The sequence below is a fragment of the Alosa pseudoharengus genome, unplaced genomic scaffold (assembly GCF_046254945.1).
Source record: "Alosa pseudoharengus isolate Yale_2024_CS ecotype anadromous, Long Island Sound unplaced genomic scaffold, YU_APseudo_1.1 YU_APseudo_1.1_scf_18, whole genome shotgun sequence".
Taxonomy (NCBI): Eukaryota; Metazoa; Chordata; class Actinopteri; order Clupeiformes; family Clupeidae; genus Alosa; species Alosa pseudoharengus.
The window spans coordinates 30290551-30360829 of NW_027468650.1; the positions used below are offsets into that span (position 1 = coordinate 30290551).

Sequence of the window (70279 nt, forward strand, 5' to 3'; positions counted from 1 at the left end):
AGGTGGTGTAACTGGGTTCCTTTTGTACACTAACACACTTAAGCAGAGGATTTTCTATTTTCTTAAAGGAATATAATGCCATTGCTCTGGTGTGATTTTAGCAAGCTTGTGTACAGACCTCAGATACAAGTAAAAATAATTGTATTATATATTATATCATATTAAATACTACATTATACAAGTAAATATACAAATATAATACATATGCATATGTACTCAATAAATAATAATAATAGAAAACACTTACATTATTTCATTGACTTTCCACCAGCCATGTTCACAAGCATTCAGGTCTTTAAGTTTCAACATGTAGTTCTGGAATGTTAAGGCCACCCCTAGACCAGCATGAGGGGCCTGAATCACAACCATACTTTAATATAGGTATAAATCATACAATAATAAGGCCTATGAAATATTATGCAATAGAACTCAGTCACAGTGTACTGTATGCTATCTGTGCCCTGTAATCCATAGGAATCACTGTACTTAAGCAACTTAGTATCTTTAACTACAAATAGATATAAAGGTTTTAAAACCTTTTTAAAGAGAAACTATGCAGTTTTGGCCATTTTTTTTGCTGTTTTCTCGCTTTTTGCTCGCAGGTTTTTCTGCAGAGCTCCCCCTACAGCCTCAGAGTATATGATTTACGACACTCCTCAATCGGAGTTACAATCGTTACAATCGTTACTTCCAGACATTGAGGCCGCCGGCCCGCCGGTCCAAAGTTGCAAGGGTGGTTTTTCCGCTCACAGCCGCTAGGGGGAAGCAAGACGGCCACTATTCAACCCGAAAAAAGTCATATAACCATACCAATGACTCCGAAGCTGTTAAGTTAAGGTAAATTAAGCTAAAAAACATGCATAGTTCCCCTTTAAAAGAGGATTTTGTGCATATTATTCCTTTGTCTACATTTCAATGTTGTTGCTTTTTTATCTTCCTTCTCTGCATTTCCTGACTAATCCGATGTTCTTGTCATTGTATGTTTTTTTTTTATTGTGAACATTGCTTAAGTAATAATTTGCTGCCCCTGGCGAGGACAATTACCTGAAACCTCCAGGTGCAAGAGCACTGTGGGGGCAGGAGGCTGGGGTAGAATGGACTGGTTAACTGCCCCCTGGGGCCGGCATCCAAAGAGGTCTTAATCACATGTAGACACTCTATGGGGGATGTACACATGCATGTGTATCAGACACACACACATACAGTATCTGCAATAGGTTTTTAGATACACACTAGTCACAGTCCAGCGTGCGCGCGCGCACACACACACACACACACACACACACACACACACACACACACACACACTCACTCACTCACTCAAACACGTTGACAGAAAACAATTCTTATTGCATTGCATGTAAATGCAATGGACTATTATCGCTGTTCTTCTTAATATTATTGTTATTCTTCTTCCGGCCAAATTTGACGTTCAAAGGCTCTAAAACCACTGAACCGTTCAACGTCATTCAACCACTCCTACAAAGGTCTTGTAACGGAGATTTGTTCTATGTTTTTTCACATTTGTGAACTTTATACTTTTTTAGATATTTATGATAAAAGATCAAGAAATTCTCATAGAGTAAACATTGACCACCGTGGCGGCAACTTTTAGCATTATGACGTGACCTGCAGCTGAAAACAATCAACAGCTGAACGCGAGCTACTAGGCCTACTACCACTGGAGCTGTGAATCTTCTGAACGTCTTCGCCTGCTGTGCCGTGGTCACTTTATTTGCTCGTAAAACTCTCATTCAGAGGCACATTTCTCTAATTACAGACAAGGTAAGTGTTCCGGTTTTTGGTATTGGAGTCATTTATGTCGTCAAATATTATGTTATGTAACGTTAAGTTGTATGAAATGATGGGTCACAAATAGCTAAACTAACGTTATAACGTTAGGTCACGTTAACGTTAAGTCTACATGTATGTAATCTGAATAATCATACTGTAAGTAATGTTATACACAACAGTTTTTACATTTACATGCAATGGTAATTCCCTGGAATTACATTTTCTAGTTCTTATTCATGTCACTCACTTTGTTCATTGATGGCTTCAAAGTGCCCAAAGAAGCTGTTTGTGCCCTGAGTCATTTTGAAGAAGAGCAGCATGGCGTTGGAGGTGGACACCATGGACACAGAGTGGGACACTGACTCGCACGCCCTGCCGGCCAAAAGTGACCGATTAAGTATTTACAAAGGACAAGACAGCCTTGTCCTGACACACTTAAACTTAAGATCACCGTCTGGATTTGCCTTAAAGTAGTGCCTGTCAAAGTCAAGGCCTTAGACTTCAAGACATGAGATTCTGTTCGGTTTGGTTCCTCTATGTGCTATGTGTTGGCAAACATCAGAGAATTATGTCTTAGTAATATTATTACACATTTAAACAAAGTTTAAAATATAGATATCCATTTAAAGGAAAAATCTGGCCATTTTTCACGTAGATCTGTGTTTCTCAAGGTCACTGAGTACTGTCGGTACGAGAAAGTTGTTGTGGCCAACACCGAGAGCAGCAAGGCAGCTACAGTTCTACACTCTGGGGGTATGATTTTAAACATGTCCCCAGAGTGTAGCACTGTGACTGCCTGGCTGTTCTATCTGTTGCCTGCTGCAACTTGAGCTAGGTAGCACCAATAGTTTTAGTACTCGGTGACATTCTAATTTATCTCCTGTATAACTCACTTGATTATCACTTCTCATTGATTTAATATATTCTCATTCTAAGTGCACTCTTCTTATCCTAAACTCTCATCGCAACTCACTGGTGAAGAATCCTTCCTCTCATGGGCAGCAGGGCGTCGTAGACGGTGAGCGAGTCACTCATGCAGTTGCTGGGCTCGATGTGGAAGGACTTGATGGTGAGACGGATGAGGGTCCCCGGGGCAGAGGTCAGCTTCATGTGACAGCTCACGCCCCCCCAGGAGGAGAACACCTTCAGGGGGACCATCACCTCCGGTAGGATGGCGTACATCTTATCCGCACACTGGGAGGCTGGAAAAGAGGAGAAGAAGGCTATGCGTCATATGTGTCACAGCTTATCCTAACTGCATGCCGGCGTCCTGACTGCGGCGTAGCATGGAGTGCTCTCTCGTCCACACTGGGCCCGTTAAACATGCTGTTCTATTGCGTCATATTTCACGTTCAAAGGAGCAGAACAACACAATTGGATATCCTAGGTTAGGAAAGACCAAGTTTACTGATTTGTCATCCTATAGCTATGGCAGACTACTTAGCAAATCAATAATCAAGTGATTCATTTGAGCCGTTCATGTAGCAAAGGCCCTCACCAGTAGAAGTTCCTGTGAATTCAGACCGATGAGCAGCTGTGAAAACAAAACAGAGAACAACAGCTTAATCCAAGTACGGGAAACTGGCCCTCAGTGTTGATATTACAACATTAACATGCAACCACCGAGTCATTTCCGGATTCCAGAGGTGGAAAAGTCCAGCTTCAGAAAGTAAAAGTCCTACCACATATCTATACCAACCATTCACTTAAACCAGCTGATTCTAATTAGCACAACTCTTCAGCCAGGTAGAAGAGCAGCTAATTAGTGAGATCACTTGTGTTAAGTGCACAGGTAGAACCAATACATGGTTGGATTTTTACTTTCGACTTTTCCACCTCTGCCCGATTCCCACCCCATCTGTCTCTCCCACTTGCTCCCTGTCATTCTTCACTGTCCTATCTGATAAAAAGGCAAAACAGCCCAAAAATAATTTAAAAAGGAGTGACAACCCCACCCCCCATCCCCTCCCCCTAAATAAACACGTACCGTTTACCAGGATGGAGTCGATGTCCACGGGCAGTCCGAGCAGGAAGCCGATGGAGGAACGGTTCTTGAGGCTGGTGAGGACAGAGTCCCGGAGGATGGCACCCACACACTCCTCACACATCGTGGAGGACTTCAGGTGGGGCCCCACAAACACCATCCAGAAATGCACCAGAACCCCGCCTCTGTTGTCGTTACTGTCAGGGAAAAGGAGGAACAATATCAAACATGGACTACATCGCTCACTGTACTTCCAATAAGACTGATTACTGTAGTAAACCCAGTCTAATAGGTCTGCTCTGGGCATATTTACACTTGTCTAGGTACTGAACTGAATTTTGTGAGGATGAGTGGTTTCACTGGTGCTAGTACCTCAGATTAATTGATTGGAGAAAAACTGATAGCTCACTGCTTACCTCAGATCGGATATAACAGTCTGTCTGTAGAGTCTGGATACTGAAGATGTTTTGTACACATTGCTGACCTTCAAAAGAAAGTGTACAGTGATGAGTGCTTGATGATTAGAGCCACTGACACACATGGTAGTACAACATTCAATCAATTCAAAGAGAGAGAAAGAACAATACTTATCAATCAAACTGTTGTACACTTACAACATGTTGTATCCTGGTTGCCATGGACACAAACTCATGAGAGTCTGCTTGCCGGTACTCTGGGATGAACTCTACATTGGCAACTCGGAACATTCCAGCAAAATAAACTCCACCGTTGCCCTCCCTGCGAACTGAGAGACCCAGAACCACTCTATGTATAAGAAAGCTGCTATGTTCATAAAATACAGGTTGTCTTAGACTAAATCAAATGTAAAGTGACATTAATGATTTCCTTAAAAATAACGTATGAAATCCAGTTTAATTGGCCATTTCAGTTCATCAACCCTGGGCATTAATAGACCCCTCATCACTAACACATACAGTAGGGCTTTTAAATGGCAGAAGTGCATCTACAGTATCAACAAGCAAAGATCTTGTGCCTGAACCATAGCTATTGTGTGGCTTGTAGGAGGGTTGAGCTGACTCATCAGTGTTGACTTTACTAAATTAGCTTTAGCTTGCACCTTGCCTAAATTAGGGTCCATAAATATGTAATTACAGTGCATGAAAATTCTTAGCTTTATTATTCTTCTTCTAACGCAGCTAATGCAGCTTCAACCGTTTAACGTAGAAACTTCATTCAAACTATGTTACGTAGGTCTTACTTAGGACATGTGGGCTTTGTATTTTTCATCTTTGTAACTTTTATACTTTTTAAACTATTAATAAAAAACTATTCCAAATTTCCCCATAGACATGGGCTGATGACATCACAATGGGCCAATTAACTTGATTTGCACCTGTATCAACTTCCAGCTGCTCAACTAAGCCCCATCAAAGAGCCAGTTAAACTGATTGATTGAGGCTACGTTTATTCACCTTATTCCGCGCGCAAACATGGGGGCGCTAGCTTTGGCCACATTGTCTCCGAACTTCCGATTGAGCAGTACATCCATTGCGATACATTGAGATAGCAGAGCTCTATCGAGATGACTGGCATCATATATTATGGGTCATCCTAAAGTTAGGAACGTTTATTTAGGATTTTGGTGACTTAAGACATTTCTGTTATACAGCTTTCCTATCTGAAGTTAGGAAAAAAACTGACTTTGGAGCGGCTGTTCTGTAAGTTAGCCTCTCTATCCTCTTCTGCCGTGTTATCCCAATGAAGCTAACTAGACGTAGCTAGCCGACCGGAAGTTTAAAGACAACGTGGAATTTAAAAAAATGGGCGGGGCTGAATAAGGTGAATACGGTGACGATGAAAAGAGAAGACGCAGAAGTGGCGTTTCATCTTTTTATTTAATTTTTTAAGGTTTCTCATTTAGCCTGCCCTTTACATGGGGTTCATGGAGGCGTAGGCTATTTCAAATTTAAAGCTAGCCAGCTATTTAACTGTTCAGTCATTCCAACTATATTAAACCTCATCTACCGAGTTCAGTCATTCTAACTATATTAAACCTCATCTACCTAGCAAATAATTTAACCTTTTAAACTATCACCCTATTTAACTGTTCATTCCAACTATATTAAACCTCATCTACTTAGTTCAGTCATTCCAACTATATTAAACCTCATCATGTTGGTTGCCAATTAGCACATCATCTGTTTTAACAATATATTTCACACAATATGTTTTGCATTTTCATGCACTGGTAATTCCCTGGAATTGCGTTTTCTAGTTGACTACTGTCCTCAATATTCAGGACTAGGCCTACTACATAGAATGATAATATGGCTTTCTCAAACACTAAACTGATTTCTCTAAATACATGAAGAGATTCACCACATCACTGAAGGTGACATAGGCCTACTATGATGTATAATGTCACCATAGGCCTACTTGTTATGGATGAATTGTGGTATGGTATAAGGCAGGCCTTACAGTTGTACTTACATATGAACACCCACAGGAGAGACCACATGATGACCACAACCACTAACACCACAACAGTAATGAGAATGGCCATGTTCTGGAGGGTCCAGATGGAGTTGAGCTTCCTTGCCCTCTCTTCCCGCCGTCGGAGTCTTTCGTACCTCCGGCATAGCTTCTCGAGCATGGCATCCACAGTCGCTATTTCTACCGACACATCTGCAACCTGATACCCGAATAAATGTATAGATTTTAATAGGTCTTTTGTAAGAGAATTGTAGCCTTGTCAAAACTATAGGCTTTATCAACTGGTCAACAGTATATCATATCAGTATGATTGGTGGCATCAAGAACCATTTAAGTGACTATTAATCAATTCATCCAGCTACTGAATAAGCTGAAGCCATTAGATGGGTGGTGGTAAATTAAAGACGTAGGCTACTGTATTCTGTTATCTACTCATATCATTGCAGTATTACATTCCATCATCTTATCCAAATAGGTCAAAAACAGAATTTTATGCCAACAAAAATACTGGTCTAGATTACTTTTATGTAGCCTATGTTCACTGTCTATACTAGGACTGTGAACTGTGATGGAGACCCTCACAAACCATTTTTCAGAAATCAGGTGTTTTTGATATTATCGTTTAATTGTCATAATAGTGTGTCACAGGTAGCCTATACATCTCTTTTGCAGTTTGTCTGGTCACTGTAACTGTGAAAGGTTGTTACAGTGAGGTCAAACGGGGGGAAGCCGTGGCCTACTGGTTCGGACTTGTAACCGGAGGGTTGCCGGTTCGAACCCCGACCAGTAGGCAAGTGCTGAGCAAGGCACCTAACCCCTCACTGCTCCCCGAGCGCCGCTGTTGTTGCAGGCAGCTCACTGCGCCGGGATTAGTGTGTGCTTCACCTCACTGTGTGTTCACTGTGTGCTGAGTGTGTTTCACTAATTCACGGATTGGGATAAATGCAGAGACCAAATTTCCCTCACGGGATCAAAAGAGTATATACTTATATTGATATAAGTAGGCCTATATCAATACTTATATACAAATGGCACATGGCCTGCTTGTCGTTGCAATACGTCAGCTCAGTAACTGCCTCAGAAGCGGAGACGCATTGTGTTTCCCATGACATAAATTATTCATATATGGTCATACCATCCAACCAGCTGTATTTATAACACGTTCACATCTCTATGACCAGACGTAGCATACTTCGTAGATAAACCAATGTGGCTCAGAAATGGGCAGATATATGACTATATTTGAAATAGCCTACGCCTCCATGAACCCCATGTAAAGGGCAGGCTAAATGAGAAACCTTAAACCACAACTGAATCACTTTGAAACACGCATTAGGTTTAACCCCATCATTCAACTACGGTACAACAACATTCACTATATTAAAGATAAATCGGACAAATTACTTACACTTGCGATGTAGCCTTCGTCGGCACCTGTCTGCCCGATGTCTTCGCGCGCGGACTCCATGGCACAAAAACATTAGGCCTACTTAAATAAGTTTTCACCAAATGTTGGTTCTGAAGAGCTTTGAAAACTGCCATTTACATACTTTAAGTGAAATTCAATAAATGATTTCACCTGAAAATAATGATATACCGATCGATACATCAACAAACTAAGACCTCAAAGCAGGATGTCCACACCGTTAAGATAGCATCGCCCCCTTTGCTATTCTAGAAGGATGTAACCGTATCCTTCCAGGTGAGCAGGGGGAGCAATTGCTGTCTGCAGTATTCTCCCATTTTAACACACCGGCACTACAAGGGTGATGATGTTATAAACTCAATTAAAAAAACACTTGAAATTCTTCAAACACATAGCCGATTCCTATTCCTCACGTCAAATGAAGAGAAGGCATCAGTAACTAACATTTGTACATGAGTTTATTTACATAGCGTGGACAGTGTTAGTGTGCAGAATAGCTGATCTGGTCATTCTAAAGCTCATATCAGGCGATACTGCCATCACAAGTGAGGTCTAAATTCAGAAGGTTCCAGCCTTAAATATACAGACATAGAGTAAAACAAAAAAAGAGGCAATAGTAATACGAATAGGAATTTAAAAGCCGAATATACATCATTGTCGTTATTAATATAAAACGCATTTTAAGGGGTGTTGAAGGGAGGGGAGAATCTCAATATGAGCAGCATGTTTACCACATCAGTGAAATGGAGGGAATCAAGATTCAAATAACACTTTCGGGCTCTCTCCACCCTCAAGTCACAGGCACTTACATACATATACACGAACAAAAACACACACGCACACGCACACCTATCATGCGCACACAAATACGCAGGCAGATACATACAAAGACACATAAACAAACATAGATATAGTTAATATGGTCCATGACAGGAAAGCCTCCTGTGTTTTTTTCAAATCATAGGCACTTTATACAAAACAAAACATATATTTCATGTGTTTCAAGCAACATAACATTCAATCCACATTCAATCCACAATATCAGGAGCACTGGCACTGTCTTCCACACTTTCTGAAGAGGGTGTGGCCAGTGAGGTTATGCCAGCGGTGGGAGGATTTTCGCTCAACTTCCTATAGAGGGCATCGCCATAAAAGTCATGCATGGCATGGGAGGGGCTTTTGTTCTACTTCTTGAAGAGGGCGTGTCGAGTGATGGAGTGCCAAAGCTGGGCGGGCTTCCGCTTTGGCTCAGCTAAGGCAAACACCTGCTGCTGTGGGACGCTGGTTGGCACAGTAACGTGACGCTGGTGAAGGGGGTGAAGAGGCTGGTACTGTGTTGGCACTGGATGGCCGGAGTAGCCCATACCTGAAAACACACCGAGAGAGAAAGGATAGGAGAGAGGCGAGAAAGGATGTCTTAATTCAATATCCCACGAGACAACATCTTCTTTCACTAAGACATGTTGAGCATCTAGCTTACTTTTTATTTTGCCTTGTTTTGCTTTCTGAGCATTGAGAATCGCCTGTTTCCGTTGTTCTTCACTGATCTCCATTCCTGTGGGAACGCAAAATGAGATCCATGGCATTATTTACTCATTATTGACAACAGAATGAATTAAACACAAACCAACTGTGTATTAAAGGCACACTGTAACAGCAGAGAGTTAGTTCATCTTAAGGCTTTTCATTCTTTCCACATCAATTAAGTAATTACTAATTAAGAAACAGCAATCAGTGGTATTTTGAGTATGTCTTTCCTCAGCCACACTTTTCTCCCTTAATGATCTGACCACAAGGGGTTCCTTACACACCTTGTAGAGAGGTCTGGTCCAGATTGCACAAAGTAAGACAGGAAAATCCAATAAAAAGGATTTACCCTTACAGAAATTTCAGGTTTCTGGTGAACAGTTGCCGCAAATTTGCAAGGTCATATTTTCACATGCAAATTAGGTTTCTGGCAAACTGTTGTGGTTAAGTTTGGCAATGTTGCAGCAAATTTGCAGCAATGTCATATGCAAATTAGGTTTGTCACCAGAAGTTTTCTAAGTGTGGTGGCAAATGTTTGCTGCAAATCTACCGCAAACATTTAATTTATGTAAGGATATTTATTTGCAATTAGTGTTTTTATAATCTATACTGTATATGTGAACTCAGGACCTCCTTCCCCACTCCTCTCCTCTCTTCTCCACTCACCCATCTCCTGGTCCTCCTGCACGCGCCTCCTCTCGCGTGCGAAGGCCTCCAGCCAGCGGCGTTTGTCCTCGGCCCTGCGGCAGCACAGTGTGCACAGCGTCTCCTGCGTCTCCGTGCTCCGCAGCCGGAGCGCGTTCCGGAGGCTCACACCGCCCAGCTCAGCGTCGCGGCCGTCCAGCAGATCCTGGAGCTCGGCGGCGTCCATCTCTAGGCGCCCGCGGTAGTGCAGCAGGTCGCGGCGCAGCACGTCCTTCTTGCAGAAGACCAGCTGGTGGTCGAAGAGGAAGAAGCTGCGCTGCTGGGTCTTGCCGTTGCGCACCACACGGGTCAGCTCCCCCGAGTGGATGAGCTCGGAGCTGCATGCCAGTACGTCCTCGCCCTGGGGCGCAGACAAGTGGGCGTTAATGCACATGAAGAGAAGAAGGAAGGGAATATCTATACTGCTTATCAATCATTCTACCAAAAGTTTGAAATCTGTACATGCACTGTATTCAGATTCACACATTCTTTATGAAGTTTTGTGTTAAGTTGCTCAGGACATGCACCTGTCTGAAATTACTTTGAAAGCTTGGTCACAGAGCATATCTACATTACACCAACATTACAGGGAGAGCATACAGTACGTTTATCACTCTTTGGTGTAACTGAAACTGACCCAACTTCTCAAGTCACTGGAACAAAGTTTAATGAGACTTTTGCATGAAATAGTGAATTTTTCAACATCTTGCATTTTCATGTGTGTGTATGTGTCTGTGTGTGTCTTGTTGTTTTGCTGTGACTGAATTCTGCTGTAATATTTATGTATGGCAAACAGACCCCTCATCCTTTATCTAACTCAACCATTGGAAGTAGGTGAGAGGGCATCACCTGCTAACATGGGATTATAAATGCAGTAAGCAAGTCAGGTTAAGGCAAAGCGGTCTAGACCAGAGGACTGGTAGGAGTCCTTCACTACGATGGAAAAATAAGGATTATATAACAAGCGTATAGTAATCCGATAGACTGCTCTGAACATTATCCAATTACAGTCAAACGACTCTCAGTGGAATATCAATATCTTGATAACGAATAGAGAAACAAAATACTAAGTGATGAGACATAACGGGAAATGGTTCAGTAACTGGTCAGTCTGCCAGGGGAAGACATGCTTGTCTACTGCACAAATGCAGCCTCTTAGGATATTTATATACAGACAAAGTTACTTTGAAACAGGGTCTAATTATGAACATATTTTTAGGTCCCCACATACTGTATTTGTGTAGCTGAGTGTTTTGTCAAAGATGGCCTGTTAGTTCAGATAAGGGACAAATGAGGGTTTTCTTGTTCTTCTGTGGCCTTCCTGGAAATGTTAACCCATAGTTTTGGCATTGTGTGGTTGGTGCCTGTTGCTACTGGTCTCTATTATACCAGTAGTTCTTCCATTTGAGTTCCAGAAGCATTTCATATATATATTTTTTTTTTTTTGGGGGGCTTTTATGCCTTTTTTTAATGCGACAGTATAGTGGAGAGTGACAGGAAGTGAGTGGGAGAGAGAGTCGGTTGGGATCCGGAAAGGACCACGGGGCGGGAATCGAACCCGGGTCGCCGGTGTACGGTGCAGGTGCCCCAGCCAGTTGCACCACTGGGGCCACTAGAAGCATTTCATGCAGATAATGGCCATTTGTCATTTGCCAAAACATCCATTAGTGAAATGCTCTCTAATTCACTGTGCTGGCAGCATTTAATGGCCATGCTGTCCTACATCCAATCAGTCTTGCAATGGCAGAGCAGAGAGAGAGTCTACTGAGTGGAGGCTCCACAGTGATACTCCTGTAGCCTGCACCAGACATTTATGTGACGTCTGAGATTATACCACAGAGGAATTGAGTTTTTCCAAGAGCTTGCCCAGTGAACTGACCGACGCCCATGCTTCACTACCACTCAGCACTTTAATTAATTAGAAAAGGGTCACATAAGGATGTACCGGTATGTCTAATTCCCTAATTGTTTTTTTCCCCTCATTGTAAATTCCCTTTTTTTGCAAGTTTATACAACAGATATTGCAGCCTAAACTACAAGACTACTACAATTCCCTGGGTGCTTAGAGACGGAACAAAGAATTTCTCACATTTCTTTTCTGATCCAGAACCAGTGAGTTATTTGTGCCTTGGAGCATTTTGTGAAATGTGGCATGGAGAAAATGGGTGAAAGTAAAGGAATGTTGGTGTCAAAACAAAATCGTGTGGAGATCCTCACCTCCCAGTGCAGGATGGAGACCTGCCATTGGGCAATGGTGTCGATGCTCTCCAGCCTCCTCTTCCTCTCATTAATCAGGCTTGCCACGTTCTTCATTGCCTCGTACGCATCGCTCACGCCTCTGAAATCACTAAACACACACACAAAACACTTTTACTCGCCACATTCTTCATGTTGTAAGCGTCGTTCCACCTCTGAAATTATTAAACGCCAAGCCACATTCTTCAACGCCTTGTATGTACCGCTCACGCCCCTGTAATCACGGCACAAACAAAAACATTTTGACTTGACTCGCCACATTCTTCCATGTCATATCAAATGACTAAACGCATGCAAATATCTCTGGAATTTGCAAATCAATTGTCCAATTAACAAATGAGGACAACATTTTTGATTTTTGTTAATCTATAATGTAAAGAGAGCAAAACATGCACATCATTAACGTACACAAACCGGTCTTTTTGAGCGGTTTTGTGCAGAGAGATGATGAATGTCTGGTGTTGAAATGATGAAAGGTTTGGGTGTGTACGTCTGTCTTTGTGTTCTCTCACTCATTCACTGTCTGTCTGTCTGTCAGTCTGACCACAATGCCACTCAGAGACTCCCTCTGGTCCTCCCTCTTCTCCTGTCAGTGTCTGGAGACTGACCTCCTCCAGGGCGTACCAGACTGAATGTAATTAAGTTTGTTGCTCATTCTCCTTCCTCCCTCTGTCTGTCCACACACACACACACACACACACACACACACACACACACACACACACACACACACACACACACACACACACACACACACACACACACACACACACACACACACACACACAACACACACACAACACACACACACACACACACACACACACCTACCTCCAGATCCCCCTCTCCTACTCTTACTCCAGCTTGTCTCTCAAACTCAAAGTCAGTTTTAAGTGTTACTTAATGCTTATTTAGCCATCCTCCCTCCCACATCCAGACAAACATTGCAACCATCACCACAAGTAAACAATCCTAACTAACACTACATAGCTGATGTTGCAAATAGTTGACTGATAAAAATGATGACTTAGTAGCATAGTAACATTTATATGGCCATTGTCAATTGTAAGACTGCACGAAAAGCTATGTTTCTGTAATTGTTATGCTTAAACTATCGCTAAATATGATGTTGTTTTCACCATCTTGACAAGAACACTGAATGGATGGTTTCAGAATGGTAGATGCATTCCATGAGTGAATAATACTGGCAGCGGAAGGCAGTTATGCGCAGAGCAAATGGGCACAGAGTACTTAACATGGAATTACAATGTTAGTGCCATATGCGCATGGAACCACCGTACAACCTATGCAGAGAACTCTGCAAACACTAACAGCTCACTAGCAGAAGCCTACAGATTTACATTACATTTACGTTTGTTCATTTAGCAGACACTGTTGTCCAAAGTGACTTACATACGTCAACTATAGTACAAGGGATTACATTGTCCCCGGAGCAACTTGAGGTTACGTGCCTTGCTCAAGGGCACAACGATGGAAGCCAGGAATTGAACCCACAACCTTCAGGCTACTGCACGCTAGCCCAGCACTTTAACCACTACACTACCACCGCCCAACTACACTACCACAGATGCAGTGAAGCACTGAATAATGCCGCCACCAATCATAGAAGAGATTTTTATTTTTTACTTCATTCAGCGTGTGGTAATTCCTACATTGTGTTACTTTCAGGCTACTCTAAGCCCAGAGGATGTTGGCCCCTACCTGTGGTCTTTGGGCGTGTACTTGAGAAGCTCGCCCAGCTGCAGCGGGTACTTGCAGATCTTCTGCACGGGCGTGAGCAGGAAGCCGGCCAGCGAGATGTCAATCATCTGCTGCAGCAGCCGGCAGGCCTCGAAGAAGTGCTTGTAGCGGCTGAGCTTCATCAGGCGCTGCAGCTCCGTGCACGCCACTGGGTGGGTGTTGCAGTAGTCCGAGTAGATGGAGAAACCGTCGCCCTGGGGAGGGAGAGAGGCAGATGGAGAAGAGGTGGGTAATACAGAAAGAGGGAGAGGGAGAGAGGAGAAACAGAGAGTAAGAGAGAGAGATGAAGAGAAAGAGAAAGAGAAAGGGTTTAGAAGAGAGGAGTAGAGAGAAAAGGAGGAGGGATAGAAAGAGTGAGAGGGAAGAGGAGAGAGTGGGCAGGAGAGAGGGAAGGAAGAGAGAAATATGAAGGATGATGTGAGAAAATGACAGAGAAGGGGGGAGGTGAAAGAGATGGGAGATGGGGAAAGACAAATGGAGACGGCAGAAGGAGACAGGGCAAGAGAGAGACAAAGTGGAGAGAGAAAACATGGCAAAGAGAAAAAGAGAAAAAGATCAGATGGAGTTTGGAGGAGGAGGGGGCGGAGGTAAGGGGTCAAACAAGACGAGAAAGCGATGAAGTCAGTGTTTACATAGCAGGAGCACAACAAACTAAAAACACATTCCTGAGCCCCTGGATGCAGCCTGCACGGGCATGTGGGGGTGATCACTCTCACAGCACTCTCACATGACTGCTACTAGAGCATCAACACAGTGCTGCACTTCCCAGTGCATCACATTGGCAAAACGTGTCAGAAATTGGTTTCATTCGCAAAGGTAACAAAGTCAAAGTTCCAACCAATTTAATCATTTGGACGTCGCGCTGCAGCATGACCTGGTTTAATCACAGCGCTAGGCTGAGGTCAGAATGCAGACATAACGTCCCGGTCAACAGGAAAATAATCGTAAAGCAAGCGCTGGGAGATTTCAAAGCTCGTCACGTGTGAGCTCGTCAAGTGCCATCAGGTAGATCAAGTGAGCAAGTGATGAGAGCGAGTGTGTACCTGCTGCAGAAAGCAGGAGCCGATCTCACTCAGGTGGGGCTCCTCCTTGTTGTACTTCCTCTCCAGATCCTTCAGGAACTTCCTCTGGAACTTGTAGATGTCCTCGATGTTGCTGAAGATGGTTTTGAGCTGCTGGTCCGTGAACATTCCCGGGTGCTTGCGACACTGGCGGATATATCCCTGTGAAAGTGTGGGTCAGAACAAAATAACATAAATAACAGGCTCCCCATTGAAACAAAAATCATATTCATATTATGAGAATGCATGTGGAGGATGTAAAAAGTCAACTTGTCTATTTGGAGAAAAAAAATACATCTCTACCACTAAGCCAACAGTAGGGGGCAACGGTGAGTACATCAACAGTTTGGCCAAAGGTCCAGAGACAACAGGTCAGCCAATGTTCATTGCATAAAACAACAACATGAACTATTATGCAAGTGGAAAGACTAAATATAACTGACACAAAACCAATAGAGCAATACAATTAACAAAAGACGACTTCAATGTGTCTGCTTTTGGTAACTTCTCAATAATGCTTTATGACTGTTCACTTGTAATTCCTAACATGGAAAATAACTAAAGGTTAGCAGGATGAATGTAATAGGACAGTGTATTGCAGAGAGACTTTGTAGGAAAGTGTTGCAGAGCCCTGGTGGCTAAACTCCAAACAAATGGAAGCCAACCAGAACCAGAACCCTAACCAGTAAGTCAGCTTTATATGTACACTGGGAGAGAGTCAATTTACTGGAAAGTGTAAAAGAGCTTTAGCCAAAAATAGCTTAGGCAAGAATTCCAAAACAAAATCAAATGTCAGCATGGAGTATGTGTGTATTTGTCAGGTGTGGCAGGGTGTGGAGGGCTTTAAGAGAGTGTGTCTCTACATCACAGGTGTGTGTGTGCGTGTGCGTGTGTGTGTGTGTGTGTGTGTGGCAAGGTGTGGAGGGATTTAAGAGTGTGTGTCCCTACATCACAGATGTCCCTCAGGTGTTTAATGTAGTCTCGCTCGGTGCTCATGATCTCCCGGACGACGTTGGTCCTCATCTGCTCGCGGTGCTCCGTGCTCTGGGCCCGCTTGTCTCTAGGCAACACAGTCTCCTGGTCCAGAGCCATCTCCACACTCTCCACACTCCCCCCACTTGAGTCCTCTTGGTTTACACGCACCTGACAAACAGTCACATCATGCACATAGTCAGCAGACGCCTTCATCCATAGGGGCTTACAATACAATAGGATTAGCATTAGGTTAAGCATTTTCATCAGTCTGAGTACAAAACTTTGTGTAGGTAGCACTTTGCTTGAGCAATGGCTATAAGTATAAGTATATATACTCTTTTGATCCCGTGAGGGAAATTTGGTCTCTACATTGTGAAGTAGTGAAACACACTCAGCACACAGTGAACACACAGTGAGGTGAAGCACACACTAACCCGGAGCAGTGAGCTGCCTGCAACAACAGCGGCGCTCGGGGAGCAGTGAGGGGTTAGGTGCCTTGCTCAAGGGCACTTCAGCCGTGGATGTGGGCATGGGAGAGCAGTGCTCAACCACTTCTCCTGCCCACATTTTTCCTACTGGTCGGGGTTCGAACCGGCAACCATTCGGTTACAAGCCTGAAGCCTTAACCAGTAAGCCACGGCTGCCCCACAGGCTCTACCAGTTGAATAGATCACACCACACATACATGCTGTACACCCATCCCAGCTTGGCCTTGTCAGTTTAAGGGCATTACACTACCTGACGTACAGTTGAATTATTTGCTAACCAGACCAATTTTGGCTTTGTTTGACAACAATTTTGTTGTCCGATGTTAAAAAATTATGAAGATGAAAAGGTTACTGACAGCGCCAGACTTTTTTTTTTATTTTTTATACAAGACAGTTCAAATCTGTTTGTGTTCATGTTCAGTGAAAGGCCCAAGCAGTTACTAGCGGTTCTTCAATGTTCTATCGGGGAGTTGTGTGTGGGCACGTTTGTTCTGCCTCCGCGGTTGGCCCTTAGTTCAAGCAGAACGTGCATCACCCTTGGCACTTAGGGGGGTGTAAACACGACACCCTGATTGCGTTTCGCATCTATCTGCTCATCACTGGCGCCCAGTCAAACATGCCCGTCGCTACGGCGACTGCCATGCCCTGTTGACTCATGCATAGCTGCCATTCAGGCATCGTTACTATGGTGCCACATACGACCAGTCCCACGGTAGGTTTGCGTGGCAGGCAGCATGTGTGCCATCGTAGTGTGTGCGTGCTAGGGTTTCAGAATTACCACAATCGCAATATGAACCAATGCGATTATCTAATCGCAAAAGCTATAAATAATCATTTGTCCGTTTATCTTGTCACATTTATGACTTATATTCATGTCATTCTCTTTACGCTCACCAATCAGAAGTGGCACAGTCATCGTGCGTGAGAAGCACAGAACTACAGAAGGGTGTGCGTGTATGTGCATGTACAGTATATATGTTATATACAGTAAGTGTGTGTGTGCGTGTGTGTGTGTGTGTGTGTGTGTGTGTGTGTGTGTGTGTGTGTGTGTTGTTGTTGGGCAGTAAGGGTAAATCGCTGTGTTCTCTCTTACTCTGACGAAGCTGGAAGGGAACCAGGCCTCTCGGTCGCCCACTCTCCCACACCACCAGTCCTTGGTGGAGGCCTCCACCACGCGGATCACGTCCCCCGCCTGGAAGGCCAGCTCCTGCTCCTCCATCGTCACATGGTCCCACAGGGCCTCCGCATACAACACGTGGCCCGAGCTGATGAGCTGCAGGACACAGACAGACAAAGACACAAACAGACACAGACAGACACAGACACAGAGATTAACAGTCACAGCGGTTAACAGACACAGCACTACATAACACGAGATGGACAGAGAAAGAAGATGACAATATGACAAGAAAAAAAAAGTATTGGACGCATGACTGAGATACACTGAGAAAAAACATTGTTTGGGTCAAATTGTCAATAGTCAAATGGTTTGTTTTGCCACAATATCACAGTAATGTGTCTATACTTTCATGTTTTGAATGCATGTGCAGATACTGAAATCATAAAAACTTCTAAGAAACCTCATACTGTATCTATACAATTGCATCTGGTATTAATATGTGCTTTTGTGGTTTGCAGTGTTATGGGGCATCATTATGTGTACTGTGTGCAGCATGCAATCCTTAGCCAAGTAGTAGTGCAGCCATGAGCTGTGTGTTGCGTTAACAGTAACACCTCATCAAATCCCAGTGTGTGAGACTACTTCCGGAAGTAGCTTTGCAAATCCGATAGGATTTTGAACACAAAGCATCCTGTGTGTGCCTGTTTACAACTTGTATTAATGGTATTGTGCGGTCTGGGGTGCATGATGACAAGAGATGTATGTCAATGCAAGAGGGCAAGTGAGGGCACAGAGACAGAATAAAAGCACCGGAGCAAGACAGATAAAAAGTATTAAATAAAAGTCTATCTGAAATTACTTTACTGTTATTTTAGGGTTTATGTTCTTAATTCATTGTTTCTGACTTTAGGATGATGCTGATTGCTGTAATGTGTGACACATTTCAGGTCGCACCATTTCAAAATCTTTTTTAAAACTTTTATTTTGCTGTACCTTGCTACATCAAACTTAATTATGTTAATCAGAATCCTCCAGTGAACAGGACTTCCTGTTTTGCTTGGGATCTTGATGATGTTTGTTGTTATATAGAGTAGCATCTTATGCATTCACTAATTTAATGAACAGTTATGTAATAACTGAATATCAAACAAAATTAGTTATCCACCTGTTTATCTGTTAATCTACTTCCTTTTGCACTTAGATATTATGGATCATAGCAGGAATTGCTGCGACTGAGAATGACTATTGTAATGATTCTATTTCTATGGTGAACAGTGAAACTGACAAGAGCACAGAGTCACAGCTCAGACCCTGAAGTGCACACACACAGCATAGATACAATGTAGCTGCAAGGGCGATAGCGCACGCACACACACACACACACACACACACACACACACACACACACACACACACACACACACACACACACACACACACACACACACACACACACACACACACACACACACACACACACACACACACACACACACACACACACACACACACACACACACACACACACACACACACACACACACACACAGAGTAATCTGAGCCCACTGCAGTACAGTCTAAATGCACACACTGCATTCCTCCCCTATGGTAAAGTCCTACGCAGAGACCAGATAAAAACAACACATACAAGACTTACTGCCCACCCAACCCAAGTTAACACTGTTTGGGTACACTGTTATATACACAGCTCTTCTCTTTGTCCCACCCACTCACACACAGATACATTTCCTTGAAGAACCACATGGTCCAGGAACATACATGCTCTCTCACACACACAGAGCCAGGGTTCAATTTACTGTAAGAAGCATGTGGCTGTCCACATGGTCGAGGGGAACACAAAAGCACCTACCCACCCACACAGCTGGAGATAAATTTACTGCACAAAGCAGCCCACATGGCCCCAGTGAAGCATGTGCGCACACACACACACAGTCACACACACACACACAGTCACACACACACACACACACACACACACACACACACACACACACACACACACACACACACAGAATGTTCAGATAGGACATGAGATATAGCCCTAGCCCTTGATTTCTCCACCCTAGCACAGTCCATCACACCCATCCATAATAACGTCACATCGTAAACCACACAGGCCCCGACACTAAGAAGCAGTGTCTAGCTCAACAGCAGCAGCCTTCATATCAGTTTATCTTTCAGTTAGCATACACAGATACACCCCCAGTTTAGCTTGCATGTGTGTGTGTTTAAGCATGTATGAATAAGTGTGTTTATGTGTCTTTCTCTGTGTGTGTGTGTGTGTGTGTGTGTGTGTGTGTGTGCGTTGGCTAGAGAGATGCCTGGTGTCTAACACACACCACATCTGTGTTTATGTGAGCATGAGGTGTGCTACAGCACGAGCTCTTCCATATACAGGGCCATTTTGTGGCTGATTTGGTTAGCGATAATTCAGTAGGGTCTGATATCATGTCTCCAGGCCTCAAGGATTCACTACCCTGTGTGTGTGTGTGTGTGTATGTGTGTGTGCACGTGTGCGGTTTGAGTGCCTAGGGTGTGGGTGCAGATGGATATGTGGTGTATGTGTGTGTGTGTGTATGTGTGTGACTGACTGAGTGAGTGAGTTTGTGAAGCAATGTGTGTGTGTGTGTGTGTGTGTGTGTGTGTGTGTGTGTGTGTGTGTGTGTGTGTGTGGTTTGATTGCCTAGGGTGTGGGTGCAGATGGATATGTATATGTGTGTATGAGTGTATATGTGTGTGTGTGTATATGTGTATATGTGTGTGTGTGTATATGTGTGTGTGTGCCAGTGAGTGTCTCACCTGGTTGAGGCCAGTGAGCTCCACGGTCTGCAGGAAAGGGGTGACATCAGTGAGCTCATCAAAGCTGCCATCCTCCTCACTCACGCTGTCGTCCAGCACTGAGCATCCCTCTGAGGGGCCATCTGTGACACACACACACACACACACACACACACACACACAGTTAGTGATACACTCACACAAATAGCATGTACTAGCATGTCTAGCATGTCCACACAAAACACATGCATTCATAATCAAACACATGATATACATAAGCAATTATATGAGCACACGCACGCACGCACGCACGCACACACACACACACAATTAGAGTATCTATAAACTCTCTCTCTCTCCCACTCCCTCACACACACAGGGTAAGGCTACTCCCACGCCTAAGGGACAGACACACACACACACACACACACACACACACACACACACACACACACACACACAGAGGGGATTATACAAAGGCAACAGCATGCTCTCTCTCTTTCACCAACACAAACACAAGGACTCAAATAACTATGTGTCTCTAAAGAATGTACACAAGAAAGAAAACACACAGCATTAATCAGCCACTTCGTCTATGATCTTTAAAAACACAGGGTGTAATAGTCAATACTAGACTAGAGAAAAGAACACTGTTATTCTAGAAGGTTATAGAAGGACATATGGCTCACACGCACACACACACACACACACACACACACAGACACACACACACACACACACTCTCTCTCTCTAAAACATCTCTCACATCAGTGGGCATTAACACCAAACAAACTGTAGCTGTGGACAGACAGACAGACAGACCCCCCCCCCCCCCACACACACACAAACACACTCTCGCTTCCTCTCTCTAAAAGATCTCCCTCACCACTGAGCACGCGGTGCAGCTTGCGGCGGCCGACGCGGTCCAGACCAATGGGGGTGCTCTGGGACAGGATGCAGGGCCGGAGACGGGCCGACACCGCCCTGTAGGGGGGCACCTGGTAGGACGGCATGGGGGGCCGCGTCATCGGCTACAACACACACACACGTTATCAGACAGGTCCAGCTATACAGTAAGTCCATGTTTAAACAGCCATGAGTAAATAAAATGGCCTTGTTTTCCATGGCCTTGTTATCCAGTTTTGGAAGCCGTCCAATGATTTCTAGTAGCTTGGACTAGTCAAATTGAAATCTAACATAGCTGTGTTGTGGTTTTGATTTATTTTGGGAAAACATACAGCTGCATTCGGTACATTCATTAACTTGCTATCGGGGAGTATTTTTTTCTCCTCTTTGCTGTGACATTGCCCAGGGAAGGTGATCCATTCATTTAAAGGTGAACGGACTCTCAGCTGACTGCGGTAGAAAATTGAACAAACCATGTTTTTTTTACGGCATAATATTTCATACACTACTACTAATATTTCACAGGACTACTACTAAGCACTCCAATCTCTCCGAGCTCAGAGACAGATTCTCAGCACCGTAGGACTCCCATCTCTCGCATTCTCTCTGCTCGACTGAACAGGAGGTAGTCTGCACCAAAACAGAGACAAATCAGACATGGGCCCTGATTAGGCTTGATATCAAGCAGGAACCCTAATTGATAAGGAGGTTAAAGGTATACTATGCAGGTTTAGGTATTTTTGGCAGGCTTAGAGCTCGCTCTAGAGTTGCGATGTATTTATATGTTACTCTGCTATTGTAAATAGCAAACTTCTCGTGATTTATCCCCCCTGTACACAATGCAAATGCTTTTGTTGTGGAGGTGAAGGATTAACAACAGGCAAAAACGATCTCCAAAGAGCTATATCTACTGTCAAGGTAATGTTTTAGATTCTCACAAGTTTTGGCGGGGCGCCACTCTTGGAAGTTGCATGGCTGGTTTTCTAAGTAGGGACTCGCTATGTCTATGCTGTGTAGCTATGCCAGGTGAACGATTTGCCTATTACAAGTTCGTTTACAATCAAATTGGCTTCATAAAGGTGAAAATCTTGCCTTTATAGACTTTACACACACTGCATCAGTCTCACTTCCTTTGCTTTGTGTGCTATTTGGATGTCTCATGAACATCCACTGTAGACTACTTTAAACAGGCAATGACTAACTAGCTGGCTAGCCTGTGCTTGTTCAGCTGCATTAATTTCCAAGAACCAGTGGGCAGGCGTCTTCCCGGTTCTTGGACATGCATACCAATGAATGAGAAAGTGCTGCTGGCCGGGCAGCTAGCCACTGGCACTATGATCAGTCAATTGGGGTTTGAAGTGTATGTGTCATAAAGCCTTCCCTGAGAATGCCCATGTACGTATGGATGGTCTGCTGGGAACCCAGATAAGTTTAGTTCACATGCTTTTGATTGTGCAATCCAAACCACATTATTGGATCAGACCTGCCTCTGTCAAACAAACTCAGTGATACGAGAGCAGATATTACACACATTTACACTAAGGCCCCTTCACAGATTGATAGGCTGTTTCCCTTTCAAGTCATAGCCTGCAGTGACCAATGACTGTGACCAATGACTGTAACAGTTATGGGCACTGTGAACTCAAAACACACTGCAGAAATCTGGCTCAAATGTGAATATACAGCACCTCTCAATTAGCTTTTTTTTTATTAGCAATTTTGTCTTCATCAAAGTCAATGGAAGTGCATCACACCATGTTGTCCATACAACCAGTCATTTGTATGGACACAGTATTCGGATGTTACTGCCTTGCCTTTATGTCGTCTGTTAAGTGGTCTCCATTTCATTCCCTTACCGAGGGCAGGGTGTCCAGGTCCTCCCCGTCTTCAGCACCCGGTGAAGGGAAGAGGTCCATTCCCTCGATGGCGGACATGGGCCGCCTCCACTGGTGACCCTGCGGACTGCTGCCGTGGCAACTTCTCTGGCCGTCCCCATCAGCAGCAGTGCTACCATTGACGTCGGAGGGCTCAGTGGCGGCGGTGGCGGCGGTCTCCGACTGCGATGCCGGCGATGTCTCTGCCCCTCTCTCCTCGGGGATGGAGAACTTCCTGCTCACCAGCTGGGCGTAGTCGGAGATGGGCCGCGGTCTGCTGCGCCCCGAGCGGCGCCGGATCACCGCTGCAGAGGGAGGCTCGGTGCCGGCCGTAGGGGTGGCGGGGGACTCCGTGGGGGGCGGCGTGGCGGGCGAGCTGGGCACGGACTCACCCTGAGATTGGCACCTGGAGAGCAGCGCTCTGGCTTCGGCGGCATCGTCTGCAACCTTCGTGTACCCATCAGACTTGGAGGAGAGGGAGAAGATCAGAGTCTTAGTGTCAACTCCAACTAACACACAAACTGGCCTTATCTTAACTGTAAACTGTTTATGTTCAGGTAAAAGGTCATAGGTGCGTATGGAGGAAAAGGTAAATTTACAAGGTCATGTCATGAGTAAATACTGTAAAAAAAATCACAAGTAAATAATACACAACACTATTGCAAGGACACCGCTTTTTAATTGATTCTTATATTATGTGTTTCTTCTTTTATACCTACATTATCTACCTCTGCATGCACATATCTAGTATATATCAGCAGTATCTACTTTGACTACTCCCCTACGCTTAACTCTATCTATTATGCTCACTGAGTCATCCTCTCTGAACTGCCAAAAATCACTGGCTAAACAGAGAGAGCCATTTCTGTTTGGTTCAATGTCAACTTAGCAAAGTCACTTTCAGGCAACGTGTTAATGCAATTTTCTGGTACTGACAGTGGATGTTTTTAAAAGCTAAAGCCAAACTACAGTACAACAACACAACACGCTATCAATACAACTGTCAAAACAACGAATTTGGTCAAATCACAAGTGTCTGTAAGGCTCTTTATGTTTGTTCACGTAGCTTAGCTGGGTCCAGAAACAGAAGGTCACTCACAAATCAATCACAGACCCCAGGTTATGTGGCAAATGAACAACACACACACACACACACACACACACACACACACACACACACACACACACACACACACACACACACACAAATATAAGCCTTGTACTTACCTCCTGTTCATCCGCATCTTTCTCTGGGGTCTTCCATATGCACTGAAAGGGGACACAATAGATCAGCACCATAGTAGAAAAAACACACTCTTCGAAACATACATACACTCCAAAGACCTCTAGACTTGTAAATCTGTCTCTAGCAAACAGACAAAGTGTGCGTGTGGGTGAGCATGTGTGTGTGCATGAGTGTGTGCGCGTGCGTGTGTGTGTTGCCGGCTCTGTGGGACCCGGACTTTGCCCAGCCAGTGTTGATGGCAGGGGGGTGGGAGAGGCGAGTTGGAGGGTTAGTCGTGTTCTCTGATAACTCCCCCCTCAGGTGCAGGAGCTGGGAGCTTGAGCAATCTTCTCAAATCATCAAACAAGCAGTAATCATTAACTCGGCCTGCTCCTTCTGAAGCTAAACACCACCCTCCACCACCTCCATTGGCCCATGGCTGCAGCCTCAGACTGAACAGTCTGCAGGTCACAAGATGAACTCCCGCGCTCAAGGAGGAGCTAAACCAATCAGCTGGGAGGCTGAGCTAGAATGGCTACGTTTTCGACCAATCGTACGGGGTTTTTTGCTAAAGTGACAGGAAGTGACATTATATGTTTGCCAGATATACACTTTATTTTCTTGTAGGGTGAGGGGGCACTGTATCTTTTGCATCGGTGCCAAGCTATTAAACTATTACAGAATACAGGTGTGGCTGGCAAGAACACCTGTGTTATCGGGGAGAACTCAAAAGACCTGACATAATTAGTGATCGCATTGTAAATGTCAAAACCAGGAGGACATTACCCACGCAAGGTCAATGACACCACAATCGCATCAGCTGATCAATGTCCATACATTCGCAATCGAGAAAAAGTATGTGTCCGTTATCTTTCGTTGTTTCTTCTTTTTCAACCGTACACTCTAGTACAGGATCTTTGCACAATCTACTACAGGCTTGTCATATGATCCATGTGTTGGATGGCACCAACAGTTTGGGTCTACAAATGAGGCAATCATCTTCAATAACTCTACTTTGGAATCATGGAGCATACAATATGAAGTCCATATATTATTTTGATACTCCATCTATCTGCCCTGGGTGATTTGTGACTTGCTTGTGTCAGAAATCCCACAACAAATTACTTTGCGGATATGCACTTCAGGCTTCAGGCTACGTACAGTAGGCAGTATCACAGGCCCTAAAGTCACCTATCAAGGCACATCAAACCAAAATATTTAGTTGATTAACCAGTCTTTGAGGGATGTTTTTGAAAAACTGGAAACGTTCCCACTATGATTTAGCAAGTTACCTCCCTTACCTAAGCAGGAACAGCAAGCTGCTAACACCACCAATTTAAGTCAAGAATACAAAAACATACTGATAACCAGAAATATCTTATACATACTCAGAGTTTTTTTATGGGGCGGTTTCCTGTGCATGCCTAGTCCTGGACAAAAGATCTCCAATGAGAAAAAGCTTTTAGTCTAGGACTAGGCTCAATCCATGTATGGAAAACCAGCCCAATGTGTCTAGCAGAAGAAGAGGTAGTAGCAATTGGCCTAGTAGGTATAGGTCTAGTAGTGGCTCACCTTTAGCTGGCCTTGTAAGTGGTCCTCTGCTTTATCTACTGAAGACTGTAGGCAAGGCTGCAGAGGTGAAACTGTCCCAGGTCTCCGGTCCTCCACTGGCCCAGAATTCCCTGCAGGTGCATTACTGGGACTGCGGGCACCGGACAGAGGAGAGGACGTCGGTGGTGCCAAAGACTGATTGGCCAGCTGCAAGGCTGAGCTGTGAAGCTCTACGCTCGTGTCGTCTGTGCGAGTAAGCCCCGTCAGGTCCGACGAGCCAAGAGGAACAGGGTGTATGGAGGGCGTGTGTTCCACCACGACGGCAGCAGTGACTCGCTGACCAGCGGCCTCCCTCTCGGACGGGGCTCTGCCGCGGGCAGGCGACGGCCGGCGCTGGCGGTCTGAGGGAGGCACGCAGGGCGTGCGGCGGGAGTAGTCGTCGTGGATCCGGCTGAGGGGCGACAAGGGCGGACCCTGCTGGGGCGACAGGGGGCTGCTGGGACGGTGTCTGGACGTCAGGTCCGTCAGGCTCCCCACCAGCCGCTGCATCTGGGCCCGCGTCCTGCTGGGGCTACGCCAGCGGCCCGAGCTGCGTCCGTCACCGCCACCGTCCATCGATGACGCGCTGGTGGTCCGCTTGATGTTGGAAGTCCGGCCCCGCTCTGGAGAGCCCAGTTCTGGTTGGGGTTCTAGGTCCTGTTCTAGGTTCCGTTGTGGGCGGGGGTGGGCAAGGTGTGCCGAGGCGGTCTTGCGTTTGAAGGGGGCCTTGAACACGTGCAGGTTCTCGGCGCTCTTGCTCAGCCGGCTCAGTGCCCCGCCGTTCGTTTCGCCCGCAGGGTGCACCTCGGAGCCGGCGAACACCGTGCTCACGGGACGGGGCCGGCGAGAGGGAGAGGGACAGGGAGCGGACGCTTTGGGCGACGTCGGGGGAGCGTCGGGCCGGGCGTGGCGCCCCGTTTCCAGCAGAGTGATCCTCCCGGCTCCGTAGGCTCGACGAATGCTGCGAGAGAAGTGGCTGTTCCTCTGGAATTCATCATCATTTTCATCCTCATCCTCATTATCGTCCGGGACACCAGAACAGATTCCGAAGATCGATTCCCCCCCACACACTCCGTTACTCTGGCAACCCTCTCTACACATCTGCTGAGGTTGCTGTCCATTGGATAGGTCAACGCACCCTGTGTCCTCATTGGTTATCACCGTATAATCTGTGTCCTGATTGGCTGTTGTGGCGTTGCCTCGGCTCTGGATGCCTTGGAACACAGAAGAGCGCAGTTTCTTGAACGACCCCATGACCTTCAGACCTGAGAGGTTTGACCAGGTCTGGGGGTTCATGGCAGAGCCGTGGTTTGAAGTCCTCTCTGAAGCAGCGTCCCCACAACGCTTCTGATTGGAAAAAATACGCATAATTCTGGAGGGGCAAGGCTTGGCCTCCGGCAGACCAATCACAGGACTGCACCAGGCCTGGCTGTTGAGTCCGTTTAACCGGCTCTCCTCGCCGTGCGGCTCTGACCTCACGGGCCGCACCTGAGCCACGCAACCTGAGCCAGTCCGGTGATTCACTTCCTGGAAAGGGCAAAGGTCATCCAGAGGTTGCGGGGCAGGTCCTGGCGTCTCTCCCTGCAAGGCCTGCGGGCACTGCAGAGGGTCCTCCAGCGTAGATGAGGCACCATGCACCTGAGCCGCCTGAGAAACAAGCAGAAGCAGAAATAAGAAGAGACGTTAAGCGCGCTAAGTCTTAAGAGCCGGCCTTATCTAGGGCCAACGTCAGCCGGCTATAAACATTTCACCCCGCACATCATAAATTTACACTTGGGACGGCGGCCCGTATATCAGCACGCAGCGGCCGTATCAGCAGGGAGACGTGCCGTGTGGGACGCGTCCGTTCCCCCTCCCACCCAAACTGATGTCTGCGGCGCTCTGGAAGTCTTCTGCAGAGTGGCCTGGAATTCCTCAAGTTCCTCCGAGTTGAAAGCTGCTCTCCACCCCACCCAATCCCGGTCACGGGAGTGTGTTTACATTTGGTGGGAAATCTTTCAAAAGTGGTGCCCTTTTCCGGGTATAGACCCGCCTCTCTTTGGCATGTGAATCCAAATGCCTCACTAAAGGGAAGAGGAGAGATAGACTTCTCTGCTTAGTCTGTCTGCCTCTCCACCCTCTCCATGTTTGAGTACTGACTGCCCACCACTGCTTTACTACTGTTTTACTACTGTTTTACTAATGTACACAGCCTAATGTTTTTCACTACTGTTTTACTGCTACACTGTTTTTCATGCTATATTAGCACACATGATCAATGGCTGCGGTCAGGCTTCTGCTACAATACTGAATGAATGAATGGCTATAACCCTATTACCTCAACCTGTTCTTGCACTGAAATAGTTTTTTACTCTACCTTGTCTACATTATACTTTTCTCTCCTATTTGGCCATATTATTTATGCTGGTCTCTAGACCTTACTCTTGCACTGTTGGACTAATGTTGGACTACTTTTTGCACCTTCACCATGACACTCACTCTCTTGAGCACCTTGCCATGCACACATAACTAAGGACTATGGTTGGACTACTTTTTGCACCTTCACCATGACACTCACTCCCTTTAGCACATTACCAGTCCCGGCCCTGTCACTACAAGCGTCTTATGCTTGATCACCCTCAAGCACATTGGACTTTCTTAATTTAACTTATATAGTGTATTTAGTATTTCGTTTTGTTAGTTTTCTTATCTTTCTTATCTTGTACTGTCTGTATTGCACAGTGGAGTTTAGTTATATGTTTATACTTATACTTATGTTTACCATTTCTGCTGTAAGTGCATGTTGTGTGTGATGTCTGTATGCTACTGAGTTTCCCATCTATCGAATCTGTGAGAGAGCGCCTGTGTACATATTTTGGATTTCCAGGGACTCTGAAAGACTGGGAGCATAATGTGGGAGTTTGTGCAAATACTGGGTCTTTGTGAATGTTTACCTGTGTCAGAAAGATTACGGGCATTTCGGTGTGTGTACGCATGTATATCAGTCTACAACATATTCTTAAGAGTATGTGTGTCATAGTTTCAGGGAAAGTGAGACTGTGTCAAAGTGGGGTGTGTGTGTGTGTGTGTGTATGTGTGTGTGTGTGTGTGTGTTTGTGCGCGTCAGCATGTGTATGTGTGTGTGTGTGTGTGTGTGAGCATGTGTATGTGTGTGTGTGTGTGTGTGTCTCAGCATGTGTATGTGTGTGTATATGTGTCAGCGTGTGTGTGTGTGTGTGTGTGTGTATGTGTGTGTGTGTGTGCGTCAGCATGTGTGTGTGTGCGTCAGCGTGTGTGTGTGTGTGTGTGTGTGTGTCAGTATGTGTATGTGTACACTACATCTCTTAAGTGCAGTACATTGTTCAGTGGTGGGAAACTGGGCCCCTTGCTCTCCAGGGGGGTGGAAGACGTCGTCGGTTGGCACCAGGGTGGCTTAGATGAAGGGCTTTATGCTTTTAGCATGACTAAGCAATCAGACTCACTAATCCATTGTGATTAATGCAACAAATTGCCTCGTTTTTCCCCCAGATCTATCCCGGCCAGCCGTCCACCCAGGCAGACACAGGGATGAGGGCTGACTGACCTGCCTTTGGGTTTACCGCCGGGAGCAACGTGCTTTAATACAGCCTCTATGCCCCTTTGGCCTCAATTAAAGAAATGAGACACCACTAGCCTGATGTCATGTCTGTGGCTGTAGGACTCTACTGTGTACTCTAAGAGCTAACCTCAAGGCGGCGGTTTTCCGGTCTTCACCTCAGTCTAACCCTTGAGCTTTTTTCACTGCCACAGTTGACCTTGACGCGGTTACATTTCACTCTTGCTTCTTATTCAGTCAATGACTTCCTTTATGGTCACGTTCAAATTCCACTCTGTGTGACTCGACAAGTCTTTTCAGTTTGCTCAGACTACTGCGAGCATGCACTCATTCCCTCCCTCCCTCCCTCCCTCACACTCATTCATTCACTCGCTCACTCACTCTCAATCTCTACTTAATCCACCAGCACATGGCTTCCATCAGCTAGACAGACAGTAAACACTAAAAAGTATTAGCCTGTTCCCCAGTCTTGGGGGCTGTACAGTAGGTCACGGTTGCTAGGCTATGCTACGCTAAATTAAGCTAAGCTAAGCATATTTTGTCCTGCTCTTATGAGCTCCTTTGGTTGCCTACTCTCACGCTCCAGAGACTCATTCCGCCCTCCAGGTTTGTCTTAGCTCCCAGAGGACCTCCACACCTCCTTCTTTCCTCTCCTCTAGCCCCCTCCTTCTATCCTTTTCCTTCTCTCTCTCTCTCTAGCATCCCCACCCTTGCCTGATAAACTCCAAAGCGGAGTTAATTAAGAGCTCAGAGACTGGAAGAGCCCCCCACACGGCTGCCAGCTGGAGCCTGGCTCAGATTAAACTCCCCTCGCAAGGACGACCAGCGCCACACACACACACACACACACACACACACACACACACACACACACACACACACACACACACACATCACAAATACACACACACACACACACACACACACACACACACACACACACACAAATACAAACACTATTTGTGAATAAATAGGCCTACACAACAGTTACTGTGTGTACACATCCATAAACATAAAACATGGCAACAGCCAATAGAAACATGCAAGGACATCACAAACATGTAAACAGTCACTCAACCATACGCATGGTCCATGGTAACAGAGTATACTTTCCAAACACTGATCCTGACAGACACACACGACTCTAAACCACCAGGCAGTGAGCACACACACAACTGCACATACACACCCAAACACAACAGAATGCATACATTAACATATTCATCACAGAGCAAGGCTCCTGCTATCACCCCTTGGATTCCAACACAGTTCTGACACACACACACACACACACACACACACACACACACACACACACACACAACAGGAAGTCCTCCACTAAAGCTCAGCATTCCAAAATGGATATGGGATGGAGGAGTGTCTCACAATTAAGAACACACACACACACACACACACACACACACACACACACACACACACACACACGCACACACGCGCACACACACATAGAAAGAGGGAGACATCCTCTCAGCATTCCATGGTGGAGGGCTGAGGCCTGAGGAGTCTACCTCTTACATAAGAGTTATAAACATGACATGGCCTCTGAACTCTCTAACCAGCGCTTATTACAGCACCACAGGACGGGATGGGAGCGGCCTGTTGACCTGGACCGTGTCAGCCCAAACACACTTCCCCGCCTGAACTCACTGATGTCAAGGTAGAGTCCTCCATTCTGGTGAAAAGTTGTTGATATTTGAGACAAACAGCCAATTAAAATCACTCATCCCACCCCATTCTGTGCTCCTGAGAGCAACGTATTGATTGGCTGAAGGTGCTTGCTGCTCGGTCCGAGCCACTGTGTTTGCTTCTTATTTAGAGCATGTGAACTGTGTGAGAACATTGGCGTTTTCATTTGTATTTAACGCACATACAGAATGGACAAAGAAAACACCTGATGAGCCATCAGCCGTATCTGACAAAAAGCGTGCTGGATTGGATTTACAGACTGGATGTTTCACTGATGAGACTCAGGACAGTCTCCAACAATTCACCTAAATTTAATCTCAACTAATTGGCCAATGGTTCTCCTGAGCTAGCAAAAAATTTAAAAAAATTCCTTCGGCTTAGTGCAAACATTTTTTTCCATTGTCTGGCACTGGAAATAACCTTGCACACATACCAAACCTGTTCCTGTACCTATCAAGATGAGCAAGTCCTGCCTGCCTGATAAAGTAGTCCCATTCTTTTCTATGTGTGCACAGACAAAGCTATCTATCTATAGTGCAATCTATTGTCTACTCTGTTCAAGAGCCTGGCTGTGATAAAGGCCACGACAACATGTCAAATTCTGAAGTCCAGAGCTTAATATCCCAAATATGCTGTGATAAGCACTCCCTTCCTTCCAGACAGGGTGGTAGTGAGAGGAAGACAGAGAAGAGGGACAGGCACATAAACAAAGAGTTATAACAAAAGAGGAAATTAGACGCACACAAAAAATTACAGCAAAAAAAGAACAAGAGAAGGCAGAGGAAAAAGAGAGATAAAGATAAGAGAGAGATAAAGATAAAAGAGAGAGAGAGAGAGAGAGTGAGAGAGAGAGAGAGAAAGAGAGAGAGAGAGAGAGAGAGAGAGAGAGAGAGAGAGAGAGAGAGAGAGAATAGGATGAATCCTTGTGGAACAGAAAGAGAACAAGAGAACAAACAGAACTTGCCGTGGTGTTTCCGGGACGACTCAAAAGACTCGGCGGCCCACCACCACCCTGTGCGCTTCCCCCGCCGAAGCAGAGTTTCTCCGTGGACACATTAAAAGACACCCGCATGGCTGACTCTCTGCCCTGCCACTGGCCAAGAGCCCTTGCGTCCGTCTTCTCCACACGCTGCGAGAGCGCAGGCAAAACACTCTCTGCCTCCTCTCTCACCCCTCTCCTCTCTCTCATTCCTAATCAGATTACGGGGGCTTTACCAGTCTGTGCCTCAATGGTTAAATCTGTGTGCACTGTCACCAAAGACACTGATATGCAGTGCCTCAATTAAGGAGGTTACGGCAAATAAAATGAAGCTTCCCTCTGATTGTTACAGCGGTTATGGAGGCGATTTTGGTGTTCCAAAGATCCCAGATATTCCAGATTAGGTCTCATTTTATGAATTTAATGTATTAAAGTTAATACACTTTTTCCAGTGAGGGGAAATTATATTCCTGGCATAGTTTGGGGCATTAAGAGGACATTCTGAAAGAAAGTGAACCTGTGAGGAGAACATAAACCTCTCTGTGCCTGTGAGAACAATGGTCCAGTGGAGGAGGACGTTATGATTAATAAAGTTATTAGGCATTCTTTTTCTCCATGAAAAGAAAAGATTAATAAAGTTACTAGGCATTTTCTCCCTCCACGAGGCATCCCAACAGCAGTAGCCTCACGCTGTTTGATACATTAAGAGGATATATACTGACTGAGAGTGGGTGAGCCTGGAGCAGAGTAAGCCAACCTGCTGGCTCCAAGGCTGACTGACTCCCTCAGTCTTTTAAGCTACTGTGAGTGTGCGGTTCGGCCTGGCCAATACACAGTACACACCCAGCAAGCACCTCAGGGCACGTGTCAGGCTGACTCACAGGAGCACAGAGACATATTGCTGAATTGTACAGTGATTTATTCCGGCTGGCTGTGTGAGGTTATTGATACATGAGCGTTGCGTTGCAGGGTGACCCAGTTACCCTTTTGTCAAGGGGGAAAAAGGAAGTGGATGCATTTTCGGAGGCCCCGCCTAGTCTTGAGCGTGGGAAGACAGGTAGGAGAGAGTAGGAGAGGAAAGGAGGGTGTTTTTCTCAGTCATTCATTACTTCAACCCCCCCACGCACCCCCTTCTTTTCAGTCTCACCGTCCCTCTCCTCCCCCTCCTCTCCCTCTCTCCATACCTCTATTTTCCCCTCTCTTGGTCCCTCTCTTTCCCCCTTTTTTCATTCGCTCACCTCCACCACCCTCTCCTCTTCTTGGCTGCTTTTTGTGTTGAGCTGTTTGATCTCTCGTTACCTCTCTCTCCGTGCTACTAGCTGTTTCCAGTGAGCCCACTCTTCCTCTCTCTTACCATGACATTCTCTCTATCTTCATCTTTCTACATCTTTGTGTGGTGTTGGTACAATAAGTGTATTTTGTGCATTGTCAACTAGCTAAACTTACAAACAAACACCATCCCACCCCTCTCCAGTTAAATAATAATAATAATAATAATAATAATAATAATAATAATAATAAAAAATAAAAAAAAAGTAAGGCTGCCTGAGCGGGACATGGGGCTGTATGGTGGCTACGGGCGAGCAACATCTGACAGAGATCTCACTGTTTCACAGAGAGATGCCATGGTACGGGATGTGTCAGACAGCAGGCTGCAACAGGCTATGTGCCCTCAATGAACAACAGCTTGCTGCTGTTCAGGCCATGTGCAGATGACGTACGACACAATGGCACACAATGGCACGCAATGGGATCTGTGACTGACTTCATGTGACTTAGGTGGAAGCACTGCAGATGTTCCAGGCCTTGTTTTGAAGTGATAAATGGGAAGGCTATGATAAACGAGGGGTAAAAAGTGAAACCGCAGTGGATGTGGGCTATGTGGTATCTTTCAGTTGAAACACTGAACTTATTGGCCTACTTTGACTTGGCCAAATCTATTCCCTATGACTTTGTAATAAATATGAGTAGGCTACTTGCTGAACTCTTTCATTGAGAGATAAAATGTTGGTACAGCAATAAACGACTCCATAGGTCTATATAATAGGACCATAAACGCTCAATCAACAAAACCACACTGAGTGTCCTGGGCTTAGTATACATGATAACATGCATGACATGCCAAACCTTCCCTTAACTTCTGCTTTAGCTTGTAGATAAAGGAGCTATGCCGATCTATCCCAGACACTATCAGCAAAGAGCTTTCCCAACGCGTTCAGTTGTTGCTTGTCGGTGCATGCTCAAACGAAAAGAACAATATCAATCAGCCTATGAGACCATAGTGAGTAGGCCTATAAAAGAGGAAAACCTGAAAGGTAGGTCATTGTTTCTTGTGGTGCGTAGTGCTACTACCAATAAGCTTTGGAATTAATTCGCCCGAAATGAAATCTCATTCAGCATTCCATCATGGCACTAGCAAGAAAGTGAAGGAGATTATGCTGGCTCGCTTAGGTTATGTGACGGGGAAAGGAAAGTTGCCTTCTTATTTATTTGTGCATTTAATTAACTTGGTCTCCCAATAAACCTCTTTTGTGACCGATGCAGCCCCCACCCCCCTTCTTCAAACTCCCCTAGTACCGTTGGGCAGGCACCCCCCGCCTCCAACCCATCACTATAGTTACGCGCGCACACACACACACACACACACACACAAACACAATGACCCTCCTCAACAAAGCTCCTCCACTCATTGTAAGGAAACGAAACGGTGAGAAATAAACTTATTACAACTTTGGGAGATAACGTTTAGTGCCACACTGAAAATGCCATACGCAACCTTCCATTCAAACAAATAATCCACCCATACACTTTAATGAGACTATTAAACTCCACTGCTAAAACATGTTATCTAGATATTTGTTGTTTACAGGCCATTAAACTGTTGATTTATTGTTGTCTTTACCTTTCTCATGCTCCTTGCTAGCGTGACTTGGTCCGATGTTTCACACTAGCCCAGCTGAGTCTTCTTGCTCGGTAGCCATCGACTCTCAGGCTAACAAGTTGGGGTTAAGTCCAAAGGTCCATGCATTCGCATCTATTATATTCCTCCATGTAAACACATCGGAAATAGTTAACTTAATCGAGCGAATGCTAACGCAATATCAGAAGATTTTGAGCTGACTTCGGCTTTACTGAGCGCTGCATTCTACAATCGCCATAGAATCGTCGAGGAGAAAGTTCCTCAAACTAATCGCCCAAAAAATTGCCTGCTGAATGTTCTCAAAATTAGCGATGTAATCAAAACAAAAACCGATATGTCAGGGAAAGCCGCAAGTATGTCAAACAAACATCAAAGGTATCTACTTGACCAGCAGTTCCGACAAGAAAACTCAAAAGTTCGTTGATACTGAAGTGTGGGTGGTGAGCAAGCCATCTCAAGGCTGATCGAAGTACGCTATTGGCCAGCATCCGTGCACTTGTTGCAGTGATTGTGTCGGGGCGGAGTCAAGGCTAGATGGGTCTGAGTACCCCCACCCTCGACCATCTCTAGCCTAGGCTACCAAACTCCATCAACATGACCACACGCCTACTCCCTACCTACAAATTGACTTGGGGAAATGAGTAAATCAGAACATCACCCCAGTCCATATGGTTATATTTGGTAATACGTCACTCTATCGACTGTGTCTTGCTGCCATCACGCTCTGGGTGTGTAGGCACTAGAAAAACATAAAGAACAAATCGGGATAACAAGTAGCTCTCGACATTTAGCTCTGATGACAAATATCCTCGCAAATGTCAGGAATGTTGAGCCCTAAGCATAAAAGCTATAAAATGCAATAAAGCTGGTGACAGTGAGATACAGTGTGGGTCTACATAAAGTATAGGCTACAGAATACAAATTAACTGAGTGTATTTTTTTTAATTGTATTATAATTTTATTAGTAAAAATAGGCTGACAACTCATGCACATTTTTAAAAAAGAAAAGGTTATAGGCCTACATAGTGGCAACAGGCCCCAATTAATGTAGCCTACAAAGAGTAACACTTTGCTGAAACAGTCTATCAATTTATCTTTATTTTCCCCGAGGAAGAGTGTAAATTAATATAGTTGATAACTATCCTACATTTTTCTTTTTTATTCTTTTATTCTTTTTTTCTTTTGCTGGTATTTGTTTTTTTTCTTTCTTTCTTTGTATGTTCAATACAAGCCATTAGCCTACATTATCATTCACCATCAGGAAATATAAGAAACCCAGAGAAGATGGTATCATCATCTTCATCGGCATAGAGTCCATTGAAGTGCGCTCCTCCTATGACTTGCAGCCACACTTTATCACCAGCCTCTAGGTGGAGCACTGTCCCTCCAGCCGCCTGGTCTTCACTGCTCTGGTAGTTGTCCATGGTGTGGATAATTCTCTGTCCGTTCTTCATCAGTGCCACCTTGACATTGCGGGAGAATACAGTGATGTGGTAGGTGAAGTAGTAAGCCCCGCTGAAGGCGCACGTGAAACGGCCACTCTGAGGGTCGTAGTGGCTCTGCTTGTTGTAGATGATCCTTTCGAAGCGGATAGGTGCATTCGAGGCCGGCAGTTTGGTACTTTCCGTCAGGCCTGCGGAGAAGGCGCTTTTGGGAATGTCAGGCATGGGCCCCGCATCGCCCGTGTCTCCCTTCTCGCCCCGTGGACCCCTCTCGCCACGGTAACCGATACTGCCTTTGTGCCCAGCGGGTCCCATCTCCCCTTTGGGGCCCGGTCGCCCAGGTGAGCCCACTGGTCCCATGAACCCTTTCTCCCCTTGGTATCCCAGGGCTCCTTTCTCCCCTGGAGGGCCCTCAGGTCCGACTTCCCCCTTGATCCCCTGCGGACCAGGAAGTCCAAGCTCCCCTTTCTGACCTTTGACTCCCACGGGCCCCTGAACACCTTGGGGGCCCATCTTCCCTGGGGACCCCCTCTCTCCGTTCTCGCCGCGTCTGCCTTTTGCCCCCGCCGTCCCCGGAGGTCCTGCCAATGGCCGATATTTACACAATTAGAGTGAATTACTGCATTATACCAATTAACAGGTGCTTTCACAAGTCTCACAAAGAGACTTGAGGATTGCACCTCCTAGTTGTGCCTATCATCTTATGTAATGGAGGAAAGTTGGTTAAGAGAGCAATGGCATGTAAATCAGTGGCCATAGCCGTAAGCCTCTTTAGTGGTGCACCCTATACCCTGCAGTTTGTTTTTAAAAAACCTATTTGAGCTGGACCATTACAGGTTACATCAAAAATCCACAGATAGAGTGTGTGTGTGTGTGTGTGTGGGGGGGGGGGGGGGGGGGGGGGCACAATGTTTGTGGTTGTGGGTGTATGTTGGAGAAAGGGAATACTGGAGAGTGCAACAGATAGAGGACTGTGCTATATGTTAAATTCCAAACCCGTAACAAAGCAACCACAGTTTTTAGCCTCTTAAGTAGGTAGGTCCCATCTCCTGAGGTCGTAAGATAAAACTCAATGAAGGAGGTGGTGCAATGCATTTAGTGCTTCCCTTTACAAACACTATTTTAATGTACTGCCAAAGACCTATATTATCTCATACTGATAACCTCTTTTACGACTGAGTCACAGCTGAAAGGATGCCTATGCAGCTCAGACATCAAATGGTATTTGCTTCTGATGCAATTAGCCAATGGCCAATGTGGGGACGTTAAACACAAGACAAATTGTACTTGGTAATCTGATAGTTAAAGAGCAAACAGGTTTACCAAGTGCTCCTTTGTCTCCTCTCGGTCCATCTAACCCTGCTGCACCACGAAGACCAAGGTCACCTAGAGATTCCACAAAGACATTCAAATGTAAGATAGGCAGAATGTGCTTAGGGGCATTCCACACAACACAATACACCTATCTACCTTCAAGGGTACACACAAATTGTCCAGAAAGCAAAGTGACATCAAATAGAGTAAGTAGTGTTGTATCTTTTAAACAGAGATGGGAAGTAACAAGGTACAAATACTTAGGCCTACTCAAGTAGATTTTTTAGATATTTTTACTTTACTATTTATTTTTGAGGAGACTTTTTACTTTTACTTCTTACATTGGTACTTTACATCGGTACTTTCTACTCCTTACATTTTAGAAAACTGGCTCGTTACTTTAGTTTCAAATAATTTCAGTGGAGTTAGCCTACCGTTATTATTTTTCGCGTCATCAATAGCGGATGGGAATATACGTTGCACTTGACGCACCACTACCAGAGACTCGACAGATTTGGGCGGCATTCATTTGCGGCAAATCATTACAGCTTGATGGCAGTAACGTTAACGTTTTTTAGGAAAAAAGTTCGCACACTCCTTGGTATTCTTTTGTTGAGTTTATTTTCTCATTGAGAAAATAAACTCAACAAAAGAATACCAAGTGTGCAAACTTTTTTCCTAAAAAACTTGACCCTTTTTTTGTTCAGCACCTGGGATGTGCACAAAGTCTCCTTGGAAGTAACGTTAACGTTAGCACGTAGTAGTATGTCTCAATTAAATTGAGTCAAAAATGCCCTCCTCCTCTCGCCTTTGATGCTTCCTAACTTCTAGCTGCAGTGTAGCCTATATCCTTAGCAATAAGTAGATGCAGCATTGGTTCTTGAACAGGGATGTAGTGGAGGCTAAACGCAAGTAAACGCAGTTTCCACTTCTGAAATTTCAGAAATAACTTAGTTTATCCATCTCTTATTAGAGTTTATCCACCTCTCAAAATAGTTTTCACCAATACAACTGTTAACATTTAAAAATCTCACTGTATTATCCACAATAACAATATGTACACTCATCAACACTGCCACTTAATGCCACTTGTATTGTAAACATTGGACAATAACCTCCACCATCATCAAACATGTTCTGAATGCCTTTTCTAAAAATTTGATACAGCATGGCGCAGTCCACCTTACCGTGATCACAGAATTCATAGTTTACCCACCTCTGATTTTACCACTACATTCCTGGTCTTGAAATATTCACAGGAATCCATAGGAATTAAATATGTTGTTTTATCCAATAGTTGTACAGATCCATCTTACATGGGCTTAGGCTACCCATGAAGCCAACAAAGAAAATGCAAAAATAGAGACTTTGGTGTAATTATTCCATTTTGTGTAGTCATTCTATATCAGAACCTGACATAGACTACAATCCAAATAGTCTACAAGAAATCTCAGAAATGCATACTTTTATTGTCAGTATGCATTTTAGGTAACCAAAAGTCCTATGGGGAGTTTCCATAGGGCATTACAAAACGCATGAGCATACCTTGGCAAAATAATGATCTAAAGTACTTATTTTTCATTCTACATTGATCTACTTTTGCACACAGCTTCGCAAGACCTGGTGTTAGGGCTCAGTTGTGTTTCTAAAATCATATCAAGTGACCTAGAGGGCTGAAATGTGGTCAATTCAAGATGATTGTTATCCGGCAGAAAGAAAAAACAATATTCTAGGCTCTGTAGCTCTGTGCCAGTGCTTCCTAAGAAACTACAGGATCTTAGCTTTCTAAAGATGTCCAGCATTTGATGGTAGGCCAAAAGAACACCCTCTGAAGTAGGCAGTGCAATGTTGGGGGTGGAAGCCTAGAAATGGCCCAACAGGTTATGGGAAGACTTAAAAAGAGAGACTGGCACTCTTGCACTCTGGTAACATTTGTGTGGTCCAGGTACCGTTGCATAATTTTTTTTTGTCATTCACAAGACTACTTTTACTTTTATACTGTAAGTAAATTTCCAAGCCTGTAGGCCTACTTTGTTACTTTTACTTGAGTAAAGAAGTTAAATCAGTACTTCTACTTTTACCAGAGTATTTTAACACAATTATTTGTACTTCTACTTGAGTATGGGAAGTGAGTACTTTTGCCATCTCTGCTTTTAAATAATGGTTAAATATGAGTTTTGAACATTCTAACACAAGATTCTGTTCCACAAGGTTCTGAAATTCCATGTTGAATTCAGTGAACACAGATATTCTTTAGAACGTTCAATTTCCAACATTCCCGTCGTACTAGCGCTGGAAGTCTCACCTCGTTCACCCTTGTCACCTTTTACACCATCTCTACCATCCCTGCCTGGCAGACCGTTGTGCCCCGGATCACCAGGGATCCCTGGGTGGCCATACATGCAACTGCCCTCCTTCTGCCCCTTCTGCTCATCTGCATTGCCGACCTCCAGCAGGAGCAGGAGCAGCAAAGCCAACCCCCTCAGAAACATGGTAGTCCAGACTGGAGTTCTGCGCTGTGTCTGCACGCAACCGAATGCCCTCTCCAAACAGCTGGCTGGAAAACACTGATGGCCAAAACTTGAAAATGAAAAAGAAGATTCTGGACTTCTTTAGAAATCTGGTCTCATCGCTTTCAAGAGCCAGCTGCTCATTGGCCGGGGAAGAGTCTTCCAAGTCACTCATTGCACCCTGATTTGTCACATAACCCACTAAAAGCCACTTTCGGGATACATAAGGCTCTTTGTGTCCTACTGAAGTTGCTAATGATCAACTTGGACTACAGAGGACACATTGTTTAAGAAACCCCAAAACCGAATAATGACAATCTTGTTTGATGGCTGATGATTTGGGGGCCTTAGAGTTGCTGTCCGATGATACACAGATGTTGAACTGCTCAAAGACCAACATGCCATCCAATATAACAAGAAGCATCTTATCATTAATTGGTGAGATTGGTGTTCAGAGTAATGCCAGAGCAATAAACCAAACCAAGTGACATATAGTCACCCCTGTTCAATTAGAGCAACTGCTTACTAGCCTCTCCAGATGGAGAAGTGGTGGCGTGCTAGTTCATGCATGCTTATTCTAATTGATTTTCCACCTCAATGGGGCTATGCTGCTTCATGGTTTGACCTCATAAATAACGGTTCCATTAATGATAACCTTTTCCACCAGAATGTCATTGCGCCATTCATAGCGAGCCTATTGGATAATGCCTCCTGTCGGTCATAGTTCACATGTAGTTAAATGGTGCTATTGAAATGTGCCTTTAAAATGCTGGGTTACATAAATTACATTAAACAAGCAAAACTTCTATAATATATAGTTATATTATAGTGTATACACAAACACAAGTCATAATATAACATTAAAATAATCAAGTTTTTGAGAAACAAGTGAAAATCGTTCATCTTGCATATTATGTTATTTTATTTAACACTTTCGTTCACAAGCAGCAAAATATAAACAAGCATTCTGATAATGTACATACAATCAAAAACTGAACGTCAAAAGACAAATATGCATTTCCAGTCTCTTTAACATGATGCACATACACATGAAGACAGTGCAGTACAAATATGAATAAATTAGTGTTGTCGTAGTGATGCAAAACTTAGTGAATTGGCAGCAACAGCATTACAATCTTTTCAAGTTTAGGTTTCAAGTTTTGAAAAGAAGCATGGGAATACCTCTTGCATCTCTAGATTCTCATGACATAACATGAAAATGCTTGATAACAGAAAATGACACAAACTTTAAAAAACATAACAAAAACAAATTATTAATATATTATAAGCATGCGGCAATACTTCTCAACGCACTTAAGCGGCAGTACATTGAGGAACTCCCAAGAGGAGAATTCCACTCCATTCATTTGGTAAACCGAAAGCCTCCTGCTTGCCAAAGAAACGTCTCTCTCTCTTTGCAGAGTAGAGCAAGGAGACAGTCTCTTAAACTACACTGCACGGCATCATGTGTGGCAGAGGTGGAAACATCTGGCTTCAAACAATAAAGGTCCTGCCACAAATTAGCTTTAACTATTTACTAAATCAGCTGATTCTAATCAGTACAACTCCAGGTAGCCAGGTAGATCGGCTAAATAGTGAAGTCACCTCTGTACAAACCAATACATGGCAGGACTTCTACGTTCCGAAGCTGGAGTTCTCCACCTCCGTTGTGTGGTGACTATGGTGAGGTTAAGGTCCTGCCGGTGGGTATGGGGATAGGGGACTTTTACATGATCTGCCGTGGCATACCGTAGCCGGTCATGCCGGACTGAGATGCACCACGGTTGCTGCCCATTTGAAGGCCGATCAGGTTCTGACCCTGTCGAAGCTGTTCATCTGAGAAGTCACGTCGGTTGCTCTGGGCTTTCCTGAAATGTGACACAAGAGCAAAAATTTTTCACTTACACAACCAGATATAACATTGGAAACATCATACACTGAGCCATTCATTCATACACACACACACACACACACACACACACACACACACACACACACACACACACACACACACACACACACACACACACACACACACACACACACATAACACACACACACACACACACACACACACACACACACACACACACACACACACACACACACACACACACACACACACACAGGTTCCACTAGAGAAGATTCCAGAAAATTCGCAATCTCACTTGTGAAACCAGTCACGGTCACCACGGTAATGTCCGTCATCCTTGGTTAGGGCTAGGCTTCCCAGGGCCATCAGCGTTCTCTGTACAGCAGCCATGTCCTTTGCTGTAACCACGGAGACAAAGCACTTTTGTTTTTTAGAGACTTAACCTGACAAAGAAGAAAACAATTACACTAAGAGCTGCGGGTTCCCTGCAAACAGGTTTTCTCTCTGCCCAAGAGGCAATAAGATTGAAGGTTCACGACGAGGCCTAAATAACTCATAGGTGAGTAATTGTTTGATTTGCTCAGGAGAATGCCACAGTGTACTAACAATGACTTAGAAGGAGGAGAGGCTGAACACAGGGCTGTTGTTTTTGACGAACTACAACCAAAGTCTCATTGATGGTTGATCCATAACTTTATCATATACAAATTAAAGGAAGTTTCATGATCCATAACTCAGTCTCTGCCTCCATACCTTCCCACAAGTCCACAGTCTGGAAAATATCTGTGGTGATCACGCCGTACGCCTCTGCAGCCTGCAGAAACTGAGAGATCTTCTCCATCTGCTTGAAGGCCATTTGAGTTTCTGCTATCTTCTTAATGGGCTCCTTACCACGAGGATACAGACTGTTGATGAGTCTGCAGAGTAGCTGCAATAGATTAGAGGGGAAAAACATTACAGATGAGGGGGAAAGTGGCTTTAGAAGAGATCCCGCACACCGGTCATTCCACATGCAAATGTTTATTAGAATATATAACACAACGTTTCGGTCTCAGACCTTCATCAGGTAAATAACGTAGAAACGTTGTGTTATATTCTAATAAATATTTGCATGCGGAATAAACAGTGTGCGGGATCTCTTCTAAAACCACTTATCTACGACCTATGACACACCTATCCCCAAAAAAGAGGTGTGCAAAAGCTTTGTCACTTTGACGATGAGGGGGAAAAACATGCATATGAAAGAGAGGAGAGGAAATGAAAATAGTCAGGGGAAGAGAAGACAAGACAAGACATGCTCATCAGTCTCAAACACTTACAGTTCCATCCATGAGCCAGGCTTGGAAATTCTGTTTCCCTGGCTGCGGTCTGTCTACATTCGACCCACACTGGACGACGATCCAGTCCACCAGTTTGGATTCGAGATCCGGGTCGTACTTCTGATCAATCTTCTCCTGCACCTCTCGACTTAGACCATAACTGGGTCCTCTGTTTGCCATGGTGTCTCCACTTAATAATGTAACAGATCTTTAGGTCCACAAAAAAGATGCACTCTGAAATATTTTAAAACATAGAACACATTAAATATGGGCAGGGCACAAATTCTAACAAATTAAAAAATGAGGGGTTGCTTGAAAAAGTAGTGACATAATTATGTAACAGATCCTGACATTTCAGGATAATATTCCTATATAATCTCAGTCAGGCTACTTTAAATGGGCTTGGCATAGTTTTCTATTAGCACTGTTAAAAAGACGAAAGGACATGCGGGACGGGGTGTGGCACATCACATCCATCCCTATCAGCAAGACTTTCCCGTAATGCCCCCGGGGCATAAGGTACTGTTTGACTAACAGCATGCAACTAATGAAAAGCCGACAACGGAAGACATCACTTGGGCGTAAATAGCATGCATGACAGTTTAATTTGTAGATCAAATTAAAGTATCATATATGTTGTAATACAGATTAGTTCTCAATCAATCGATAATTCGTCTATATTACGTTATTTAAGATCACAACTATAGATTTGTAACTTACCCTGTTTAATGCAACATTGTTTCCTTCGTATGCAATATACAAACTCTCTAAAAACGTTATTTAACTATACCTTACTGAAAGAGCGTCGCTTAGGCGGAGGACGGCGTGTCCCTTTCTTCTTCGGCCGGAGTCAGTTCCGTTGTGAGGACACGGGGTGAGGATGCTGGACTGCAACATCCATGTACCACGACCGGGGGTGGGGCGAGGCGACGGACTCTGGTGTGGCACGCCACTCGTTTTATGGGCAGACGCCACGAGTAAGTTCCCGTGAGATTACAAAAATAGAAAAATACGTTCTGTATAACACTGGACTGCTTTCAATTTAAAGCAGCATAACGTATGCAGTTAATAACATATACACTGTCTGTGGTTACAGTTTGCCTAATACCAAAACAATGCCCACAACGGTAAATAATTAAAAAAAGTAAGGTGTCATGGTAGGCTACTGTTATATGTTCATGGTACAATACCAGAACTTATTTTTTTTTCTCAGTGATTTTGCTATTCTGCCTTGCTCAGTTGCCATATTCAAGGGCTGTGCCCTGTGACTATTAGATTAAGATCATTACTGATGTCTGTTGCCTCTGTTGAGAGAACAGATAAAACAACATTAGGGTATAAATGGATTACACAGCCAGGGGGGGGAAATCAAGTAGGCCTACCATGTACAGTATATACTCAGTATAAATCAAAATTTGGCAGTGAAGTTCAATATGTCCATAGTTATCAGTTATGTACTTCAAATGTAACTAGGTGTGTTTTTGCAAATAAACTGAAACAAATTGGTAATCCAGGATAACTAATCCTGCAGGAGTATACATGAACTAAATTCATTGATACCAGCTGGGTTGGCTATAAAGACCATGCAGAAGTTATAACCACAAGCCAGCGGTTTGATTAGTTTGGGACTGCTTATTTTCCTGTAGCACATGACTGAAAGGTCAAGAGAGCAGTCAGCAGGGGCGGTTACGGGTTTCGGCTACAGAACGACAAATCCCCGGCCCATTGAGCACAGGCCAATAGCTCATCATACGTTAATGAACAGCCCGGCAGCCAAAAGTGGGGGACCTAGACTCTCGCTATAGAACACTCTGAAGCAATTCCTACAGTGTCTATAGGGCATTCTATTTTACATACAGCTCCACAGACCTTTCTGCTTTCAATTTAGTTACCCATTGTGAAACACAGATCTACTATTATTTGTTTTTCTACAAGATTTGGCATGCACTGTGAGGTATGGCATTCGTATCTTAAAGTAAAGCATTGTAATTTCTATTCAAGTGTATAATTCGAGAAAGAGCCATAGTCTTAATAGACAGAGGCTTTATTGCCTAAAACATAGTGTGAAATGTGGTAAAAAAAAAAGGCACAGTAGACCTATGGTATTTGGTTATTAACCAGGGTAACACATACAGATTCAGAGGCAGCAGAACTCGGAAGGATAAAAACACACTGGTCTTCACAGCGCTGCACAAGGTAAACTGGAAACGAGTAAAAATATACTCTGAAAGGCACAGAAGGAGCAGGAGGGTAAGGGGGAGGAGGGTGTAGATTGTAAAGGGGTTGTAATTCTTCCTTGACAGTTTGGACCTGTCCCTCATGTAACCCCCCCCTCCCCTCAACCTCTGGTTTGTTTGTTTGTTTGTTGTTTGTTGCACGCTGGGGAGAAAGGGCCTAGGGGAAAGGGTAGGGATGCAGGGGGGTGGGGTGTTTGGCATCTAAGGGACTGGTCATTGTGTTGGTACAGTGGCCAGGTCCAATTCCTCTTTTTTTCCTGTTATTTTTTCACTCTCTTTCTTTCTCTTGCTCTCTCTCTCTCTTTTTCCTTTTTTTATCTCCCTCTCACACCAAGGTGGTCAGCTTGTCTATGAGGTCGTCGATGGTGTACACCATGAGCTTGATGTCGTCCTTCTCCGCCATGCGGTGCTGGCCGTGCCGGCGCAGGATGATGTCCACGTCGGCACTGAGCACGCGCTCGGCCACCTGCATGGAGATGTGCCAGGGCACGTCCTCGTCCTTCAGCCCGTGAATGAGGCGCACGGGGCAGGTGATCGGGATGGGGCTCTGCAGCACGCAGTGGTTCTCTGCCTCGGCGAGGAAGTCCATGGTCAGCTTGTACGCGCCCTCCTCGCTGCTCTTGCTGGGGAGGCTCCACACGCCTTTGTCCTCGCAATCCTTGCGCACCTGTTAGGAGAGAGAGACAGAGGAAAAGGGAAGAAAAAGAGGGAGGAGAGGATTGGGATGAGAAGAGAGAAAGGATGAAAAAATAAAAGATGGGATGATGAAACAACTGGGAGGATGGTGGCTCTCATAGGTAAAGTTAGAAGCAGGCCAGGTGCTCTGTTTTGAATACAGGGGGAGTCACTATGAGATATGTTCGATACATGAGACATGTTACAAACTAATCGGACTGTAAAATGTAGATTAAGCACCCACACAGGAATGACTGAGGCACAGAGCAAACTGAGGAAGAATTTGAAGGATTGCTTACTTAAATACAACTTCTGTTGTATTACAATTACAATGTATTACAATGCTGAATCTTATAACCAACGTGCAAAGTAATATGTAAAATTGCAGAAAATGATTTTCTAATAATGCAGTGATAATTCAGCCAAACTGCATGCTTCACCTCTATCGGAAGTGTTTTGAATGCTGTGACAAGGTGATCAGCTGCTGTGGAAATGCCAACCAGGGCTTTCGTCTTCTCAGGTCGAGCAATGGCAGACAGGAGCATCAGCCAGCCACCCATACTAGAGCCAACAAGAATCTGCACCGACACACACACACACACACACACACACACACACACACACACAAACACAAACACACACTGTCTTAAGAGTAGGCTCAGAGAGAAGTCTTTATCAAAACCCCTTACAAGAGGACTTGTAGTAGCCTACCTGATGTTATTTGCTATCCCCTAATGGACATTAATGGCATTGCAACTGTAACAGGATAGCTTTGGAAGAAATTCTGATGGGGGTTGTAGAAACATATTTAATCCATTCTGTATAGCCCTATTCAGCCTTTGTGTGCCTATATTTCATGTTATTTCAAACTGATGTGATTAAGTGTCATATAATAAGATATCCTGATACAGCTTGCATGTTTCTGCAATGTGCCAATGGGGTCAGTGTGAAAGATGAATCTGAGCTAGCTACAAATACATAAAATAGCTAAAAAAAAATAAAGACAGATATGGTCTACCTGTGGGCCATCAGCTAGTTCATCCAGCATATAGAGAACATCTTTCTTCCAGGTTCCTACTGTGCACTCTGCAAAAACACCTTCTGATTGTCCGCACCCTGTATAGTCAAACCTGTTAGAAGCAGGAGATAATGTGTCATATGTTAAATTATTACAAAAAATTAATAGAAAATACCATGTAATTGCCACTATAAAGTAAGAGCCTTATATTATTTGAGATCTTGTTCTGTTTAAAATTAGATAGGCTGCCCTTAAATACAAAGTAAAGTCGAACCACATGGATGGACCACATTGAAGATATGGTACGTGTCTCTGTGTGAAACTGCAAAAAACTGTAAGACACACAGTAATTACATAGTACTAAAGGCTTGGCAAATGGGTGATGTTTGATTTGTATGTATTTTTGTGTGCATTTATTTTGCATTTTGTGTCCTGGTAGCACGAATTATGAGTCATTATTCAACCTGCCCACAAAAGTTGAGAATGTCAAATGCTGTAATCGCTGTTTGTCTTTTAAAGTTATTGCGCTGTCAATATCTTATATTACAGACGTGATAGCAGAATCTAAATATCTTGATTACAACGATATGTTGTAAACAAAATCAACTTAAGCGGGCAATGGATGACTTCACTGTTGCGCATGTCTATTGTCACCTAAATCCTACCCAAACAATTTAATTGGACTGATCACATCTTAACCAGGCAATGGAGCGACCCCAGACCGAATAGACCTCTGTTCGTCTACAAAAAGCTGCCATCTTTGCATATATAAGGAGATCCAGTATCTTGCAAATTTTCCTATGGGAAAATAACATGGTGATTTTGAATTATCACATCTGTTAAACTCTCGCTGGAACAAAGAAGTCTGGAACGCAGACGTTTTGCTCTACACGCTTTTTCCTTTGCCTTGGAGTGGGTACTGTGATCTTCGATACGTTAAGACGGCGAACTTTGATTTTTGCTACCTCAGAGCTAACTTATACTGCAACTTGCCATAGGTACTAAGCTCCAACCCCCGGATCTCCTTATATGGGCAAAGCTTTGGGTCCTTTTTGTAGACAAACTTCAGATATCTATTTCGGGCTGGGTGAATTCAGGCTGGCTTCCTGGCTAACAAAATCCCCTTAGAAAAATGTTGAATTACATTGTTGTTGTGCCATTGCAATTACATAATTATATTTTTTAGAAAAGTATTTTTATCTCTTGACAACAAACAGCACCTGAGAAATGTACATAAAACTGTTATTCCGGTCCCAATAAGATGTGTATTGCTGTTGAGATTTGTGTTCAAGCTAATCTACCTCAAGTAAGAGTGACCTAAAGACTGGCAGAACTCCTCCAAGGCCTGTGCCTTCTGTCCACTCATGTTGGAGGCATAGCCTGGCAGGAAAACAACGCCAGGGCTTTTCCCCTTTATCTTCCTATAGGCTAGCTTTGGCAGGTCTGGACGCGAAGCATACTGTAGTGTAGATTTATGTCTGAGCCCTGGAGAAAAAAAACAACAAAACAAATACATTACATTGAAAACGTTCACCGACTCATCTGAATAAATTAGAACATGTGTATTGAGTTATCTTTCAAACTTGTAGCCTACAAAGTACAGTAAAAAAATACCTAGCCTTTCTTATTAGGCCTATTAACAATATGAATGTATTTAGTTATTTTTGCTGGGCCACCCTTTGTACAACTGCCTTTTTTAAGAAGTGTTGCTTAGCTTGCAGGATATTTTTGCAGGATATTTCCAAGTTGACCCTAGCAAGTACACTGCAGTGTCTAATCAGAAATCTTACAAAGAAAGGGCGACTGTTCGGGCTACTACTAAAACTACTAACCTACTTGTTGTATTTGCTAAGAATACCAGTTTATACTAGCCCGAGGAGACTATTACGCAACATGACACCGCTTGTGGAGGACTAAGCTAGCCTATACTTTCACACAACAATAATGCAAAAGGTTACATCACGCAAATACTGCAGCCAAGGACTTTGTTGGTGCAGGTAATGCATAACAGACCGCAGACCCTGGGCTAATATTATGTTACGGCCTACTCATTTGAAAGATTGTCGAGTATGCGCAGGTAGTGCCCAACATAGCCAATTCTGACTGGACCAAATATATGCATTACGGGCCTGGCTGTGCCACACCCCCTCTGCTTTATTTTTGGCGATTCAGTAAAAAAACACCGAAGCGAATTTAATATAATCTTGACAGAATGTCACTACTCACCCCCATAACATAGCGGTGGATAAGCTGCAACTCTTCCATAACTTAAAGTCTGAGAAAGTCCTTTCCAACAGTGTGTCAAGACCACGGCTGCCATACTGTTCCTTCCGCCACCTTCTGCGGAAATAACGCGAGAACAAGATGGTTGCCAAATATTCATGCAAAAAATCCCCGTAAAGAACTTCATGTCACCTTCCAAACACGTTTGATATGAATCATGGGACAATACTATCCACAAAGGTGTTCGTATAGTCCCTATGGTATAGTCTAAATGATAATTAATTGATCTCATTACTTTTTTTACAGAATGTTGTGCTCCAAATAACACAAGATAACACAAAGCACAGGACCACAGAACAGTTTTCTTTACCATAACATTATGTAGCATAATGCCTTCATAATGTAAGTAGCTTACAACAAACTTTTGATCATAATGCATGCACAATAGCGTCAAAGATACATATTTTTTGTGGTTATCAAATCAGATTAACAAGAAAGCAATTATCTAGTAATGAGGGTCTTTAAAAGCAGGTCTTACAGTCTGTAAATAATCATTTAGGCTGTATGATATAGCATTAACAACAGCATGAATAATAATAATAATAATAATAATCATCATCATCATCATCATCATCATGAATGAAGTTAATTTGGCAAATGTGTAAAATGTGTAAAATACACACTGTCAAAAAACTTTTACAGTAGCATGTTCTTACGTGAAGAAATGCAAGGATTGCCAAATGACTCAACATCATTTCGATACTTTGGGTACTTTGACTTTAGCCCTAGATATTATATATTATGTGATCTTATGATGAGAAACATAAAGAAGCGGAACGTCACAAGCGGAAGGTCAGAGCGCTCGGGAACGGAAGTGAGAGTAATAGCCTATCCGCCATTGTGGAATAGAGTAGGGATATTCTAATCAGTCATTAGTCAGTAACAGAGTACATGTTTGAGAGTAAAGCAAGTAGTAGCTAGGTATAATACTCTGCCTTTCGTGACTGAAATTGTATCGCTGCTGTCCAGGACGTGCGTGGAAAACATTTGGACGGGCAAGAAAAACACCGCCTATAAATACAGTCAGATTGAATATCCCGAGACGAGAGAGGAAAATATCAGGGAGCAGTGGCTGTAATAGACTGTGAACACCGCAACAAACAGGTTTTAGTTTGGGCTCCTGGAGGATGTCTGCGACCACTGTCGATCAGGTACGTAGGGCTTAGTTTGCACTGTCTGAGCAAATGATTGCCATGTCAGTCAAAGTTTTGCCATCAGTTATGTGACAAATAATGTTTAGCTTCTAGCTGTAGAAGCCGAGTCATTTCCTTGGCCATAAGACTAACGTTAGTACCAAGAAGAGAGCTAGCTTACCAATGCTTTGAGCTATGTAACCTAGCAGCTAACGCTGACAAGGAAGTAAAACGTTACTATAGCGCATTAGCAAGCTATCTACGCAAAATCTTGGAATCACCGCGGTTGTCAGTCTTCTCTTGATGTGTTGACGTTATTTGGAAACTGATTGTAACGAAGCAGGGTTTGTGGGGCTATGAGATGAACTTGACATTCAGTAATTATCTACGTGTCGAGAAGACCAAGACCAAACACCTGTTCAGAATGCACTGCTAGAGTGTTGCCGTCTTGTAATTGCTTGTTATCGCAGTTACATCTCTGGAAGACATTGCAGTCTTCCAGGAATCCTTGCTCATCAATGTCATGTCTTGTTTTCTCTATCGACCTTCTCTTTCCCTATGTACTTACACACAGAGACCCAAAGGACAAGGAAATAAAGGTAACATTTGAATAATCACAGTTACTTTAGCTGTAGCAAAGTATTTTACTCTCATGATAGTACCTTTTCATTGTATGGCTGGTCTGGTTATCCATCATAGATCTGTTTCATGTTCCATATTTCATATATCAAAAGACTGGCCTATGCAACAAACCATTATGTTGTAGTCACAAAGAATTGGCTAAGCAGAATGTGTAATTTGTCACAAGAACTACTCTCTGTATCAGATTCTACATTCATTACCTGTACTGAAGTTCATGTTATTGTAAGTTGTATCTTGATGCTTCTAGTATTAAGGCGTTAACACTATAGGACTATTACTGTTTGCTCTGTTATCACTATAGGACTATTACTGTTTGCTCTGTTAACACTATAGGACTATTACTGTTTGCTCCATTTCTTGATTGTCTCTTGTTTGTCACATCTGACAGTGCAAAACGGTTCAATGCATCAGAAGGATGCTGTGAATGATGATGACTTTGAGCCTTATTTAAGCAACCAAACAAATCAGGTGGGTGTGTTCTCTAATTGTGACATTTTCCCAGATTGATATTTTAAGTAATTTCTACATCTTTTGCTGTAATTAATTGCTACAGTGTTACTGTAAAAGGTTTCACAAAGTGCATTGTTGGGGTGATGCAGTGATATTCTATAAGTGGCACTCAGCGTGAACAAAAGTGACCTCAGACGACAGGAAACTTGTGCATTTGAACTGTCAATTGAGAGAGCAGCATTGTCCCTGTATTGATCTTATATCCAGCAGCTGACATCCATTACTGTCCAAATAGCTCCTGTCAGTCGTACATCCATTTCAGGGTTGACCAACATCTGTCTCATCCCTCACACAGAGTAACAGCTACCCACCAATGTCCGATCCTTACATGCCAAGCTACTATGCCCCATCTATCGGATTCCCTTATTCCCTCGGTGAGGCTGCCTGGTCAACAGCTGGGGACCCGCCGATGCCGTACCTCACCACCTACGGACAGATGAGCAATGGCGAGCACCACTTTATACCGGATGGTGTGTTCAGCCAGCCGGGGGCCCTGGGCAACACGCCACCCTTCCTCAGTCAGCACGGCTTCAACTTCTTCCCGGGAAACGCGGACTTCTCCACCTGGGGCACCAGTGGCTCCCAGGGCCAGTCCACACAGAGCTCGGCCTACAACAGCAGCTATGGTTACGCGCCCAGCTCCCTGGGCCGGGCCATTGCAGACGGACAGGCGGGCTTCGGCAGCGACACGCAGCTTAGCAAGCTGCCGGGCCTGGGCAGCATCGAGCCGGGCATGGCGGGGCTCAAGCTGGGCTCGGACATGGTGGCCGCCACCAAGACGGTGGGCTCGCCTCTGGGTGGCACCGGGGGCATGAGCAGCATGGCGGCTAGCAACATGCCCTCTGTCAGCTCCTCAGCGCCCAAGCCCACTTCATGGGCGGCCATCGCCCGCAAACCTGCCAAGCCCCAGCCTAAAGTCAAGCCCAAAGCCAACATTGGCATGGGAGGCAACATTGCCATCCCCCCGCCTCCCATCAAGCATAACATGAACATTGGCACCTGGGACGACAAAGGGTCCCTTGGCAAACCGCCCATGGCGCAGCAGATGTTGCCCCCGCCACCACACCAAACCTTGATGCAGCAGCAGCTGCTAGCCCAGCCCCAGACCCTGCTGCAGAGCCCCATGCCCCCCCAGCATCAGCATCAGCATCAGCATCAGCCCCAGCACCAACACCAACACCAACACCAACACCAGCACCAGCACCAGCAACTCCAGATGCAGTCACCTCAACCACCTCAGCAAATGCCCCCCGGCCCCCCACACCCTCATTCTCACCCACACCCACACCAACACCCACACCAGCTCCCACACCCTCACCACCACCACCACCACCACCCTTCTCAGCCAGGACCACCCCAGGCTTTGCACCAACCCCCCCAGCAGCAGCAGCAGCAGCAGCAGCATCAGCATCCGCATCAGCCAAGTGCCCCCCCACAGAACCGCTGGGTGGCCCCCAGGAACCGGGGGAATGCCTTTGGCCAGTGCGGCGGGATGGAGACCTTTGGCATGGGCCCCGGGGTGCCCCTGGGCGGCTCACCGGGCTCCTGCGAGGTCCACCCGGTGCTGGAGAAGCTCAAGGTGCTCAACAACTACAATCCCAAAGACTTCGACTGGAACCTGAAAACGGGCCGCGTGTTCATCATAAAGAGCTACTCGGAGGACGACATCCACCGCTCCATCAAGTACAACATCTGGTGCAGCACCGAGCACGGCAACAAGCGTCTGGACGCCGCGTTCCGCTCACTGGGCGGCAAGGGCCCGCTCTACCTGCTCTTCAGCGTCAACGGTAGTGGGCACTTCTGCGGCGTGGCCGAGATGAAGTCGCCGGTGGACTACAACGCCTATGCAGGCGTCTGGTCTCAGGACAAGTGGAAGGGCAAGTTTGAGGTGAAGTGGGCATTCGTCAAGGATGTGCCCAACAACCAGCTGCGGCACATTCGCCTGGAGAACAACGATAACAAGCCCGTCACCAACTCCAGGGACACGCAGGAGGTGCCCTTGGAGAAAGCCAAGCAAGTGCTTAAAATTATCACCACTTTCAAGCATACCACCTCAATCTTTGATGACTTTGCACATTATGAGAAGAGGCAGGAGGAAGAAGAAGCCATGAGAAGGGTAAGCTCAATCCATCTCTGAAAAACAAAACGAAAACACCCAGTCTGGATCTTAGTTTGGCCCGAATCTGCGCCCCCAGACATGTCATGATTCAGTCTGGATTTGTTATATAGTCAGCTCCTATCCGCGGCCATACAGTAACCAATGGCAAACTGATTTGCTATCGGTTAACCTTTGCTTCTGTGCTTTACTGTCAATGGTCACATGGTCCTCCTACAGTCTACGAGTGAGAGAGAGAGATCTGTGTAAAAGTCAAGAGACACTCACAAACACAAGTAAATGTTAGATGCTGGACCCAAGCACATTCTTTTGTGACAGAAAGAGCTACTCAAACTAGCTTTATGGTGTTAACAGTCTCCTCTCGACCATTGCTGAAAGTGAAATTCAACAGGGTAACTTCTGGTTAATGACGTGCAGAGCAGGTTTTCCATCATTCATTCATTCCGTTATTCATCAATCATTTTGAGTCATGTCGACCATTTCAAAGTTTTCTTTAAGAAGACAGCTTGCTATTCAGTTGAGTTTTACATAAGTGACCTAAGAAGCTACCAAAAACATTAGGTCAAACGGGCTTCTCCTAAAACGACTGTGGCTATTCTATTCCTGTGTACACAGCGCTTCTCAGTCCTGCGTATCTGTAATGGTGCAGGCGCTAATAGACGTCAAACTGACATAATGTCCTGCCTCTACACACAAATAATTAATTTCCGCGCCAATTACTCCGCTGCCAACTGTGAGGGCTCTCATTTGCATCCCTCCCTCTCTCCGTAGCGCTGGTTTGGAACACTGTTTTTGTGATTCTCTGAAAACATGAATTGCGGCGAAGACAGGTGTGTTGGTGTTAAGAATGTAAACTGTCAGCATTCTCAAGGACAGAGTCAAATGGCTCTTGTCTGGTTACTGACTCAAGGCCTTGAGTTTGACATTTCCCTTCACTGTGGTTTTATGACACTTGTTCATTGGAACACAGAAGTACAAATGATGAGCCATATTCACCAAAAAATACTCTCAGTTCTCAGAACAGAGATCACACAGCACAGATGTTGAAATGAGATTATAGGCCTGTTGGTCATCAAACCACATGCTTAGCCTTCCTCACTGGACTATGTATTCTTATCTTTGCCTGTATTCCTGGCATCTACTTAGTGAAGGTTTCAGTAATATTGCTTTGACTGATTCAAGGAATTATCACATTTGAGCTAATCCAAAAAATGGCAGTTGTACAAGCCCACCCATGTACAAAGAACTGTGCTGTGGATTGGCCAAATAATCCTAATAGTATTTAGTGTGTCAGGCCACATGTTGCTGTTAGTTTATACTTGGTAAAACAGGTATTACTTTCATATATAGAATGTAATGTATACTAAGATGGAATTATTTGTTGAAACTGATTCTTTTATAGTCATGTAGGCTAAGTGCAATTTAAGCAGCATGTTAACTGGTCTTCCTGTCATGTACGTACTGAAAGCGATCATCTCCAGCCATGCTAGACCCTCTGTTTCATATCCTGCCCATTATGAAATGGCAGCGCACGATAATTGCCAAACCCTTGTGCTACCCATAGCAACGGGTGCCCTGCGCTGCGCTGGGCTTTCTGTAGCAGGGCTGGTGCTCTAGCCTAGCAGACGGCTTTCCTGATATAGGCTCGCATTCCTGGCATTCCTCGTCACAGACAAAGCCGAGGTAAGTCACGGCGTGTCTTTGAACATGGAGTGTTTTCCCCCCAGCTGGCTTTTTCAAGACTTAGATTCCCACTCTCTTGTTAATACCAGGCGTTAACATTGTTTTGGTGAAGGTGAGAAAAAAAAAAACAATAATCTAAAAGGGCAGGAAAAATGGCTGCTGAATAGGCATAAAAGTAGAAGAGAAAAGGGAGGAATACTGTGGCATATATTTATTTCTGCCTCAACGGATGAAGAGTAAAGTTGAACAAAATTGCAATTTTTGTAAGAATAAATAAAAAACAAGGATGGGAGCAGAACAGCTGCAAGGTGTGTTTTGAGTATATTTAAATTGAAAGTTTCTCCTCCCACATAACCCAACTACTACTATCAGTAGGTTATGGCTAGGTCAGGGTGTGTTTATCCTGGGTGAACCTCAAAAACATGCCCTGGGTGGTCCAGAACACACACACACACACACACACACACACACACAGAGGCCAAATTTGCCTTTTCCCCCCCAGGAATGTATTGACCATAAACACACACACCTCTGACCTTGTTAATATGCACCCTGCTACTTGCCCAGTGCTCATAAATATTTTAAGCAGATTCATTTCAGCCGCTTTCTTTGCACTACAAAACCCAGAGAGCAGTTAGAACGACCTGTCACAAGGCTGTCAGGCTCTCCTCCTGACAAGCCAATCGGGCCCTCCGTCCACGGCTCGCCACGGCAACAGCAACAGCATCAGCACCGACAGCCTTCCACCTTCTCCGCACTGACAAGGTTAATTGCACGTCATTGTTATGCAGCGCTCTCTTATTTGAGTCTTGTCAAGCGTAGCCAACCAAAGTCGGGTACTCGAACCGTTTGCATGTCCATCTCTCTCTCTCGCACACGCACACACACACATGCACACACACACACACACATAGACCCATTGTTGCCATTGGTTGTACTGTTGTCTTGGAGGGATAAGAGCCATAGTTGAGATAAGACGGAGAAAAATGAACCTGAATTGAACTCGCTGTGGATCATGGGAGTTGGTACTGCAGTGTTAATGATGTGCATTGTGTGCCATTGGGGCATTAGGATAATGTTCTCAATTGGATTCACTGAAGTGTTTTCAGTGTAATTAACAGGGGGAAACAGGTGAGTACTTTTCAGGGGATGATGTCACGTAGGTGTGTGTGTGTGTGTGTGTGTGGGGGGGGGCATTGGAGACACATGTCTCCACTTTACACACACACATATACACATACACACTGGCCTCATCCACATGAGACTGAAATGTTTTGAAAATAATGTTTTTCATTTGCGTGTAAAAAATGACATCGTTTCCACAAACATCCTTGTCCAGCAGTCTTAAAACGCTGGTATCGAATACACTATACAAAACATTTGAGTTCTGACCTATTTTATTGTTTTCATCGTTTCCTTGTGGATGGGCCCTCAGATGCACACTCAGAGGCACATGCACATCTATGGATACACACACACACACACACACACACACACACACACACACACACACACACACACACACACACACACACACAAATGCACAAATTGATGGTCTTGCATGCACAAAAACACACAAAGGCATATGCCCACCTATAGATGCACGCTTACACTGGCATCCTCTCTCTCTTTCTCTACCCTCCCCCTCCCTTCACTTGGCCACACACACACACACACACACACACACACACACACACACACAATATGGTGCTGACAGCCGTGGCTGCTTTCCTTCCGTCCCTCCCTCCCTCCATTGAGAGCCAGAGGCCGTGTTGAAGCTGTCTGTGTGTGGATAGAGTGTCGGCAGTCTGTGGTCGCACTGGGTCTTTGTAGCCCAACTGACATGGAAACCGCCCTTTCCTCAAAAGTACCTCTGTTTCCGCAGTGAAAGGAGAGTGTGTGTGTGTGTGTCTGACTGACTGACTGTCAGATGAACACAAAAAAGCGGCTTTATACTTTTCTCCAAAGCACTCTCTTTTTCTTCTTTCTTTTCTTCTGCTCCTTTCTCGCCTCTCCTCACACAGTCTTTCTGTCCCTGTCAGGTACTTGCACACATAATTTGATTGTTTTTCTTTCTCTCTCTCTTTATTGCAGGAGCGGAATAGAAATAAACAGTAACTTCACCAAGATGGCCCTGCTAGAAACTTGCAACACTAATGACGTAGAACCTTAAAACTTTGCCTAACCACGAGGAAAACTAAACCGAAAGAGGCTTTCCAACGTCCTCTCTCTCTCCCCCCCCGAAGACTCATGTATGAACAAACACTTTAACACTACGCTGGACTTCTCTGTGTGTGTGTGTGTGTGTGTGTGTGTGTGCGCGCGCGCTCTCGCTCGCGTGTGTGGCAAGGTCTTTGATACGTCTGCTCCTCTGTACTTGAGAGTCACGACAGAACGAAAGAAGTCAGTCACTTCAACTGTATCTTTAAGCACTTTGTCCTTTTTACGGCTTCTACCGGCACCCCTAAAAATCTCCATCACACGCCCCATTTTGGTATCTGATGGCGAACTGAACCAGTGTTGTTGGTTCTCTGTTATTGTTCTTGTTTTGTTTTGTTTTGTTGTTGGTATTCCTTTAATCAACAAAAAAAAATGTTAGGGCTCTCAGAGAAGATTGAAGGTAGTATCATGTACCACATGCCAGAACACAATAACAGAACGACAACAACAGACATTTGTACTTGAATCTGTGTGGAGCTGTGTGTGCTTGGAACTGAACGAGCTGTGGACGCCCGTGTTGTTCGTAGGTTAAACAAAAAAGAAAATCATATGCCTGTGTTGTAGAGAAACAAGATGGCGGCTGATCTGCCTCTAATGTGGAATGGACTACGGCCTGTTTCACGTCAGATGCATTGTGTGTGCGAAGCAGCTGCAGAATGTCTTGGTTTTCATTGATTTTCAACAGCTTGAGCCGTTGAAGAAGCACGTCTTATGCAGGCAGTGTGAGTGCCCTAACATGTTAGCAAGGACGGCTAGAGGAAAAGTAACACATTCTGCAGAAGTAACGGGCGCACACAGTGCATCGGATGTGAGGCAGGCCTTAGCCCAGATCTGACCCTAACGTGGCACCGACTAGATCTGTCACTAATGTGGCACGGTCTAGGCCCAGATCTGTTACTAAAGGGGCATGTTCTAGGCCCAGATCTGTTACTAATGTGGCACGTTCTAGGTCCAGATCTTTCACTAAATGGGCATGTTCTAGGTCCAGATCTGTCGCTAATGTGGCACGTTCTAGGTCCAGTTCTAGGTCCAGATCTGTCACTAATGTGGTACGGACAAGCCCCAGATCTGGCCCTGACCATTGGCATGGTTAGCAACCATCAGTGACCACCCCTACCCGTCAGCCCTTTTTGTTTTCTGTGCACCAACAGAGCATCACAAATGATTATGCAGCCTGGTGGAGTCCACCAGTTAGTGCCCAACTCTTCTCCTGTAATAACGCCATTCAGAAGTGCTTTTTGTCTAAAAGAGAACCTTGCTCTTTGGGGACAGTGAGGACTGTCCTCTTTAGAGTGATGTGTGACTGTCAGAGCTAGATTTCTAGCTCAGGAGGGCTATGTATCACAGTTGGGCTTGGAATATGGTTAACTTAACTAGAAAAGGCCAACGGTAGCCCAAATGCAGAGCCTTATTATGAACAGTGGCAGGTTTGTATTAAAGTCTCACTGGCAAAAATAAAGATTATGTTCAACCATCCCATTTTCATTTTTGATCACTGAAAACACATGACGTTAAAGTGTATGAACATTTCACATATTGCAGAGTTGTTTTTTGTTTGTTTTTGTTTTCATTTGCAAAATCCATTCTTGTTTTGGTATTTCATTATTTATAAAAATCACACTGAAATCCATGCAATAATGATAACGATAATACTATTAATAATAATAAAGGAATAAAATTGTAACAACAATGAATGAACTGTGCACTAGTCTTATGATCAGTAATTCAAAGCTGACTTGAGAGTTGCCCTTTATTCTTACTTGTGGGGCTTGATCTGCCATGGCAAGGCTGAAATTTCATCCCTTCATAAGACACGATGCCCCTGAAACATCTGTAAGTAATATACTGTAATTGCAGTCCCTGGTATTTCCTGTTTATTGTCTCAGAACTGCCTTGTCCAGAGATCTTTTTCTGGAGTGTCTTTCTCCTCTTTCAGCCACTATTGGGTGGATGTACATGGCAGTGGTGAAGCTACTGTACTCTAAGTCCAATCAGCCAAGAGTAAGAGCCACACGTTCCCCTTGCCCAGTGTCCTCAACCCACCCCACCTCTTCAAAGGCAGCAGTTGGGAATCCAGATGAAACTCCTGCAAAGCAAACTAAGCCACCTCTCTTCTCTCTCTTTCTCTTTCTGTGCAGTTTTTAGCCATGGCCATGTCTGTCTCTTTCTCTCTTTCTCTGTTGGACTGTCAATCAATGCTTTTCAATTACGCTAATGCTAGTGCATTCTGATGTGATTACTGAAAATCTGAATAAAGAAAATATAGATCTATGGAAACGAACTTTCTGAGTTCTTTGTGTGAAGAAAACAGTGTATTCTCATCTAGAGTTTTGTTACTGGCTACCATTGGGTTTTCTATTTTTGTTTATGAAAATAAACTTGGGACAGTCAGTGTAAAGTTATTAGGATAGCACACTTTCTGAGATGACCTGCTGGCACCCTCCACCACATACATTGTGGGACTTGAACTATACTTCTCTTCATGGAGATATGGACCTCTATGCAGAAAAGTAAAAGGTATTTTTCTTTTATAGTAAACCTTAATGACCCTTCAGAGGTCATGGTGTAGCAAGCTTATCCATCCAGAGCAATAGCTACTTTAGACTCACAGATAAACCTTTGGTGTGCAAACAGTGAATTTACAGTGTGATCCATATGTCAGAAACCTACTATCAGTCAGATCTGTCAAATGATGATCTCATGGAAGAATCAAATGCCAATCTCATGGAAGAACAGTACACACAAGCCCATTTCTTTCTATTTGCAAAGGCTACCCTGTAGACAGCTTAAACATGTCAGATGTAACCTTTCTCTTTTCCTGTCTCTACACAACATGTTCAAATTATAAAAAAGGAGTATGTTCATATATCAAATATGTCATGTAGGCTATAAGGTGTTATAGGGGTGTTTAAGCTTTCAACAATCAATCTCTGGTATCACATCTGAATTCTCCAACTAACTACAGGATTAACACTGCACTGTATGCACTATTTGTAGAAAATCAGCTTAACTCCGAAGATCTCTATTCTTTATGGAAATCACACTCAGTGTGATGATACCGTTGATACAATGTCAAATAAGGAAACAAATACCCATGATACTCTGACAGCATGCAACTAAAAGTGTTAAAGGCCAAAACCAAGACCAAAGACCACTGTTGGAGACATAAATAACTTTGTGAGAAAGACAGTTTACTTTATTGTCACTGCACTGGACACTTTCAGATTTGTGTAGTCCACTGACCCCCTGAATGGATCCACAAGTAGCTCATCTCATTACTGTGATGATAACTCCCTGGTCTGAATCACAATTACAAGATACTACACCTTTCTCTTGCCCTTGCTAATACCATGGGAAATGTTGCCTACACTGAGAACATATCCTTAAATATTGTAGTGTTGGTGTCTAGACTGTGTGCTAGACTCCCATCATGCTGTGCGTGCGGGGTTCGGGGAAACTGTGGGGTTAAATGTGTGTGTTGTATCTCTTATTTTAGGATTATGAGTGTGTTACGGTGTTCCTTCTTAGTTTTGCCTTTTGTGTAACCCTCATGTCGGTATGAGTGTAGCCACCCTGTTCGTGTATTGTGTGAGTTTTAGTGACTACCCTAGTGTGTGCCTCATCTCCCTGAGACCCTGCATCCTCACATGAATATATAACACTTAGGCTTTGTAGGACATTTTACTTCAATAATCTGAATAAATATCTGTTGCCCTCATTTCATGAATAAATGTGTTTTATTTGAGCCTTTTATTATATTTGAGTGTTTTATTTGAACAGGCTTCCTGGGCAGTCTGAAGAAAAAATGATCCTAAATGACAGCAGACCTTATAGAGGAACTACAGTACAGGAAAGAGGAACAATGGGAAGGCACAGACACGATGTTACTGATGATGATGACACAGGTTAGCTTACTTTGTTGTATCACCACTAGATGGCGGTGTTGCATTGAACATTGAGCAATATTTTCAAGATGGACACACAGATTTTGACAGTGCCGAATGGAAACACTGAGAAAACTGTTACTAGTTTTATTAGTTATACATAACATCACTGTTCCGGTGTGATTATGCGTGTGTGCTACTGGCCAGTTGTGAGTTTGTTGTCATTTTGGGGATACTGTACACACAATGTGAAATCATCACTAGTGATGAGATAATCTGTATAGTATAGTAAAAGTATATATACTCTTGATCCTTGATGATACCTTTATCCCAATCTGTGAAGTAGTGAAACACACTCAGCACACAGTGAACACACAGTGAGGTGAAGCACACACTAATCCCGGCGCAGTGAGCTGCCTGCTACAGCGGTGCTTGGGGAGCAGTGAGGGGTTAGGTGCCTTGCTCAAGGGCACTTCAGCCGTTCCTATGGTCGGGGTTCAAACCGGCAACCCTCCGGTCTGAAGCCCTAACCAGTAGGCCACGGCTGCCCCAATCTGTAAGACAGTGTCCTGCCTCCTCTCGAACCTCTTGGTAATTTACATACCCCAAGTTCCTCTTTCAGCAAATACTGTGATCTTGCCTCAGTTCTTGGTAAAGGTGTCGATGATTGGCCTTATGGCACCTAGTAGGCTATCTGTCTTTTGTCTTCTTGACAATTGAATTGCTTTAAATAAAATGCCTTTGTACAAAGAAAATGTTATTACATGTGTTATCATCAGTCATGTGGCTAACATACTTAGATCTGTAATCCATTTTAAGTCATGTTTTACATTGTCCTTTGAGAGAGGTACTGCTGTAAGCACATCCTGGCCCACTTTGAGACAGAGGAGGACAGAACGTGGCAATTATGTACTGTCTGGCCACCTAAGAAAGCCTTTCTGTTTGCGTTGGCTTCAGCACTAGCTGTCAGGTTGTGTTTGAGCTGGGCAGGGTGTTTATAGTCAAAGTGACTTCGGTGAGAGGGGTGTGCGTATGTGTGTCCTGCTTGACAGCCCAGTGTGTGTTGTGAGTGGTGACAAGGAAAAATCAACATTCTGTGGCTCCTCCCGCCCCTTTAAAGGTAATTACAGCGGCCAGACAGTTATAGTAACTTGTTGTAGTAAATGCACATTTTTTTGTCAAAGTAATTAATGGTGTTTTTCTGAGTGTCTCCCTCCACATCTAGCAAAATAATATGTCTCTTTGTGTGTGTCTGTGTGTGTGTGTGTGTGTGTGTGTTTGTGTCTGCGCGTTTGTGTGTGTCTGCGTGTTCGCGTGTTTGTGTGTGTGTGTGTGTGTGTGTGTGTGTGTGTGTGTGTGTGTGTGTGTTCATGTGCATCCGTGCATGCATGCGTGTGTTGGTGTTTGTGTGTGTGTTTGGCCAGAGGTGGATGGTGGCTGTTGCTTAAATGGTGTTCATGGTGATGGTTCAAATCCTCAAAGAATTCCTGTGTGTGTGTGTGTACATGTTTGTACTTGTTGAGTGTGTGATTGTGTTTGTTGCGTGTGCATGTGTGTCCATGTGTGTGTGTGTGTGTGTGTGTGTGTGTGCGTGTGTGTGTGTGTGTGTGTGTGTGTGTCAGGTCACACTATAAAGAGTTGTAATTACAGTACATCGGTGGAAGCTTTGAATCACGTCTCCTCTTCGCTCCACTCTGTCCTTTGCTTGTATGTGTTAATTTGGATGCCTTGCGGATTCCACAAACAGCCTCTCGAAATCGAATACTTTGTTTCACTCTTTCTCACCTGCCTCCTTCACTTCTTTCACACACTCTCTCTCACTCTCTCTATCTCTCTCTCTTTCAATATCCCTTTCATTTTTCTCCTTTCATTTGCCTCCTTCACTTCTTTCACACACTCTCTCTCTCCCATTCACTCCCTCTCTTTCTCTTTCTCTGCCCCTCCCCCCACACACACATTTTCTCCTCTTCTCTCTTTCTCCCACTCTCTCCCCATCTCTTCATTCGACGCAGATCCACAGTGCCCTGCTCAGACTATAAATAGCACTCATAATTCTCCTTCTCAATTGCCAGTTGCACAAGCCGGCGCAGAGAGGACAAAAGCCTGGATATGCAGATGGGAGTTTAATTTCAGGCTCTCTTTGTGTCTGCTGGGGGCTTTCCTACCTTCTCACCTCAAAGGCCAGATTAGCCTGTGACAGGTTTTGCACAATGGAAAACATAGCCTTGACTTTGACTCTATGATCCCATCCCTTTGATAAAGACACAGTGCTTGACAATTCCACTGTTTGTACTGCTGAATGCGTCCCTGACTCTCTTTTGGGATGATTCAATGACTGCTTTGACTTAATGCTGAACTGTGATTGAACTCTTCCCAACGTGTCATTGTCTTCAGCTGAATAGAAAGGAATTAGTTTCCAGTCTTGGACTCTGGAAGCTGGTTAAATATTCAGTCTTTCAGTCTATTGAAAGAACCTCAGGGCATAGCTGACCCAAATCTGTGTTGTGTGATTCCAATATGGTTTTAAATGGCATTTACCTTTTGGCCCTCTCTGCATTTAACTGTTTTCGTCAGTTTCGTCAGGTAATGTGTGCTTCCATTTACTTGTACATCCCAGAAATAGGAAACATGACCTACATGTGTTCGGGTTCTGTACTGGTTAAATGCGATATGACATATTTAAATGTTGAGGACATCAGAATAACAGTTTCAATAATACCCCTCCTATCACAAACACAAGTGTAATAGCCTAATCATGATGTAATGTCATAACTGGGTGCTTGTTTTCACACTTTTTTCAAACTTTGGATATCAAATAACACTATGAACCGATTACATTACATCCCACAATGAACTGAATCACCTCAGTATATTTGTTGGAAAACTGTTTTATATTAAAATAAGTACCTCTTTAATATGGCAAGTAAGCAGTTTATTTTAATAGAAAAATTCCACTTATTACTGTTATGATGTGTGGGCACCATAAACAGAGCAATTTTAGTAAGAGGCTTTGAAACTCGGTATTAGCTGTCTCCCCTAGGCATTCAGAATGCTTCACAAACCCAAAAACTCATTACTGAAGTTAAAACTCAAGACTGTAACAAAGTGAGTTTTTAATTAGATGTTTGGTTAAAGCAGGGTCAAAACATAACCCAAAAACAAACATTTCCATTTAAAAGTGTACATAAGTCTACTCACTCATATAGTTACTTTAAATGTAGTTAGAAAATATGTAGTTATAGGTTCAGGTCAGTCTCTTTCAGCTCTTTCAGCTAGACTGGTCAGTGGGGAAGGCTTGTGTACATGTGTAGAGCACTGCTGTTTCTGTGCCATGCTGCTTACTACCAACACAAACACGCCCTAAGGTTCAGTAGCTAATTGCCTGAGTCTAACAGAAACCTCCCAGACAAACAGTCCCAGGAGCAGACCTTACACATAATAATGTGGTATTCTGTGAGAATATTAATCAAGAGTCAATTAACCGAGCAATGCACTAAAGCCCATTTGCTTTCTGTACTGACTTCCTGCTCTATAAAATAATTCCAATAGGTCATTTCAATGTGGGAGCATGACAGCTGCTTTGGACTCTCTGTAAGGTATCTCCAAAAACCTCCATGGAAGGGAGGAGCCTCCTTTAAGGTCACATGAGGCCGACGGGCCAATGGGAGGCGAGTATGCTTCACAAGGGAGCCTCGTCCTCTGCTCCGTGTCCTTGAGGCAATGTGGCCTCTGCCTCCTTCCAATTTGTGGTGGTTTTGACCTGTTTACACCATCATTAGCTGCCCTAGGATGGATCATACAGTGTCCTGTCTCTGGCTGGTATGACATTCACCTCCGCAAACAAAGTCAGATGAACCCAATTTTTCCTCAGAATGTGAGATGTGAATCACCAATTGCCTGGTGTAGATTTATTAAGCTGATTTTGAATGGGAAGCTGCTCCAAATGTGCAACGCACACACACACACACACACACACACACACGCTCACACACAAACTCTCTCCCACACACAACACAGAGAAAGAGAGAGAGAGGGAGAGCAGTTTTCTGACTTCCATAAATCTTCCAGGAGACCTGAAAAACCCTGCATGGGAGGGGGTGGGTGGCCTATGAAATCTTAATGCAGCACAGCTCTGACTTCGTCCAACATCACATTCAATATTTCATCACCCAAGAGTCCCTGGGTGGCCATTGCAGCGCAACTAAGAGACGGCTACTTCCTGTCCTGTCCTCCGCGTGGGTATCAGCATGCCCATCACAGGGGTCCAGTGAGGGGGAACAGCCCCTGTGCCGGGGTGGGCATGAGGGGAGTGGGGGGCAGCTGGGGCCGCTGGGGCAGGTGGGGCGAGGCTCAGGAGGAGGTGGGGTTGTGGGGCTTTGGTCATGAGAGAGCTCTGAAATGTGATGCAGCTCTGCTCGTCCCAGCTTCCTCCTCTGAAGCACCTAATGGAGATTAAGGGCCATTAAGGCCTCTTTGCTGCATGTGCAGTTTCTATTGATCACATCGACTCGACTCGTTTCAGCCAATGATCCGATTACAAGTGTTGTGTCCACCCCTCCATCCCCCCTCTCCTCCCTCCCTCCCTCCCTCCCTCCTTCTCTCTTTCTATCTCTCTCCCTCCCTCCCTGCTCCACCCGTCTTGGGGCACAGGGCCATATGCTGACGCTGTCACTTCCTGTAGCTCTTGGCTGGACGGAGCGCTGTCAAGCCGACTTAACACAAAGCAGGTTAATAAGAGGGCAGTCCTGTAAATGAGACCAGAGGCCAGACACGGCCCCCGTCTGTGGCGGGGCGGACGCTATCAGGGAGGGGCAGGATTCAAGAGTGTGTGTGTGTGTGTGTGTGTGTGTGTGTGTGTGTACGTGTACAAGGTTTGGGCTCCACTTCACTCCCAACCCCTACCTACGCTCCCCCCCCCCAAACCCCACCCCACCCCACACTCTTTAACCCCCCCCCCCCCATCTCTCTTTCTGTTTCCATCGCAGGCCCCATCAGCGCTGCTCCCCTCAAAGATGCCTGAGGGAGCTGGGCTGCGGTATCGGGCCGGCGGTTTATTAACATCGACGGAACCTCTCGTTAATTTGTTTAGAGTCTGTCCTGCGGAAAGGGTCCCCCAGGGCTGCAGGCTGCTGAGCTATGCTGTGTGTGTGTGTGTGCGTGTGTGTGTGTGTGTGTGTGTGTGTGTGTGTGTGTGTGTGTGTGTGTGTGTGTGTGTGTGTGTGTGTGTGTGTGTGTGTGTGTGTGTGTCAGCGAGTAAGTTTGGAAAAAAATTGGGATTTTTTTCAAAAGAGCAACTCTGAACCACTGAGGCTGATGTGAAAGCACCCACACACCCAAACACAATAAATGTGCGCTGAGCATTCATTCACTCCTCTGCTACTCACTAACTGTTACTCACAAGTTTTGTGATTTGTTTTTTAGAATGTGGGGAGCATGCAGTTGTACATCACATTTCAAACAAATGATATCAATCCAAGAAATATTATTTTCCAACACAACTCTTAATTGCCTATTCATTTACAAGTTCTCTTGTTAACAGTTGTACTTCTTTATGTACATATTCTACCAACAACTGATACAATAGCATTCTCCAAACTCAAGCTAACTAATTTTCTTCCCTCTCAACAAGTCCCCAAATCCCCCTCTAACCAGCATCTCCATGTCCCTGAAGTAGGTTTTGACATCCCTTGTTCTATTGTTTGTAAGCTTCTGCACGAGACGCTGACAGAACTGGGTCTGTCTGTGTGTGCATGGGCTGGCTTGACTGGTGACTATTGCTGTGAGAGTCTGAATGCATGCGTTGATATCTCTCCCTCTTAGAGAGGCACCTTTCTGTAATCATGATTGATAGATCCAGGACAAACACTCTGGGAGAAAAAAACACACCACGAAAGGGTTAGCACCGAGCATGCAACACAGCACAGCAATGTCTGAATATGATTCATTTACCCCTGTTCAAAGGGGCAATTGTTTGCTCAAAAGCAAAAGAGAGCTGAGCTAATGATGAGGTTTGTCAGCACTGATGCATCAGCCGAACAGCTAACTGATTGGTGTGATCCACTTCCATCTTTTTTCAGATCTGAATGATGGAGGATTATTATACTGACACATATATGATGCCTCACCTCACCTCAACAGCACATGATTCAGGGTTTTGCGTGTGTGTGTGTGTGTGTGTGTGTGTGTGTGTGTGTGTGTGTGTGTGTGTGTGTGTGTGTGTGTGTGTGTGTGTGTGTGTGTGTGTGTAAATATGGTGAAAGAGCACATTTCTTTGTGAGTCAGTAATGTTTGAGAGAGGGTGTAGATGGTGGAATATGTGATAATATGAGTTTGTGTGGGTATGTGTGTGTGTGTGTGAGAGAGAGAGAGAGAGGGAGAGAGAGGGAGAGAGAGAACATATGTATGTACTGCGTGTAGTACATGTGTGTAGCAGATTATGCGAGTGTTCCCAAGTCTGTGTGTAAGGTTGGCGTAAGTTCTCCTGTGCGGCTTCATGTGTTTGCCTGGAAGAGGGTGTCCTGACCTGAGGCATCCTCACCGCACACAAGTTGTGATTAGATAAGGAGTTGACATCTACAAAATTGAGGTGTGTGTACACACTCGATCTGCATTTGAGATCTGATATCTCAGACCGCATTAGACCCCAGCAACAGCCCTGTTGTGTGTAGTGAGGGAGGTTGACATGCACAGTATGGAAGACTGAATAAGGAGTCTGTGTCAGAGTTAGCCTATGCTAACATGCTAATACTGAGTGGAGGTGTGATATTGTATAATTATTATCCAACGTAAGCACTGTGTGTGTGTGTGTGTGTGTGTGTGTGTGTGTGTGTGTGCAATACTGATATATTTCTCTGCCTGGAAACACTATGACAGAAGGTCCTACAGAATAGTGTGGAGTTCCAAAGTACTGTACAAGAAAACTGAGTGGAAAGCTTACTGCAGATTATAAAGTTATGTGAAGTTCAACTTCCAATTTGCCTGGCTGACAGGATTCAGTGCTTTCAAATTTGTTGACAGCCCCCTATCGATCCCTTTAGGCAGGTTTGTGTTGTACTCGTGAAATAAAAATATCTCCCGCCCCGAGCCGTCGCACGGACAAAATTGGAATAATGGCTCAGTGTTGAAGGCGGGGCTCCATGCGCTGATTCAGGAGCAATGAGAGAGCGTTGGTTTGGTCACTTTAGGAGCATTGAGTGATACACCTCCTCAACGGGCGTATAGATTAAGATATGCTCAACCTCCCAAACCCCTGAAGCCCTCGCATGCAGGCACCACAGGGACCAGCTCACAGAGCGTTTACAGCATATTTATTCTTTTGTTCATTTTGCACCATTACTCTTCTGTTCTTCTAATGGGTTTATACAGCACTTATGGAGCATCAGTTTGCATCCTTGTGTACTGGTATATTTGTCTCTCTGTGTGTGTGTGTGTGTGTTTTATTGCCTTGGTTGTGTGTAGCATTTGGTGTTTGTGTAGCATTTGGTGTTGTGTGTAGCATTTGGTGTTGTGTGTAGCATTTGGTGTTGTGTGTAGCATTTGGTGTTGTGTGTAGCATTTGGTGTTGTGTGTAGCATTTGGTGTTTGTGTAGCATTTGGTGTTGTGTGTAGCATTTGGTGTTGTGTGTAGCATTTGGTGTTGTGTGTAGCATTTGGTGTTTGTGTAGCATTTGGTGTTGTGTGTAGCATTTGGTGTTGTGTGTAGCATTTGGTGTTGTGTGTAGCATTTGGTGTTGTGTGTAGCATTTGGTGTTTGGTCATGGTTCCCTCTGTGTCTCGCTCTGCGGTTACATCACACAGCCTCTCCCACTCCTCCTTGCTGCCGGCTCCATAAATATTAATGCCAGTGGTGGGAGGGGGGTGCTGCTGCTGCTGGAGATGGGGGTGGTGGTGTGGACACCTTTGATTCGCTGGGATCTGAGCTCGCCATGGCATGACAAGCCACTCTGGACACAAAGTGCATATAATAGCTTTCTGCTTCAGGAGGAGACCCCTGTTTATCTGCAGATTGGCAGAGATCAAAGAGTTTGTGCCGTTTCCGCAGGGGAAAGCGTGTGCGTGTGCATGTGCGTGTGTGCGTGTGCATGTGAGTGTGCGTGTGTGCGTGTACGTGTTTGAGTGTGTGTGTGTGTGTGTGTGTGTGTGTGAGTGTGTGTGTGTGTGTGTGTGTGTGTGTGTGTGTGTGTGTGTGCTTGTGCTTGCGTGTATGTGTGTATGTATGTGCATGCGTGTGTGTGTGTGTGTGTGTGTGTGTATGAAGGAGGGAGAGAGAGGGAGGGAGAGAGAGGGGGAGGGAGGGAGAGACAGAGGGAGGGAGGG

At 44.6% G+C, this 70279-nt stretch overlaps 6 protein-coding genes across 9 annotated transcripts in view; 1 reads left to right on the forward strand and 5 right to left on the reverse strand.

Annotated features, from left to right (window-relative positions):
* The window catches only part of tmprss7 (transmembrane serine protease 7), a 23687-nt gene extending 17262 nt beyond the window's left edge, over positions 1 to 6425 (reverse strand). Inside the window, exons 1-9 of the mRNA XM_076290868.1 lie at positions 6230 to 6425; positions 4393 to 4523; positions 4195 to 4262; positions 3782 to 3975; positions 3293 to 3328; positions 2768 to 2996; positions 2042 to 2166; positions 1045 to 1157; positions 248 to 354 (exon numbers count right to left, since the gene is read on the reverse strand). Of these exons, the coding sequence (XP_076146983.1) occupies positions 248 to 354; positions 1045 to 1157; positions 2042 to 2166; positions 2768 to 2996; positions 3293 to 3328; positions 3782 to 3975; positions 4195 to 4262; positions 4393 to 4523; positions 6230 to 6392 (1166 nt within the window). The 5' untranslated portion in view covers positions 6393 to 6425. The remainder of the gene's footprint in view (positions 1 to 247; positions 355 to 1044; positions 1158 to 2041; positions 2167 to 2767; positions 2997 to 3292; positions 3329 to 3781; positions 3976 to 4194; positions 4263 to 4392; positions 4524 to 6229) is intronic.
* Positions 6426 to 8098: 1673 nt separating this feature from the next.
* Positions 8099 to 35549, reverse strand: spata13 (spermatogenesis associated 13). The gene is made up of 14 exons (XM_076290867.1): positions 35087 to 35549; positions 25907 to 27571; positions 24337 to 24378; positions 23092 to 23574; positions 21216 to 21360; positions 20351 to 20472; positions 17504 to 17683; positions 15896 to 16090; positions 14930 to 15109; positions 13848 to 14080; positions 12087 to 12216; positions 9852 to 10230; positions 9139 to 9213; positions 8099 to 9024 (listed from the first exon to the last, which is right to left on the reverse strand). Exons 1-14 carry the CDS (start codon positions 35093 to 35095, stop codon positions 8843 to 8845), a joined length of 4020 nt encoding a protein of 1339 aa, XP_076146982.1. The 5' UTR covers positions 35096 to 35549; the 3' UTR covers positions 8099 to 8842.
* Positions 35550 to 36224: 675 nt separating this feature from the next.
* c1qtnf9 (C1q and TNF related 9) lies at positions 36225 to 40396 on the reverse strand. The gene is made up of 3 exons (XM_076291365.1): positions 40166 to 40396; positions 37870 to 37932; positions 36225 to 37127 (listed from the first exon to the last, which is right to left on the reverse strand). The coding sequence occupies exons 1-3, from the start codon at positions 40350 to 40352 to the stop codon at positions 36352 to 36354; spliced, it is 1026 nt and encodes a 341-aa protein (XP_076147480.1). The 5' UTR covers positions 40353 to 40396; the 3' UTR covers positions 36225 to 36351.
* Positions 40397 to 41279: 883 nt separating this feature from the next.
* tagln3b (transgelin 3b) lies at positions 41280 to 45437 on the reverse strand. 3 transcript variants are annotated; one of them, XM_076290875.1, is made up of 5 exons: positions 44358 to 45437; positions 43563 to 43796; positions 42997 to 43171; positions 42539 to 42641; positions 41280 to 42238 (listed from the first exon to the last, which is right to left on the reverse strand). In XM_076290875.1, the coding sequence occupies exons 2-5, from the start codon at positions 43740 to 43742 to the stop codon at positions 42097 to 42099; spliced, it is 600 nt and encodes a 199-aa protein (XP_076146990.1). In that variant the 5' UTR covers positions 43743 to 43796; positions 44358 to 45437; the 3' UTR covers positions 41280 to 42096. The 3 variants fall into 3 exon arrangements, with proteins under 3 accessions (XP_076146990.1, XP_076146989.1, XP_076146988.1); XM_076290874.1 differs by having other exon boundaries at positions 44353 to 45437; XM_076290873.1 differs by having other exon boundaries at positions 43563 to 45437.
* Positions 45438 to 45588: 151 nt separating this feature from the next.
* abhd10b (abhydrolase domain containing 10, depalmitoylase b) lies at positions 45589 to 49841 on the reverse strand. Its single transcript, XM_076290872.1, has 5 exons — positions 49719 to 49841; positions 48794 to 48977; positions 47493 to 47604; positions 46915 to 47052; positions 45589 to 46466 (listed from the first exon to the last, which is right to left on the reverse strand). Exons 1-5 carry the CDS (start codon positions 49810 to 49812, stop codon positions 46125 to 46127), a joined length of 870 nt encoding a protein of 289 aa, XP_076146987.1. The 5' UTR covers positions 49813 to 49841; the 3' UTR covers positions 45589 to 46124.
* Positions 49842 to 50595: 754 nt separating this feature from the next.
* Positions 50596 to 60356, forward strand: ythdf3 (YTH N6-methyladenosine RNA binding protein F3). Of its 2 annotated transcripts, none has more exons than XM_076290871.1 (5): positions 50596 to 50926; positions 51483 to 51507; positions 51939 to 52018; positions 52356 to 54176; positions 57954 to 60356. In XM_076290871.1, the coding sequence occupies exons 1-5, from the start codon at positions 50903 to 50905 to the stop codon at positions 57975 to 57977; spliced, it is 1974 nt and encodes a 657-aa protein (XP_076146986.1). In that variant the 5' UTR covers positions 50596 to 50902; the 3' UTR covers positions 57978 to 60356. The 2 variants fall into 2 exon arrangements, with proteins under 2 accessions (XP_076146986.1, XP_076146985.1); XM_076290870.1 differs by having other exon boundaries at positions 60016 to 60356.
* The last annotated feature ends 9923 nt before the right edge of the window (positions 60357 to 70279 follow it).

Excerpts from the sequence above, each read along its gene's own strand:
- tagln3b (XM_076290875.1), bottom strand. The coding sequence starts at position 43,742 with ATGGCAAACAGAGGACCCAGTTATGGTCTAAGTCGAGAGGTGCAGGAG. Across the intron at positions 42,642-42,996 it reads GACTGTGGACTTGTGGGAAG|CAAAGGACATGGCTGCTGTA; the intron begins GTATGGAGGCAG and ends CCGTGGTTACAG. Across the intron at positions 42,239-42,538 it reads GACCGTGACTGGTTTCACAA|GAAAGCCCAGAGCAACCGAC; the intron begins GTGAGATTGCGA and ends GTCACATTTCAG.
- ythdf3 (XM_076290870.1), top strand. The coding sequence starts at position 50,903 with ATGTCTGCGACCACTGTCGATCAG. Across the intron at positions 52,019-52,355 it reads TAAGCAACCAAACAAATCAG|AGTAACAGCTACCCACCAAT; the intron begins GTGGGTGTGTTC and ends TCCCTCACACAG. Across the intron at positions 54,177-60,015 it reads AAGAAGAAGCCATGAGAAGG|CCACTATTGGGTGGATGTAC; the intron begins GTAAGCTCAATC and ends CTCCTCTTTCAG.
- spata13 (XM_076290867.1), bottom strand. Across the intron at positions 23,575-24,336 it reads AAGATGCGGATGAACAGGAG|TCTGATGGGTACACGAAGGT; the intron begins GTAAGTACAAGG and ends CTCTCCTCCAAG. Across the intron at positions 16,091-17,503 it reads TCCCTTCCAGCTTCGTCAGA|GTGCGTGTAAACCAAGAGGA; the intron begins GTAAGAGAGAAC and ends ACTGTTTGTCAG.
- c1qtnf9 (XM_076291365.1), bottom strand. The coding sequence starts at position 40,352 with ATGTTTCTGAGGGGGTTGGCTTTGCTGCTCCTGCTCCTGCTGGAGGTC. Across the intron at positions 37,933-40,165 it reads AGGTGACAAGGGTGAACGAG|GTGACCTTGGTCTTCGTGGT; the intron begins GTGAGACTTCCA and ends TGGAATCTCTAG. Across the intron at positions 37,128-37,869 it reads AGGAGACAAAGGAGCACTTG|GACCTCCGGGGACGGCGGGG; the intron begins GTAAACCTGTTT and ends GGCCATTGGCAG.
- abhd10b (XM_076290872.1), bottom strand. The coding sequence starts at position 49,812 with ATGGCAGCCGTGGTCTTGACACACTGTTGGAAAGGACTTTCTCAGACT. Across the intron at positions 48,978-49,718 it reads TCCACCGCTATGTTATGGGG|GGCTCAGACATAAATCTACA; the intron begins GTGAGTAGTGAC and ends TTTTTTCTCCAG. Across the intron at positions 46,467-46,914 it reads TCAAAACACTTCCGATAGAG|GTGCGCAAGGATTGCGAGGA; the intron begins GTGAAGCATGCA and ends CTCTCCTAACAG.